This window comes from Nelumbo lutea, chromosome 7 (assembly GCF_056320005.1).
Source record: "Nelumbo lutea isolate HS-2025 chromosome 7, American lotus-T2T, whole genome shotgun sequence".
Classification (NCBI taxonomy): domain Eukaryota; kingdom Viridiplantae; phylum Streptophyta; class Magnoliopsida; order Proteales; family Nelumbonaceae; genus Nelumbo; species Nelumbo lutea.
Window position 1 is genome coordinate 51,323,639 of NC_142690.1, and position 72,089 is coordinate 51,395,727.

The 72,089-nt window shown below is 35.9% G+C and overlaps 2 protein-coding genes and 1 long non-coding RNA gene across 21 annotated transcripts; 1 reads left to right on the top strand and 2 right to left on the bottom strand.

The window, feature by feature from the left end:
* Nucleotides 1-19,355: 19,355 nt before the first annotated feature.
* On the bottom strand, nucleotides 19,356-24,370 carry LOC148846363 (acetyl-coenzyme A synthetase, chloroplastic/glyoxysomal-like). 16 transcript variants are annotated; one of them, XM_088956044.1, is made up of 12 exons: nucleotides 24,065-24,370; nucleotides 23,903-23,979; nucleotides 23,599-23,669; nucleotides 23,373-23,485; nucleotides 22,504-22,594; nucleotides 22,292-22,390; nucleotides 21,387-21,462; nucleotides 21,154-21,216; nucleotides 21,026-21,064; nucleotides 20,897-20,946; nucleotides 19,966-20,530; nucleotides 19,356-19,865 (listed from the first exon to the last, which is right to left on the bottom strand). In XM_088956044.1, the coding sequence occupies exons 2-7, from the start codon at nucleotides 23,907-23,909 to the stop codon at nucleotides 21,412-21,414; spliced, it is 432 nt and encodes a 143-aa protein (XP_088812170.1). In that variant the 5' UTR covers nucleotides 23,910-23,979; nucleotides 24,065-24,370; the 3' UTR covers nucleotides 19,356-19,865; nucleotides 19,966-20,530; nucleotides 20,897-20,946; nucleotides 21,026-21,064; nucleotides 21,154-21,216; nucleotides 21,387-21,411. The 16 variants fall into 16 exon arrangements, with proteins under 16 accessions (XP_088812170.1, XP_088812172.1, XP_088812176.1 ...); XM_088956046.1 differs by lacking the exon at nucleotides 21,387-21,462 and adding an exon at nucleotides 21,669-22,040 and having other exon boundaries at nucleotides 19,966-20,008; XM_088956050.1 differs by lacking the exon at nucleotides 21,387-21,462 and having other exon boundaries at nucleotides 19,356-19,891; nucleotides 19,966-20,008.
* Nucleotides 24,371-29,995: 5,625 nt separating this feature from the next.
* On the bottom strand, nucleotides 29,996-42,900 carry SWAP70 (Pleckstrin homology (PH) domain-containing protein). Of its 2 annotated transcripts, none has more exons than XM_088953749.1 (10): nucleotides 42,719-42,900; nucleotides 42,407-42,511; nucleotides 40,604-40,665; nucleotides 40,405-40,488; nucleotides 40,270-40,301; nucleotides 40,042-40,123; nucleotides 37,874-38,102; nucleotides 35,956-36,183; nucleotides 35,140-35,432; nucleotides 29,996-30,509 (listed from the first exon to the last, which is right to left on the bottom strand). In XM_088953749.1, the coding sequence occupies exons 1-10, from the start codon at nucleotides 42,740-42,742 to the stop codon at nucleotides 30,140-30,142; spliced, it is 1,509 nt and encodes a 502-aa protein (XP_088809875.1). In that variant the 5' UTR covers nucleotides 42,743-42,900; the 3' UTR covers nucleotides 29,996-30,139. The 2 variants fall into 2 exon arrangements, with proteins under 2 accessions (XP_088809875.1, XP_088809876.1); XM_088953750.1 differs by having other exon boundaries at nucleotides 40,589-40,665; nucleotides 42,719-42,895.
* A 1,350-nt stretch (nucleotides 42,901-44,250) lies between these two features.
* Nucleotides 44,251-56,180, top strand: LOC148846365 (uncharacterized). Of its 3 annotated transcripts, none has more exons than XR_016102007.1 (5): nucleotides 44,251-44,432; nucleotides 45,628-45,736; nucleotides 54,573-54,685; nucleotides 54,848-54,982; nucleotides 55,799-56,180. It is a non-coding gene; the product is annotated as an uncharacterized LOC148846365 (long non-coding RNA). The 3 variants fall into 3 exon arrangements; XR_016102008.1 differs by having other exon boundaries at nucleotides 55,876-56,180; XR_016102006.1 differs by lacking the exon at nucleotides 55,799-56,180 and adding an exon at nucleotides 55,102-55,173.
* Nucleotides 56,181-72,089: the final 15,909 nt, after the last annotated feature.

Here is a 72,089-nt window from a genome sequence, read left to right on the forward strand (position 1 = left end):
GATATTTCTTCGGAATCAAGATAGTGAGAGAGGCAGCGGTATTCTCCTCCCCAATTAGACTAGAAGATTTGGATCTTGGCACCAAAGAATGTCTCCACATGTCTTTTAAACTTAAGAAAAACATCAAAAACATATGATTTGCGTACAATAACAAGTAGCCACGAAAACTTAGAGTAGGCATCCACAAATATTACATAATAATGAAATCCTTTATTAGAAACTGTGGGGGATGATATTAGATAGTGTATGCCCTTAGCTCCAGTCAGCATGATATACATTATGACATTTATTGTAAATGAATAAAGTAGATATTTGATTCATGTTATTATGGTATGCTTTTATGTAATACCCTTAAACTGGACACATATGAGACTTGTGTAAGTTTAGAATCTTCGCAGTCGTGAGACTTGTGTAAGTTTAGAATCTTCGTAGTCGTTGGATAAGTCTAGGAATAATTATCCTACCAAGGCTGACACTGATGTATCGCCAAGTTGGTTGGGGTGGCTTATCTTAGTTGCTAGGGTGAGACCCGAGGTACTTGCAGTGTGGAATTTCTTGAAACCTTGAATCGGACCAAATTCTAGATTGCCCTGGACCTTAGATATAGATGGACAAAACTGGACTATTACACCTGGCCCCTAGACTCGATTACGATGCTGCACTAGGTGTCGAATTGGGCTGTCTTTGATGTACCAACCAATGAGATCCTTAGAGGGGGTCAAAACCTAGGTATGTTGGGTCGGTCCGATAATTCATCTAAGTGGGTGATCATAATGATAAGATCAACCCCTTTGTCGGACAAAGTGAATGATCAGGGAAATGCACTCTTTTTTATGGAAACCTAAACTACCGGCAGTGGATTTCAAATGTCTTTGAAATTTGGTTTTGCAAAATATATTTATATAGAGATATACTTATATATTATGGTTTAAAATTGTTTGCAAAAGGTTTTAATTCCCAGGATCCATGTGAGTAGAGAGTGCAACACAGTACCTTGTAGCCGAGGGAGAGGTCCTCTCTTGTTGGGCAGTGTTTGATCATTATGGGCTTAGAGTTTAAGTGTAAAACCATTGAAGGTTATACTTGATGGGCTAATCTTGCATCTGCCCACAGTCCTTAGGCCTTCATAAGATGGCTAGACCCAAGGTCCATTTAGTGTAAATGTTGGGCCCATTAAGAGCCTATGGTGATGGACTCAGGGGTTCACTGTATTGAGGAGTGAATTCGGCCAGGCCTTGTAATAGAGGCTAGGCTAAACCGATGTGATTGATGTGTAGATCAATGATATGGTCCCATGCCATACAAAGAGAGCCAAGTTAGCCAGCATTAAAAGGAAGTGAGCCTAAAAGCTTAATGAACCTAAAGCCCTTTTCGAACTAGGTTAATTGGATTAATTAAAGATGGGCAAATATGGGTATAGATCAGTAGATAAGGATAAGAGAATAACTCTTATCCACTTAAAGAGTCCAAATCCAAAAAGAGATTTGGATCAAGAAACTCCTAATTTGATTAGGAATCACTAATCTTTATCTGCAGATTAGATAAGGGTTTATCCTTATCACTTAAAGAGTTCAGATCCAAATAAAGATTTGGATTAGGAGACTCCTAATCAGATTAGGAGATTGTCTCTTTAAGGCTATAAATAGAGAGCAAGACGGACATGAAAAAAGAAACAACCTAGAAGACAACTCAGTTTGACTATTTCTGCCTTTAGTCATTTTTCTCTCTGCTCTTGCTGCCCTACCCTGTTTGATCTCCAATTCTTGGAACTGATCAAGATTTGATCTTAATATTGTTTCTTGCTAGAAGAAACATTTCTAAAGCTATGCTCTACCCCATTCGATTCTTGTTGAAGAATCAAATGTTCTTGGTGAAGAACTATCTACAGATCTTGCATCATCCTAAGTTGTGTCATCTTCAGTGGAGGGAGGATTTGGTACACTCTTTGGGCATGAACACCTGCGTTGGTATGAGCTTTTTCCATAGATTCTGTATCAGGTATATCCCTTCCTAATCTTGGTTTCAGATTTGGTCCGGTTTGGTTACAAGAACGAACCTTGGAAATGCAGTTATCTAAATTAGGAATATGATTCTTAGATGGGAGAAAAGAAGATTTTGAAAATTTACCCAACCTTCATGAAGAGTTTGGCCATCCATATGATGGATTTCCCATCCTTTTAGTAGTATCAGAGCCAGGTTCAAGTCTTCAACCAATTTAGATCAGATCTGGATCTACACAAATGGGCAAGAGGCATTCTACCCGATTTGCACAGTTAGCATTTTTTCTGGGAATTGATTCCCAGATTATGGGTGGATGATTTGGAAAATAAATCTTTATTATTATGTTATATTTATAGAATTGTTCTATGAACGTTTTTTGAATATTTGGGCTGCACATGTGATGTAGATCGGATCTTTTTGGGGCCAAGATTGGTGCATCCTGCTATTTCTTTTCTATTCAATTTGGTCTGTAATTTTTTTTAATTTTAGACAAATTGTATAGGAATTCGATGTGATGTAATAATACAAAAATTAGGTTTTTCTATTTTATTTCCATCTGGAGATTGCTAGAGTGCGCAACAAAGGAGAAGAAGATTTCACAGAAAAAAGTTCTGCGATCTGCGATTAATTGTTCTTTACAAGTTTGTAGGATGTCCAAGAAAATCACAGTGCTGCCCTCTGATTTCGTTTTCTTGATAATTTGATTATCTAGATTTAATTTATTTTTCAAATCATTATTCTTGAATTAAATCTTGAACTAGACACCAAAACTTGGGCCGATTTATACTAGATTTGGTCCAAACTGGTTTGACCGAATTCTTGGCTCGATGGGGTTGGTTTTTCTTTCCCAAATTCGATTTTGGCCAGAGGGCTGATGTATGGATGTGTGATGTGCTACGTACATGGGCCATAAGCACTTGGCCCATGCTAATTCCATAGTGGCTCTTTCACACACCATGGCTGAATGCACATCATTGCCATGGTGTCCATAAGATCATTGGATGATCTCCCTGCTTGATGGGCCCCACATCAACTTCCTCCCCAAGAAGAACCATGCGGAACCCTAGCCGTTTAGGGCCCATTGAAATCTGACTTTGAGAAAGTCAATGAGAGCCACTTTGGTTTGACCTAAATAAAACTAGGGCATAATATTTTGTTCCCTCCACTAAAATATAAGTGCATGTGATAGGGAGATTCATATGATGAACTCTCTAAAGGCCTTTCATCATTAGCATGAAGATGGGTCATTCAGTAATGAGGAGATGCATCATAAAATTGGGCTATCCATTTGCTGTTGGATCTGTTGGATTGTTTCATAAGATGATAGGGGCATTGATGAGACTAAAAAGTACCATATTTTTATCCCCAAATATTCACTCTTTTTCATTATTTTAGCACTCAATTGGATGTATTACTCTTGTATTTTGATTCAAGGCAAGCAAGAAGGCGATTGGAAGAAAACAAGGCTAATCGGATGATTTTGCACAATTTCGGCACCATTCAGTAATCTGGGCATAACTCTCGATCCCAGAATCAGATTTGGATGATTCAAGATGCACTTGAAAGATAAGGGAATGTCTCACAACTCTCATGTTTTGGGTTTTGACATATTCAGTCTACATCGAGGTCAAAATCGGACCCAAAGTTGGAATAATTTCTTAGTAAAGCCCAGCCCACAGCTGAAGCCAAAATTCGCAGAAGAGTCCTACAACGCCCCAAGTTATTAAAGAAGCCCAACTCGAATTCAAGAATGAAGAGTCCTATTAAGTTTCAATTGTAATCCTCAAAAAATAAGAGATTGAGATTACTAGATATGATAGGATAGAAGTAGATCACATTAGGACTTTCTAATTTTAAAGTTAATCTCCTAAAGGGAGTTGGAGAGAGCCCCTCCTCCTAAAGCTATATAAAGGGGGGGGGGGGGGGGGGCAGACCAGCTTTAGGCATCAATTCAACAATCATTCAGTCACTGAATCAAGCAATCAATCAAGAAAGATCAGTTCGGCCTTCTGAGAAGCAGAGCATGGAGGATTCGAAAATCATGAGCAGTTAAGCTTTTCTTTTCTGGTTTAAGGGGGGATGTTCGATTGTCTCATCGTGAGGTTCAGTATTTAATTCAAGTTCTTGCTTTTTAATTCAAGTATTCATTAATTCTTGTGCTTATTCTCTATGGATGTTAATGTTAATTAGTCTGACAAATTAATTAATATTGATTTTTCTACTGCTATCCATGGTTTGGTGATCCGTAATTGTCAGGAATAGTGGTACAAGTAGCAATTAGGTTAATATCTTTTTGGGTCAATTATTCATGACAACCTTTAACCAATGTATTGACATGTTTTAACCTAGAAGGAATCAATGGAACAAGATTCAATAATTGCAGCTATCTCAATTATTGTTATTTTGGTTTAACTGTTTTCACAAAGTTTAATGCTATCACTAGTTAATATGGAGCACTATCGTACCTAGTCGATTAGTGATAAGTGTTGATCGAATGCTGGGTTTGGTCAGCTGATTTAGGAAAACACAAGGTTTATTATGGCTATCCTAATAAATCTAAGGTTAAATGCTTGAATTGCAAGACTACCGAAGTCTACCTAGGATCGATGACTAATTGATTAAATTCGAACCCTTGAATTAGAATTTGGTAAGACTGATTTCTCTTAAGTTGATATTGCTCTCTTGATTCTTTTTGAATTTTAATTATTTAATTTTCCCACTCTTTATATTGCACACTCGGTTGAGAAATTATTTCCCTAGCTCCCTATGGGATTCGACCTAGTACCACTACTACTACAAATTTATTGTGGGACTAGCATTAATTTTGGGGGCTTCGACAACCCGTCAGGCATCATAGACCGATGTGGGAGGTGCCTATCCTAAAATAGAAGACTCTCTCACAGTACCTTGGCATTCACAAATATGATGGGCAAGCACTTATTGGACAAAAATTTTAACCTAAAATGGCAATGAACCTTGTTTGACAGAGGCCAAAGGGAAAGCTTATAAGATGAGTGGATATGATCTTTCATAGAAGGTGGTGGGGTTATGCAGCTGAAACAGTTGGCTCCATGCACTGTATGTGGTTTCCCATATTTCTAGAGACATATTTCACAATCTCTGTCACTGAGATAGGAGGGAAATCTCAGACATGAACAAATGAAAATGGAACATAGATTAAAAGCCATTTCTATGTAGATAACATGAAACAAATCAAGTTGTGGACTAATATTTGCTTTACCTTTTATCAGAAATGGCAAATGGACAATTCGCTAAACTGTTGGACAATAATAAGCTTAAGGGCCCAATATATGCTGACTAGTTTCGTAACCTTATGCTGGTTCTGACGTCCGAGAAATTGGACAAAGATTCTAAGAACCCTGCTCCGGATTGTTCGGGTGATAGGGCTTCTCAGGCCCGCAGGAGTGAATATGAAGAATGGGAAGAGAAAATCTCTCTTGCCCGGTGCTACATCATAGCCTCTTTAAACAATCAGATACAGCGACAGTTCGATCAGAACAAAGTGTCCAAGGATATCTTGGATAGTTTAAGGACCATGTATGAATAGCAGAATTGTTTTACTCATCAAAATGTCCTAAAGCAGTTTATGACTGTACAAATGTCCAAGAACCAACTAGTTCATGACCATTGTCTTAAGATGATGGGATACATTAATGAATTTGAGGCTCTTGGATCTAGGCTAGATCATGTCACCAAAGTTGATGCCATCCTGAACTCTTTGCAGAGAGCCGAAGAACTAATAAAGAAGGATGAGCTCATAACCATGCTTCTTGAAGGTGGCAAATTGGGCAAGAAGAGGAAGGCAAAGAAAAAACTTCAAAAGAAAACTAGCAAGCCTAAAAAGCAGAAGAAGAACAAGGCATAAGATAATTGCCACTTCTACAAGCAGACCGGCCACTGGAAGAGGAATTGTTCTCAGTACCTGGAGACCAAGAAACATGAAAATTTCGAATCCATTGTCATAGAGACCAATATGTTGGTCACTTCTGCTTCTTGGTGTATTGACTCTGGGGCTTCTATTAATGCATGTAATGCATTGCAGGGGTTCAGGACAAGCAAAAGACTGAGTGACAGAGAAGTGATTCTTTACTTGGGGACATCTGCAATTGGTGCAGCTACAACCATAGGAACTGTAGAATTGTATTTTTGAGAAGAAATTATTACATTAAAATATTGTCTTTATGTACCCAATTTGAGAAGAAATATGATTTCTATTTCAAAACTATATTTGGATGGTTATTTTGTTCTTTTAGTAATGTGATTACTATAAAAAAGAATAACAAATTCCTCACATATGGAGAACTTGAGAATGGTCTCTATGTTCTCCATGCTTCTCTAGAAACAAATATAACTGAAACTACGTCGGATAACAACCCCAAGAAAAGAAACCGTGATATAGTTAATCCTACATGCCTGTGGCATTATCGATTTGGCCACATTAACATAGATCGTATCATAAGGTTGGTAAAGGACAGTCCTTTGCATTTTCTAACTATAGAAGATCTTCTAACCTATGAACCTTTCCTTCAGGGTAAGATGATGAAACGTCCATTTAACGGTAAGCCTGAAAGAACAACAAGCATGTCTGACCTTATACATACTGATGTATGTGGTTCCATGAATGTTAGGACATGTAACCTACACGTTTATTTCATAACATTTACAGATGATCACTTACGGTATGGTTACGTGTACCTAATGAGACACAAGTCTGAATCCTTTGAAAGGTTCAAAGAATTCTGGTAAGAGGTCGAGAAACAATTGGGGAGACACATTAAGGCCCTTTGATTAGATCGAGGAAGCGAATATCTCTTTGATGAATGCAGGGACTACTTAAAGAAAAATGGGATAGTATCACAACTAGCTCCTCCAGCTACACCATAGTTAAACGGTGTATCAGAAAGGAGGAACTTGACTTTATTGGATATGGTCCGATCACATCTCGTCCACTCAGAATTACCTACATCCTTTTGGGGATACACATTAGAGACTATGATATACGTGCTAAACTGGGTTCGAACCAAATTCGTTACAAAGACTCCCTATGAGCTTTAGACCGGCAAAAAACCAAGTGTGAGACACTTGAAGATTTGGGGTTGTCCAACACATGTTAAATGAACAAATGCTGACAAATTAGAATCTAAGACCAATTGTTGCCTATTTGTAGGTTACCCCAAAGGTTCTATAGGGTATTTATTCTATGACCCAAGAGAGCAGAAAGTGTTTTCTAGTTGAAATGCCCATTTCTTGGAGGAAGCTTACATCCTGAACATTCATCAGCAAGAAGTTGTTCTTGATGATGAGAGCTCAGGGGTAGCAGGGGATGTCCCACATGCTCTAGATAATAACCAACCTAGGAGATCTGCTTGGGTATTTAGGCCTCTAGTTCATTATGGTTATGACCAAGAAAGTTACTTGGTGGAATTCATGACAAGTGAGGAGGATCTCATGACTTATACGAAATCTATATTGGACATAGATTCCTTGAAGTGGGTAGATGCCATGAGAACTAAGATGGACTCAAAGGAGGCCAATGGAGTCTGGACTCTAGTAGATCTACCCCCTGGGGTAAAAGCAATTAGATGCAAATGAATCTATAAGAGGAAGAAGGGCCATGATGGTAAGGTTGAGACCTACAAGGCTCATTTTGTGGCAAAATGGTACATTCAGAAAGAGAGAATCAATTATGAGGAAACCTTTTCGTCTTTGACCATGCTTAAATTCATTAGGATCCTCCTAGCTGTAGCAGCATACCATGACTACGAGATTTGGCAAATGAATGTCAAAACCGCATTCCTGAATGGAGATCTTACTGAAGATATCTATATGAAGCAACTACAAGGTTTCATAGTTGTAGGTCAGGAACACATGGTATGTAAACTTAATCGATCCATATATGGACTTAAGCAAGCTTCTAGGAGCTGGAACATCTGGTTTGACTCTATTGTCAAATAGTTTGACTTTGAGCAGAATCCTGATGAGCCCTATGTTTACAGGAAGACCACTGGGGATAAGGTCACATTCTTGGTTCTGTATGTAGATGACATTCTACTCATTGTGAATGATGTAGGAATGTTGACTATGGTGAAAGTATGGATTTTACAGCAATTCTCCATGAAAGATCTTGGAGAAGCCTCTTATATCTTGGGACTTCGACTCTATAGAGATAGATCGAAAAGGATAATAGGATTATCCTAGTCCACTTATATTGACAAGATAGTCAAGAGATATAGTATGGAGAACTCTAATAAAAGAAATGTTCCTTTTAGGCATGGAGTCACTCTCCAAGTGTATGTCTCCCAAGACACCTGAGGAGTTTGAGGGTATGAAGAAAGTTCCCTATGCCTCTATCATAGGGAGAATCATGTATGTCATGCTGTGCATTCGGCCAGACATTGCTCAGGCAATGAGTGTGGTAAGTATATACCAATCTAACCCAAGACAAGAGCATTGGACCGCTGTGAAGAACATGCTTAAATACCTTCGAAGGACAAAAAGAGTTTTGTCTGGTATTCGATGGTAGTTCACTGCAGATCATTGGGTATAATGATACCAACTTCTAGTTAGACCCAGATGGTAGAATGTCTACATCTAGATACATCTTTACGATGGGGTCCTTACTAGTAAGATTAACAGTCCACAACCCAAGATGAGCACATTGCCATAAGTGAGGCTACCTAATGAATGAAGGTGTTCATTATGGAATTTGGAATTTAGCACATCGCTCATTCCATGTTGTGTGACAACACTGGCTCTACAGAAGATTGATGTTAAAAGGTAGCATCAACAGAGAATGTGGCAGCCCCATTGACTAAGCCACTAACATAAAAAGTGTTTGAGAAACACGTGGAAAGTCTAGCACTCCGACTTACACCCGATTGGACCTAAGTGCAAGTGGGAGTTGTTAGACAGTGTATGCCCTTAGCTCCAATCAGCCTAATGTACATTATGACATTTATTGTAAATGAATAAAGTAAATATTTGACTCATGTTATTGTAGTATGTTTGTGTGTAATACCCTTAAACTGGACACGTAAGAGACTCGTGTTAGTTTAGAATCTTCACAGCCATTAGATAGATATGGGGAGACTTATCCTGCCAAGGCTAACACTGATGTACCGCCAAGTTGGTTGGGGTGGCTTGTCTCAACTGCTAGGGTGAGACTTGTGGTACATGCAATGTGGGTTTTCTTGAAACCCTAAACCGGACCAAATTCCAATATTTCACTGGACCTTAGAGATAGATGGGCAAAACTGGAATGTTACACCTGACCCCTAGACTTGATTATGATACTGCACTAGGTGTCGAACTGGGTTGTCTTTGATGTATCAATCAGTAAGATCCTTAGAGAGGGGTCAAAACCTGGGTATGTTGGGACAGTCCAAGAATTCATCTGAGTAGGTGATCATAGTGACAGGATCAACCCCTTTGTCGGACAAAGTGAATGATCAGGGAAATGCACTCTCTCTAATGGAAAACTAAACTTTCGGTAGTGAATTTCAAATGTGTTTAGAATTTGATTTTTCAAAATATATTTATATAGAGATATATTTATATATTATGGTTTCAAATTGTTTGCAAAAGGTTTTAATTCCCAAGATCCATGTGAGTAGAGAGTGCAGCACTGTACCTTGCAGCTAAGGGAGAGGTCTTCTCTTGTTGGGCAGTGTTTGATCTTTATGGGCTGAGAGGTTAAGTGTAAGACCATTGAGGGTTATACTTGATGGGATAATCTTGCATCTGCCAACAGTCCTTGATCCTTCATAAGATGGATGGGCCCAATGACCATTTAGTGTAAATGTTAAGTTTATTGTATTCAACAGTGAATTTAGCCAGGCCTTGTAACAGAGGCTAGGTTGAACCCGTGTGGCTGATGTGTAGATCAATGATAGGGCCCCATGCCATACATAGAGAGCCAAGCTAGCCAAGATTAAAAGGAAGTGAACCTATAAGCTTAATGGGCTTAAAGCCCATTTCGAATTGGGTTAATTGGATTAATTAAATAGGGGCGAAATTGGGTATGGATCAGTAGATAAGGATAAGAGGTTAACTCTTATCCACTTAAAGAATCCAGATCCAAATAGATATTTAGATCAAGGAACTCCTAATTTGATTACGAATAGCTGATCTTTATCTGCAAATAAGATAAATGATTATCCTTATCACTTAAAGAGTCCAGATCCAAATAAAGAATTGGATTAAGAGACTCCTAATCAGATTAGGAGATTGTCTCTTCAGGTTATAAATAGAGAGCAGGGCAGACCTGAAAAAGACACAACCCAGAAGATAACTTAGTTTGACTGTTTCTACATTTAGTCCTTTTCCTCCCTACTCTTACCGTCCTACCCTATTTGATCTCCAATTCGTGGAACTGATCGAGATTTGATCTTGATATTGTTTCTTGATAGAAGAAACAACTCTAAAGTTGTGCTCACTACCCCATTTGATTCTTGATAAAGAATCAAAGGTTCTTGATGAAGAACTACTTGTTGACCCTGCCTCATCCTAAGCTGTGTAATCTTTAGTGGAGGGAGGATTTGGTACACTCTTTGGGCATGAACACCTATGTTAGGATGATCTTTTTGTGTGGATTCCGTATCAAGTATATCCCTCCCTAATCTTTGTTTCAGATTTGGTCCGGTTTGGTTACAAGAACGAACCTTGAAAATGCAGTTTTCCAAATTGGGAATACGATTCCCGGATGGGAGAAAATAAATTTTTGAAATTTTGCCTAACCTTCTTGCAGGTTTTGGCCATCCTTATGATGGATCTCCCATCCTTGCAGATGGTCCCCGTACATCAGAATAAACCAAATGTAAAGGACTATCAATCTCTGTATTGGACTCAACTAAATGTAACCTATGACTTTTTCCTAATTGACACGCACTACAAATAGAGTTATTTTTAAGAGACCCACTACTAGGAAGACCAAATGTAGACAAGACATGTGAAACTACTTTGAGTGTCGCATGACCAAACCTATGGTGCCAAGTTGAGAGTGTAGCCTTTTGACCAATATAAGCTTTAATATCATGATTACTCGAGGATGATGAAGTTGGAATCGGGAATTGGTAGAGTCCGTCTCTACTAGGTCCTCTGAGAAGAATTCTCCCAGTATGATCCTTCAATGAGAATAATGTAGGATGAAACTCAAAAATTGAGTTGTTGTCCTTAGTAAATTTACTAATAGACAGGAGACTTTTTGTAATGCTAGGCACATGGTATGAAAGAAGGGGAAATCCATCATATGGATGGCCAAACCATGCTAGATGGTAGGGCAAAAATTCAAAAATTTATTTCTCTTCTGGGAATCCTATACCCTATTTTAGAAAAGTCATATTTTTCATAGATCATTCTTGCACTGAAACCGGACCAGATCTGAAATCAAAAGAATGGGAAAAGAATACCTGACACAGATTCCACATGTGTAGTTCCCAAAGTGGGTGTTCACGCCCAAAAAGGGTACCAAAAGCAACTTCCACTGAAGATGGTGCAACTTGAATTGAAGTTGGTTCAGCAACACAGTCCTTCAGCAAGAACAGTAATCTAATAACTTGGATCGAGCAAGGGAGGTGAGCACGAAATTATTCTGATTCTTTTTGCAAAGTCAGAAGTGAGAATTGATCTCTATCAGTCCGAGAATTGGAGAATGAACTGGGTTTGTATGGAGGCAAGAGCAGAAGGAGAGAGAGAGAGAGCTGAGGGTAGTGTAATCTGGAGCAATTCGCCCTCCTCTATTTATAAGCCTTAAAGATCAGCTCTCTTAATCAAATTATGAGCTTTCAAATCCAAATCTTTATTTGGATTTGGACTCTTTAAATGGATAAGACTTATCCTCTTATCCTAAAGGCTGATCTAAACCCATAATTAATTAATCCAATTAATTATGGACTTTAGGCCCATTAAGCAAGTGGCTCATATCCCTAATTTGTTACTGGCCAACTTGGCTCTCCTTGTATGGCATGGATCCCCAACAATGACCTCACATAAGCCTATATGGGTTCGGCCCAGCTTCTATGAAAAAGCCTAGCCGAATTCACTATCAAGCACAGTGAACCCCTGAGTCCATCAGTATGGGCTCTTAATGGGCCTAACATTTACATTAAATGGTCCTTGAATCCAGCCATCTTATGAAGGCCCAAGGACAATGGATTAGGTGAGATAAAGACCATCAGGTAAAATAGCCCTAAATGGTCTCTTACACTTAACCTCTTAGCCCTTAATGATCAAACACTACCCGACAGGGAAGAACCTCTCCCCTGGCTGCAAGGTGCAGTGTTGCACTCTCTGCTCAGATGGGTCTTAGGAATTAAAACCTTTTGTGAACCTTTTTTTTTGAAACATAATATCTATATTATCATATAAATATATTTTTAAAACAAATCTCAAACAAGATTGAAATCGACTACTAGCAGTTTTGGTTTCCATCAGAGAGAGTGTAGTCCCGACCATTCACTTTGTCCTATAAAGGGGCCGACCCTGTCACTATAGTCATTCACTCGAGTGAATTCTCAGATTGCCCCAACATACCCAGGTTTTGACCCCCAAAGGATCTCATTGATTGGCACATCAAAGATAGAACAATCCAACACCTAGTATAGTACCATAATCGACTCTAGGGGTTAGGTGTAACTTTCTAGTTTTGCCACCAGTCTCCAAGGTCCAAGGCATAATTGGATAATGGTCTGGGTTTAGCGTTTCAAATAAATACACACTACATATGCTTCGGGTCTAACCCTGGCAACTGAGACAAGCTACCCCAACCTACTTAGCAGCACATTAGTATCAGCATTGGCATGATAAACTTCTCCAAGTCTATCCAATGGTTGAGAACATTCTAAACTAACATGAGCCTCATAATTGTCTAGTTTAAGGGTAATTACACAGGAACACACCAAATATAACATGAATCAATTATGTACTTTTATTCATTTACAATAAATGCATATGTACATCAATCAGATTGGGGTTAAGGGCATACACTATCTAACAACTCTCAATTGCACTTAGGTCCAATTGGGTACAAGCCGAAGTCCCATACTATCCACATGTTTCTTAAACACTTTCTGTGTTAGTGGCTTAGTCAATGGTATGTCACATTCTCCGCTGAGGCTACTTTCTGATTCTAGATGTCCCTTTTACCAATAATCTCCCATAGATCTAGTGTTGTCACATAATAATAGAATAGGTGATATGGTAAGAGTCCAGATTCCAAGATGAACAACTTCATCCATTAGGCAGCCACACTTATAGAAATGTGTTTGGCGTAGGTCATGGACTATTTTTCTTACTACATAGGACCCCATCGTGAAGATGTAACTAGATGTAGACTTTCTATCATCTGGATCTGATTAGAAATCGGCATCAATATACCCGATGATCTATAGTGAACTACCATTGAATACAAGACAAAACTCTTTTGTCCTTCGAAGGTATTTGAGTATGTTCTTTATAGCAGTCCAATGCTTCTGTCCTAGGTTTGATTGGTATCTACTTACTTCACTTACAGCCTGAGCAATGTTTGGCCAAGTGCACAACATGGCATACATGATGCTCCCTATGACTGAGGCATAGGGAACCCCTCTCATGCTCACAATCTCCTCAGGAGTCTTGGGAGACATACCCTTGGAGAGAGTGATTCTGTGTCTAAAAGGGACAAATCTCTTCTTGGAGTTCTCCATGTTGTATCTGTTGACGATCTTGTCAATGTAAGTAGATTGGGACAATCCTATTATCATTTTTGATCTATCTATATAGAGTTGAAGTCCCAAGATGTAGGAGATTTCTCTAAGATCTTTCATGGAAAATTGCTGTGAAAGCCATACCTTCACCTTAGTCAACATTCGTACATTATTTCCAATGACTAGAATGTTATCTACATACAGAACCAAGAATGTAACCTTATCTCCCACTGGTTTCCTATAAATACAGGGCTCATCTGGATTCTACTCAAAGTTAAACTATTTGATGGTAGAGCCAAATCGAATGTTCCAACTTCTTGAATCTTGCTTAAGTTCCTAACCAATAGCAATAAAACCTTGCAGTTGCTACATATATATATCTTTATTAAGATCTCCATTCAGGAACGTGGTTTTGACATCCATATGCCAAATCTCATAGTCATAGTGTGTTGCTATAGCTAGCATGATCCGTATGTATTTAAGCATGGCCACTGGCAAAAAGGTTTCCTCATAATCGACTCCCACTTTCTAAGTGTACCCTTTCACTACAACATGAGTTTTATAGGTCTCAACCTTCCCATCAGGGCCCTTCTTCCTCTTGTAAATCTATTTGCAACCAATTGCTTTCACCCCAGGGGGTGGGTCTATGAGAGTCCAGACTCCATTGGTTTTCATTGAGTCCATCTCAGCTTTCATGGCATCTACCCACTTCAAGGAATCTGTGTCCAACATAGCTTCTATATAAGTCAGGGGATCTTCCTCACTAATCGTGACTTCCATCAAGTAACTTTCTTGATCATAGCCATAATGAATTGGAGGTTTAGAAACTCGGGTAGATCTTCTAATTTGGATATTATCTAAAACCTGTAGGACATCTCCCACTATTCCTGAGCTCTCCTCATCAAGAACAATTTCCTAACGATGATCGTTCAAAATGTAATCTTCTTCCAAGAAGTAGGCATTTTTACTACAAAACATTTTTTTCTCTTTTGGGTCATAGAAGAGGTATAAGCTGGTCTTAGATTCTAATTTGTCAGCACTTATTCTTTTAACATGTGCTAGACAACCCCAGATCTTCAAGTGTCTCACACTTGGTTTCTTACCAGTCCGTAGCTCATAGGGAGTCTTAGGAATGGATTTGGTTGGAACCCAGTTCAGCACATATATAACGGTCTCCAATGCGTATCCCCAAAAGGATATAGGTAGTTCTGAATGTACGATGAGTGATTGGACCATATCTAATAGAGCCTGGTTTCTCCTCTCTGACACACCATTATTCTTAAGGTAGTCCCTAAATTTGTCAAAGAGATATCCGCCTTCCTCAATCTGATCAAAGGGCTTTGATCTACTCTCCAACTGTTTCTCGACTTCTTGTCTCAACTCTTTGAACTTTTCAAAGGATTCGGACTTATGTCTCATTAGGTACATGTAACCATACCAAGAATAATCATCGGTGAAGGTTATGAAATAGCAATTTCATGGGACCACATACATCAGTATGTATCAGATCAAGTGTGCCTGTTGAACTTTCAGGTTTACCCATAAATGGTCGTTTCGTCATCTTTCCCTGAAGGCAAGGTTCACAAATTAGAAGGTCTTCTACAGTTATAAAACCCAAAGGACCATCCTTTACCAATCTTGTGATATGATCTATATTAATATGGCTAAGTCAGTAATGTCATAGGCATGTGGGATTAACCGCATCACATGTTCTTTTCTTGGGGCTAATTTCTGACAGTTTCGATTATGTTTGTTTTCAGAGAAGGATGGAGGACATAGAGACAATTCTCAATTTCTTCATAAGTAAGGAATTTGTTATTCAATTTAATAGTAATCATGTCACTAAATAGAATAGAATAACAATCCTTACAAAGTTTTAAAATGGAAATCAAATTTCTTCTAAGTGAGGATACATAAAGACAATCTTCAAGTCTCACAATGCCTTCTCTAAAATCTAAGTCTACAGTTCCTATAGATATAGTTGCAACTATTGTAGAAGTCCCCAAATAAAGATCCACCTCGTCATCACTCACCCTTCTGCTTTCTTTGAACCTCTTGTAATGTATTACATGCGTGAGTAGAATCCTCAGTGTCAATACACCAGGATGCAAAATTGATCAATATATTGGTCTCTATGACAAGAGATTCAAAATTAACTTTTTTATTCTTGGACTTTAGATACTAAGGATAGTTCCCCTTCTAGTGTCTAATCTGTTTGTAGAAGTGACATGCATCCAATGCTTTGTCTTTCTTTTGCTTTTTCGGCTTGCCCGTTTTATTCTGAATTCTCTTCTTTCCCTTCCTCTTTCTTTTGCTTGATTTGCCACCTTCAACAAGCATGGCTATTGGCTCATCCTTATTAATCAGTTCTTCAGCCCTCTGCAACATATTGTTGAGTTCCTGAAGGCTAACTTTTAGCTTGTTCATGTTATAATTCATGACAAACTGATTGAAGGAGGGAGGCAAAGAGTTAAGGATGACATCAGTTTTTGTGTCATCATCGAGTTGAGATCCAAGCGCCGCTAGTTTGTTAATATACCCTATCATTTCCATGTTGGGGTCATGGACCTGTTGGTCTTCGGTCATCTGTGTGGTTATCAATAACTTGAGGACCTTTTGATGGACAAAATGATTCTTCTCCTCGTATATAGCCTTTAGACTATCCAGGATTTCTTTGCTAACTTCAATCTTATTGAATTGCCTCTAGATAACATTATCCAAAGATGCTACGATGTAACACCAAGAAAGTGAATTTTTCTCCTCCCATTCCTAATATTCCCTCCTGTGAGCCTTAGAAGCCTTGTCACCCGGATGTTCCAGAGCAAGGTTCTTAGCAACCTTGTCCAATTTCTCGGATGTCAGAACTAGATTAAGGCTATGGTACCAATCAGCATAATTAGGTCCCTTAAGTTTGTTATCATCCAACAATTTGGTGAATCATCCATGGTCTTTTATCTATGTTCTATCTCCATTTATTCATGTCTAAGATTTCCGTCCCATCTCAATAATGGAGACACAGTGCATGTCTCTGAAAATGTGGGAAATCACATAGGTGTATGAACCCAACTGTTTCAATTGCAAAACCCCACCACTTTTTGTAAAGGATCATATCCTCCAATCTAATGAGCTTTCCCTTTCGCCTCTATCAGATAAGGTTCATTGCCATTTTAGATTAAACATTTTTGTCTAGTAAGTGTTGACCTGTCATATCGTGGGTCCCAAGGTACCGTGAAAGAGTCTTCCATTTTAGGATAGGCCTCTCCCACAATGGTCTATAATGCCCCTATCATCTCATGAAGTAATTCAACCGACTGGACCAGCAAATGTATAGCCCAATTTTATGGTGCATCTCCACCCACCGATTCAGCACACCTTCATACTAATGATAGGAGGCCTTTAGAGAATTCATCATATGATATTCCTTATCACTTGCACTTATATTAATCCAGAGGGAACAAAAATAATCCCTAGGTCTGGTTTAGGTCATACCAAAGTGGCTCTCACTAACTTTCATAAAGTCATATTCAAATGGGCCCAAAACGAGCTAGGGTTCCATGGGATTACTCTTGGGGAGAAAGTTGATCAGGGGCCCATTGAAAGGGGAGATCATCCAATGATCTGAGAGCACCATGAAAATGATGTGCATTCAGCCATGGTGTTTGTAGAGAGCGACATATGATTAAACATGGGCCAAGCACTTAATGGCCCATGTACGAATCACATTCAGTACATCACAAGCATTCACATAATCATAAATTGATCAAATCAATTAATGGCTTGCAAAACTCTAATTAATTTAAGTTCACACAATCAGCCCATTAAGACCCATGAATTATCATATAATATCATCTAGGTATATGGGCTAAACTACAAAGAGCAGTTCAACCCATATAGCAGTCGGTCTGATGTTGCTTTAACTTAACATAAATTAGGTTTTACAAGGGAGGGCTGAATTGTATAATGTGATGGGCCATCAAACCCTTAGCCCATAACCGAATTTGAGCCACCTAAGACGTGACCCAAGGGGCTAAGATCAGACCCCACCTAAGACGTGACCCTTAGCCCATAACCGAATTTGAGCCACCGAATTTGAGCCACCTAAGACTAGCCAATGACATATTGGACAGTCTGAAAACTATGTATAAAGAGCAGAATCGTTATACTCGGCAGAAGGTCTTGAAGCAGTTCATAACCACTCAAATGATCAAGGGACAACAAGTGCATGATCATTGCCTTCGGATGATGGAATACATAAATGAGCTGGAAGCCCAAGGGTCCGGGCTAGACCACATCACCAAGGTAGACGCCATTCCGAATTCTTTACCTCCGTCCTACAATCAATTTGTCATGAATTATAACATGAATAAGCTGAACGTCAGCTTACAAGAGCTTAGCAATATGTTGCAATGAGCTGAGGAACTGATTTGTAAGGATGAGCCCGTTGCCATGCTTATGGAAGCGAGCAAGCGTGGCAAGAAGAGGTCTAAGAAGAGGCCCTAAAAAAAGGGCAACAAATCCAAGAAACAGAAGAAGGACAAGGCATCCGATGCCTGCCACCATTATCACCAGACCTACCACTAGAGAAGGAACTGTCCTGCCTACCTGGAATCCAAGAAAGGTAATCCCAAATCATGTGTCATAGAAACCAATTTGTTGGTTATTTCTGCTTCCTGGTGTATTGACTCTGGGGCTTCGACTCATGCATGTAATACATTGTAGGGTTTCAGAATAAGTAGAAGACTGAGTGAGGGAGAGGTGACGCTCTTCTTGGGAACTTCTGCAAGCGTTGCAGCTATGGCCATCGGCAGCACAAAATTGTTTTTTTAGAGAATGATCACTTGTACTTAAAAATTGTCTTTATGTACAAAATTTAAGAAGAAACTCTTTCTTTATAAGGTTTGACTCTTAATCACTTTTGGAGGTTTCAAGCACACATTAATCAACTCTAGGATGTAAGTCATGTGTCACTTGTGAAATGTTGGCCTATACTAGGGGTGCTCATGGTTCGGTTAATCAAACTGTGGGCTCTTTATTGAAACTAAACCAGTACCATCGAATTTTGTAATTCTCCAAACCAAAACAAAATAGCACTTGGGTAGGTTTGATTTTTTGGTTTTTTTATGAGCACCCCTAGCCTAAACACTGATATGGATCACTTCATTGTAGGAGAAGACTTTTTCACAAAACCAAAGACTAGGCTTGTTTAGTTATTTCAAAGTTCAGCTCATACTTGCTTTAGGAATGGTTAATTGTTCAGGTGTTATAGCCTTTACGTATTTTAATAGAGAGTAAAAGGGTTGTGTTGTAAACAAAATTTAAACATGCACTACAAGAAAAATGATTTTTAGCGGCAGTTAAACCTTAAAAATTGCTACTAAAAAGTTTACCGGCAGTCGTCAAACTACCACTAAACTAGGTGTCGCTAAAAGGTTCTAGCGGCAATTTTAACGACTGTCGGTAGAACACAGAAAACTGCTGCTATAAATGATCATTCGCGACTGGCGCTAAAGGGTAAGACTGACTGCCGCTATAAGTCTATAGTGGTAGCCACAATTTTTTTTAGCAGCAGTCAGCTCTACTTTTTTTAACCAAAACAACTTGGAAATTGTTACTAATAACATATAATTTAAATGTAATTGGCTACAAATCTCATTTATTAAATAAACTTGTAATTTTATTCATCCAAATTAAAATTCCATACAAAATAACTTGTTTTTTTCTTGACAACCTTTGGAACTTTAATCTTACAAGAAAGAATAAAAAGAAAATTTATTTTCATTAGTCTACGTGCATAGTATACTACAGTATTTGAACTCTCTTCCTCTTCTTGTCTTCTCATATACATAGTAGTAAGTAGACAATGCTTCATATCCTCACTGTCTTCTTGATTGTCTTGATGGATGACTTGCTAAAGTTGTTCTCATGGGCTTAATGTGTTCTTCAAACTACTCTCTCATGTCTTCTATTTCTTTTTGTATTTCCTGTTGATCAAAATAGTAACCAGCTTTAGATGCTTTCTTCTCTTCTTGAAAGATTCATGTTTAGTTTCTCTAGTTTGAATGTTCCCTTGCTTTGCCCGAGACTTTGAATCAGTGACCACCTTTGGTTGTGGTGGTGGTATCCAGAAATGAGAGGATGTCCAACGATGAAGCCAGCTCCAGGCTGAAATTCGGTTCTTCCAAATCATACTGAATGTGTAGAAGCATCACAGCAGATGATGAAGAAAGAATCTAGATGAAAAAAAAGGCAATTCAATTCATACCCTCATAATGCAGATGTGGAGACCGAATTGTTCATTGGAAGGCCTGAAAGAGCAACCACACGCTACCCATTACAGGACTATTAGTTGGTAATGGTCCCATTAATAAAGAGGTAGGAGGACGGTGCCAATTGGCTTAGCCTGTAAGGTTTCTAGCTGGTTGTAGTGGTCCTAGTGGAGACTTGGATCAAATGACGTTGTAATCAGGATTGGCAGGTATTTGTTGCAAAACAAAGTTTGGAGAGTCAAGTATCTTGACACATGGTCAGAAAAGTCATAAATATGTAAAATCATTATCTACAATTAATACAACCGAAAAAAAAATTAATAAAAGGTGTTGTAGAACAGTGGCCTGAATTGGAAAATCGAACAGGTAGAAGGTTCCCCTCTTGCCCTTGGTGAAAGATTTGAACTGGCCACATCATCCCTATAGGTGGCAGCTGAAATAGGGTTTGTGGTATAGGTAAGTGAATGTTTCCTGATTTCCTCATACCAACCAATGATATAGAGACTTCAATGAATATTGACAACAATGGTCAGAGAGACCTCAACGAATATAGAGGACCAGCTGCATCAGTAACAACAAAAGGAAGAGTTAATTGCTAAGGTTGGGATTAGAAAAGAACAGAATGATTCAGACTGTCAGCAATATTCTGGCCATGCTATTGCTATTCAAGCAAGTTTGTTGGGCTTACTGTCTGTGAGCAATATTCAACTCCAAACCTTCTTCATCAGTAGAATGAACTTCTAAGTAGCTAAATATATAAGAACTGAATAAAGAAGATATATATATATATATAGTATCATAACATGAACTCCATTTAATTACACTCCCAAATGCCAATTCTTTCATGGAAATGGTAAAATATAGCACCAAATGTTTCAGAACTCAAGGATCTCATAAATGGAAAATTAATTAAAACAGATTACTTACACTTGGATTTACTAGTGTATGGAAGGTCCTTCTTCAAGCACCACTCGATTCTACAGAAGTTTTAAAGACAGATATGTCAACATGGTTCCCAAGTGAAGTAAATAGAATTCTGAAGACCTAAGAACTTACAAATTGTTATTTGAAGATGAATAAATGACAATCATTTTCCTGTTAAACAATATGAAGAGGAAGATTGTAAGAGAAAGGAAATAAAAAGGGACAAGGAACTAATAAATATCAAATCTAGAGAGACTTACATGTTTGGTTATCTTATACAGTTCAGAGTTTACTCTTCTGTAAAATTTTTGTAAGATATGTCACTGCAAGAAATATCTAACAAGTGTTACAGTAATTAAGGTATCTATGTATGAAGGAATGCCAGTAAATGGTTAAATGCAATAAAAAAATAAAAGGATAAAAGATTAAAAATAAATTCAAATTTATTATGTGGAAGAATTTAATTTTGATTATTTCCTACATAATTATTTACATATAAATATTGTAAATATTTCAATTTATTGAAGCTTCCTGGAATTGGGCCAGTCAATTTGTTGAAGGTCAGACCTCTGCAATGATAAAGAATCAAGTTATGGTGAGAATTGAAGAACGAGAAGAAACATATCTTCATAGTTTGGCAGACAAGAAACTCATGATTCATACATGTACATATTGGATAAGCCATCTGTAGAATGCAAGGTTATCATAACATTCCTAACATTACCTACTTTGTACCTAATTAAAGGGAAAAAAGAATTGCCAATAGAAGTGATACCTTTCCAAGGGTTCGTGGATTTTATCCAGTTGAAATGGAGTTGCTATCCCAACTGTTTGAGCTTGTCACTTTTGAAAATTCATCTTAATAACCCAAGGCTAAGAATTAAGATCCCCAATGCCCTCCTGGACCCATAAGCGTTTAAGAGAGCCCTTGATCAATTCTAATACAAAGCTACCAAGATTTACGGATGTGTGTCATATAGGCAATATTGTCCCTATCCTACTTGGTCTATCTGACTCCAGAACCCATTTCTCCGCTCTGATTAGTTTGCATATTTCATGAGGAAGGTTTTGGAAAGATGTAGATTCCACCATGTACAGTCCAGCACCTTCTGGGGGTTCAAAAATTCAATTCAAAATTCCACCTCTCCTAAATATATAGACATTCAAAACAGTTATCATGAAACCATTACATGATTCCAGAAAATGTCAGTCTTGTCTAAATAGGCCACAATATGACTTCAATTCTAATGGGTACTTAAGGGTATGTATGATTCATAATGGCTTATTAATTTTAATGTCTTCTAGTACTAATATAAAAAAAGGTCAAAGATCTTTAATGCATATTTCTTAAAGAAATTCAGAATTCATGTTAAGAAAGTCATTGAAATAGATCCTTACCTGATTTCTTACATTTAATATAAGGCTTTTTCGGAGTTCTTCACTGTAAGGAACACCCTCAACTAGTGTAACAAATGCATAAATCCCCTGTCCTTTGACCTAGGAGCAAGCAGAGCATAACATGTGATTACAATATAGGTTTGGAGACATTTCTCTATGGAAGTATCTACTACAAGTATTCCATGACCTTTTAGGTATACAAGATGGAGTACCTCATGCTCAACACCAACCACAGCAGCTTCAGCACTCTGAGGGTGTGAAACTAAAGTAGATCCCACTTCTACAGTGCTAATACGGTGTCCACTACATACATTAACAGAAATTAAAGCAAAACCCACATAGCGCATTATACATTTAAGCCACACCTTGGTCATAGAATTGTAATTTTGTAATTACACATGCTCCATGTATGCATTCCCTGTATATTCTCATTTAAAAATGAAAAGCTATGCAAAACAATGAAGCCTAGAAGGATGCAGTAAGCCAATGGTATCCATCCTTGTCCCTAAATCATAAAATATAGCTACAGCAAAAACACATCCGTACATGAAAATAGCCATTTAGCTTTTAAAGGATGTAGTATCTGGACCGTAAATGCACTGGATCTTAAATCTTTGGAAACCTTCCAGCTATTAGAGTATGAGAATGCTCAAGGTACAGAAAAGTAGTAACCCACAGATCTGTGGCGGAACAGTTAGAAAAAGGAGTGGCCTTAATGCATTTGGGAGCTCCAATGCTAGTTAGGCTCTAGCCTAGAACCTCAAACAATAGTGTTTATCTGCTTGATATGCCCCTTTCTTTCTTGAATTCAATTCATTTATTTTGACAAATTTGCATCCTAGATATTTTCCATATTTATACAAATCGTGCACTAAAAATTCTGCCTTAACTATTTAACATAATATACTGAATCTTTTCTGTAACCAAGAAATCTTAAACATCCTGTTACCATGAAAACACTTAACAACCTGCATCATAGGTTGATTGATGAAAACTGAAATTCCATCAATAATATTACCTGCTACAGCCATCACCATTGAAATAATAGCCTGGAAATAGCTTAAAGTATGTAGTTTCATACCTTTCATGATCACCATAAAGGGTACGAAAAGCTCCAGGCCATGAGCTCTTCACACATAGGTAACCACTGCACTCACCTTCAATCTCAATTCCATTCTCGTCAACTATGACTGGCTATATGTTCACCCAAAACATAACAATTGAGATGAAAATGAAAGCTGTACTAGTGTACACTCACAAAAGAAAGGAAAAAATTGTGCAGGTGTATCAGTTTTACATGCACGAACCTGGATGCCAAAGAAAGGGAAAGTGGTTGAAACAGAGGCTTCTGTGGCCAGGCCCCTAGTAAGGGAGCAATCTGCAATATATTAAGTAACACCAAATTAGACTATGGTAAAATATTAACAAAAATTATATTGTATTTAAGATATATATATATATAGGAGAAATCAGAAAAATAAGGAGGGAGAAGAAGAAGATTAAGAGATAATAGGGTTCCAAGAACTGCGGTTTCTCTAACTTAGTCAACCCTCTGCATTCGCAAGCAGGAACATATCAATCAAACAAATTAAAAGGATGGATTAAACCTAACTGTCATTGGACTTTCGTAGCAGTGTCAAAGGCAATAGAACCCCTATTGATGCTGGTTGGTGCTGTTCGGTGGAACGCTGAGACAAACTCCACTGGTCATTGACAATAGAAAAGTGAAAGAGGGAGAGAGAAAGAAAGGAAAAATAGAGAGAGCAAGATTACCTATTGACGCCGGTGTAGTTGGATGTCGTTCGGTGGTCTGTCGGCTCTAAGAGAGAGAGAGCTCAAGAGAGAAAGAGGAGGGGAAAAGAACCTTAATTCGCGGCTGATGAATTAACAGCAGTCGCTATACTCTATAGTGGCAATTTTAAATGATTACTGCTATAGAATAAAATTTAGCCCCTTTCGGAACTGTTGGCTTTTAATCCTTTCTAAAATTTTAGCGACAATTGGCTTTTAGCCCCTTTCTAAACTGCCGCTATTTGTCATTTTTCCTGTAGCGATGACATTACAACAGAATTTGACACCATTTATTTGATCTCTCAAAAGAACTGTTTCAAAAGTTGTTCAGACATCTCCTCATCATGTGACTTTGAAGGTCAAGACAACTATTGGCAAGATTTTATGTCAAGCAACCTTTTATAAACCATCCTACTAATATCATGTCTACATACTCATCATACCATATCTATGAGTTTCTACCCTAATGATCATGTCAAGCATGTATCTTTATGAAGTATACATTCTTCCCATGAAGCATACATTCTTGGATATTTGATTCATTACATGACTTTCAATTCAAACAATCATCCTCTCTTCATTTGCATTTTTGTCGTCTAAGCTCTGTTGGACATCAAGAATTTTGATAGCTTGTCATCCTTAATTTTTCTTCATTACACTTCTCTGTGACAAGTATGTGTGTGTGTGTGTCAATCAATGAAACTAGTGGATGACATTTGTAAACTAATTTTAGTCCTTTGGACTTTCTTTGGGAGGAAAGCAAGACTGATAATGCAAGAATAGGATAATGTGCTCTCATGAAGAATTCTTCAACCATGCAAGACCATGTGATCCCTGTGATTGTATTTACATAGTCATACCAATAATTTCAATTGGAATGCCCATCTCAAATCAAACACACGTAGCTTGACGAGATTATCATAAGTACATGAAGATAATCAAGTTACCTTCATTTCAACCAATAAATTGTATCACTCTTTTTTTACTAAATAGCTAGTAACCCCACAATTCCAAAGTATGTTATGGGCTCATCAGCGCAAATGCATTTTCAATTTCACATGTAATCCTACTACTTTGATTTCATCTAAGATCTAAAATGCAGAAACGTCCACTTGCAATCATTCTAAGCAAAGCAAAGGTGTCATTCATGTCTTTTAGGGGAGATGAGTCATATTTTCTTTATGTCAAAATTCATTCAATTGTTATTAATAAATAAATTACGAAATTTCAAACATCTCTACCACAATAACTACCCTTATCCTAGGCCACATAAGGAGATAAGGTTTATCTTGGTATTACAAGTCCTAGTATGCTTATATTTTGGAAATTATGATTGAAAAATAACTCTTTACTAAATGGGACTCCAATTGAAGCTCATAGGTTAAACTCCCCAATATGAAATATGTGATTAGAGTTCCATGAGAATTCATGATATAAACCAATGCAATCATTTGAAGATGAATTCTAATAATGTACATGTGAAACAAGCTTCACCTTTTTACTTCTTATGTAGGTCTCAACCATAATTTCTCAATTCCAATAAAGATGACTTAGGAGAATGAGAATGAATTTTTTTTCTCAAATGGTGTTTGTTGTAAGGAATAAACCCTCTTTTGGTTATAAGAATTTTTTTATTTTTTTTTTATCTTTCGAAAGCTTTCCAAACTTTAACGTGATAATGACTTTAAACAAGTTCAACTCCTAGGATTAAAATGCTTCAAAAGATTGGTCTCCATGAGTGGATAGCGTTAAGACCCAATCCTTTTGGCTTGACCTAATCTCAGATATGCCCCTTTAAGTGACTGATCAAATCAGCCTAATTCAAAATGGGCTTTAAGCCCAATATGTATCAAGTGCTCAATAGGCTTCCAAACTGCTACTTAGTTGGGCTTCTTTATATGGCGTGGGGCCCAAGCATTGATCTACACATCAGCCATATGGGTTCGGCCCAACCTCTGTTACAAGGCCTAGCCAATTCACTAGAAAACCCAGTGAACCCCTTGAGCCCATCACATAGACTTTATGGGCCCAACACTTATACTAAGTGGTCCCTGGGCCAAGCCATCTCATAAAAACCTAGGGGCTGTGGGAAGATGCAAGATTAGTCCATCAGGTATAATCCTAAATGGCCTTACACTTAACCTCTCAGCTCATAATGATCAAACACTGCCCGACAAGAGATGACATCTCCCTCGGCTGCAAAGAACAGTGTTGCACTCTCTACTCACATGGATCCCAGGAATTAAAACCATTTGCAATCATTTTGAAACCGTATATATATATATATATTGCAAAACAAAATTCCAACGATTGAAATCAACTACCAGAAATTTGGTTTCCATTAGAGAAAGTGCATCCCTAATCATATATATATATCAACAGTCGGAAATTTGGTTTCCATCAGAGATAGTGCATCCCCGATCATTACTTTTGTCCGATAAAGGGGATGATCCTATCACTATGATCACCCACTCAGATGAATTCTCAGACTGTCCCAACATACCCAGGATTTGACCCCGCTAAGGATCTCACTGATTGGCATATCAAAGGCAGCCCAATCCGACACCTAGTACAGTATCATAATCGAGTCTAAGGGTCAGGTGTAACTTTCCAGTTTTGTCCATCAATTTCTAAGGTCCAAGGCAATATTAGAAATCTGGTCCGGTTCAAAAATTCAAGTAATCCTACATTGCATGCGCCTTAGGTCTCACCCTGGCGGCTGAGACAGACCACTCCAACATTTGGCAGCACACCAGTGTCAGTCTTGGCAAGATAAATCTCCCCAGACTTATCCAACAGCTGTGAACATTCTAAACTAACACGAGTCTCATTAAGTATTCAGTTTAAGGGTATTACACAGAAACATACCACACAACATGAATCAAACATGCACTTTATTCATTTACACTAAATGTCTAAAGTACATCAAAACTGATTGGCGGTAAGGGCATACAAAACTGTCTAACAGACTAATGACCATGTCTAAAGCTTGGTTAGAACTTCTACACTTAAAATTTTTACAACTAAAGCTTGGTTAAAGTCTAGGGAAAGCCTAACCAATTAACCTTTGGTCTTTAAGGTTTTGATTATACCGAGGTAGGTTAGCTAAGCCAATTGTAATGCATCTTGAAAATTATTACATCAAATCCTAAAGAAATAAAAACAAGTTGAAAACTCTAGAACTTGATGTCTTTTCTTGTTCTTCTTGGTAGCATGATTTCTTCCTTGGAGAGTGTTCAATTTGTCATTTGATATAATTTCTCTTTTAAGATCAAAATGATTTCATGAAGTCCTTCAAGTTCAACTGAGGAAGTATCTAATACATAGTCAGAGACTAGAGACTGGATATAATTACTCTCAAAGTAGCATAGGTCTGAACAAGAGTTTATAGTTAGAGACTGGATATACCTTCAACTCCAGCCCTATCGTCAAAGTAGCAAAGCGGAAAGAAGATCCTAAAAGCTTTCTACAAGGTTCTACGGCCAATTTTAGGTGTTGGCTCGTATTGGGCCAGTGGCTTATTAACTGGATTTACCAGAACGAAGCCGTCTGCACCCAGTCTTCCATGTATCTTGGATAAAAAAGAAGTTGGGTTCCAATGCCTTATGTCACTCCCACCTTGCCATCTTAATCCAATTCCAAAATCCATATTGAATAGACTATGGAGGGTCTCATTCATTGGGCAGTAACACTTGATATGATGCCACCTGAGAACAATGGGAAGATATTCTGCATCGATTCTCAGGAAAGAGCCTTGTGGGCAAGGCTTTACCCAAGGGGGGAAGGAATGATATGAGTTCCACCTTTAGCTGGTACACCATGGGCCCAGCCCATAGGTTAAACAACTTCAGCCCAAGAGGATACTGTCGTGCATGGCATGAAAACATCTTAAATCTTTTTTTTTTTTTTTTCTCTCATTTCTGGAGGAGAACCACCATTATTATGTAACCAATCATTGGCTATCCCCCAATGATTAGTCATTATTGACATGGCAGATATTTTTAACGCCTGAAGCCATATATAATTATTTTGATCATTGAATAAAGGTAATTGATAGAAGTGTTCATGGGTCAGGCAATGTTCAAAGTATCGGAAACGCCAAGTGTATCGGAAAAGCAATTTTAAGAGATGTATCGGAGAAAAATTAAGATATACATAGATACACTTGGAAATACTATAAATACTTTAATAAATCATAAAATACATCAACAATACTAAATATAAGAACTCAATGAGGTGTATATACATATCAAATTAATATATTTTAATGATTTCACGAAGAAATATATTGTAGTTAATTATAACTTCATTAAAAATCCTATCCTTAACTCCTATCCTTAACTCCTATCCTTAACTATAATTTACAAATTATAATTCTTAAGTTTTAATGTTTTATGGGATGAAAAAAACCCAACTCTCCTATCCAACCATAAAACATACACCGGCACAACCTCAATGTGAAAATATAATTAATAATTATTTATTATTTAAATAATTATTATTTATTGTTCATTTCCAAAAATTATAAAAGATTAAATAAACATTATATAATATATTCAAAAAATATTTATTAAAGATTAAAGAATAAGTTTCAATTGCTTTGTGGATATGATAGATCATCCATAGAATTATAATATATTCAATCATTGTGATCAAATGATAAAATATAATTAATTATTTATTTATTTTTTAATTCTAAAATATAAAAATAAAAAAACAATTATTAAAGAAGAAGTTTCAATTGCTTTGTGGATATGATAGATTATCCATAGAATTATAATATATTCAATTGTTGTGATCAAATGATAAAATATAATTAAATATTATTTATTTTTTAATTCTAAAAATATTAAAAATAAAAAAAATATATTAAAGAAGAAATTTCAACTGTTTTATGGATATGATAGATAAATCCATAGATCTAAAACATAGTTAATCTTTATAGGTAGAGAAAAAATTACATTTTCAAATTTTTTGTTAATTTATATTGTGATTTTCAATATAAGAAATGTAGATCAACATAAATTTAAACATTCAAGAAAAAAAAAGAAATCATAAGATATTATAAAATATTCAAAAAAATTACCTATTTTTGTCATATTTTTTCAAAATTTAAAAAATCTTTTAAAAAAATAACAATTCACACTTGTTTCTTGCAAACTTTTGCAAATCTAATACTCTAGGAATGAAGTTTGGAGTTTTAGAGTAATTTGGGGGGTGAAAGAAAGCTTATTTCGGGGAAAAGAAACTTTCTTTCCCCCTTTAATTTTTTTTTTTTTTGTATCTTTTTCGTCAATATGCTACTAATACTCCCTAATACGCTCTCGATACACCCCCAATACGCCCTCAATACGGGTCCAATACACATGAAAAAAGATGAAGAGTCTGATTTCCTTGTGTATCCTATATCTATTTTCAAAGATACGATATGATACACCCATTTCAAAATTTAAACCTTGGGGTCAGGTAGCCCAATGGGCCAGCCTGGATCATTCTCACTCGGGCCCGAAACACAAGCTCGGTATTTTTCAGGTTGGGCTTGGGATTTCTCAAAAAGGCCTGACCCGAGCCCGAGCCCGCCCCAATTTTATTTTATATAATAAATAAATAAATATTTATATTTATAAAATATATATTTTTTTATTAACCCAAGTCCTAATCCAATATTTCCTCCTCTATTTTGCATAACAACTCCGCCCAACCAAACAGTTGGAATCAGAATGGGTCATTCCGATTGGACCGATTCTAATTCCAGATCTCCATTCCTGCGAGTGCGAACCAAATGGGCCCCAAGCCTTTAGAAATTGCTTGTTTCGCAACTGGACTGTGTATAAACAATTTATGCTTACTTCCTGTTTATCTCCTGATAATTAAAGAGACTGCAGTTTCAGGGAAAAGGGATATACTCGCAAATTCATCAAAATGGCCCCTCGAAGAGCTTTATCAAAATAAAAGACCCACGTGGAAATAATCTTTTCCACATTGTTGAAACTTCCAATCCCCACAATCTTTTAAGTTAGTTCACCCTATAAACATATATATATATTGTTTTTCATATCAAGGCTGATGAAATGAGTTGCCCCCATGCTCATGATGATGATGATCGGCAACTGGAAGACTCACAACAGGTATATCCAAGCTGCTTCCCTCCGTTTCAGGGGAGATCTCTCTTACATCAGCTATTGTCGCCTCTGTTGCTCGAATGTCACTCCACTCCCCATCACCAATGGATCGGAGATCAACCTGATCTACAGCCAACTGCATACCATCATCCCCAGAAATAGGGAGTGATCTTGAAACACTGAGACATGCTTTGTCCACATTCTCTTCTGATAAGTCCACATGCTTTGTTAATGGAAGGTTGTCTTTGCCATCTGGGCAGGATTCAGTCTTCTCTTCAAAAACTTGTTTTGTATCACTCTGCTGTCTGTTAAAAGGACAAAGATTCATTGTCAACTCTGATTTAAACAACCCTACCAAAAAAAATGCTATGAGAAACAGTAATAACAAAGAGTACTCACGAGTCCTTGTATGAAGCAAACGAAAACAATAATAATGAATTACAAACAGCATTTTAAGTTCATTGTCCATTTTCTTATGATGAAACAGGTTTCTCTTTTGACACGTAGTAGTATCCTGTGTCGATCATACCTTAGTTCACAGAAGTGGAAGCTTGAAGCCTGAACTGGAGTATGAGCAAACCATTAAACTGACAAATTTGAGAAGTTCCAAACTTTTAGGACGTATAATACTATGATGTGTATATGAGATATATAGGCACACAAATCTGTGCAAAGGAGCATGATGGTGGCGTCTACCTATTTCTATCATGTGATGGGATCCTACAGCTGATTCAGACTGTCCATCAGATAGAGGATGAATTTGGCCACAATTTCATTTTCACAATCCATGTCAGCCATGTTACAAAGAATGGCAAAAAGATTAAAATGCAGAAAACTGGGAAAACATAAAACCCTAAAAAAGAAAGTCAAAAAGAAAGTGAATGAATTTAAATGTTGGGCTTATGATCAGCTTTACCATAAATTAGGCACTAAATAGGGAGAAAAAGGAATGCATAAACTCGCAAAACTGAGGAAAAGGAAATGCGGAGATTTGAACCATATCAGGTGCATTAAAGATGAAGATCAAGAGTCTTACTAAAAGATGAAGAAATCAAACAAAGATGAAAAAACTATTTTGAAAAAATTATTAAGTGAACAGCAAGGAGAGGGTGCTAATGGAGGAAAAGCTAGCAATAATAGTAGTTTTAAAAATAATGCATACCTTCGTAGAGTTATTAGACCTACTGAATAAGAGAATAAAAAATGAATAAGACAGTAAAAAATAAAAGAGGAACTAAGATAAAGAAAGGAAAACCATTAGGACCTAACTAATTGAATAAGATAGTAAAAAATGATACCTAATGATTAGAGAAACAATAGTATGGTGCCTATATTTAAGAATAAAGGTGACATACGAAGTTGTAATAATTATCAAGGGATTAAAATCAGGAGCCACACTATGAAACTTTGGAAGAGAATAAATGAACAATGATTATGACTTGAAACAAGTGTATCAGAGAACTAATCTGGCTTTATGCTAAGGAGATCAACCATGGAAGCTATATTTCATTTGAGATGATTAATGGAAAGTTCAAAGAGAAGAAAAAAGATCTTCATATGGTGTTCATTGATCTAAAAAAAGGCATATGATACAGTTCTTCGAGAGCTAATACGGTGGGTCTTGGAAAAGAAAAGTGGTCCAAAATAGGTATATAAACCAAATTAAAGATACTTATGGGGGGGCAACAACCAATGTTAGAACACTAGTGGGAGAGACTTTAGATTTTACAGTTACAATGGGTCTTTACCAAGGCTTAGCACTTGGCCATTATCTATTTGCACTGTTGTGGATGACACTGTTTTAATTGATGAAACTAATGAAGGATTAAATGCAAAATTAAGCTTATGGACAAATGCCTTAGAAACAAGAGGTCTTAAAATAAGTAGAACTACAATAAAGCATATGACATGTAAATTTAGTAATAACAAGAGTGTATATTAAGATACACTTAGGATTAGAGACCAAGAGATAACTTCATGTGACCCATTTCCGATACCTTGGTTCAATAACTCACCCAAAGATTTAGAGAAAGTTGGAAAAAGGGAGGAACGCATTAAGACTTGTGTGATAGGCGAATACCACTTAGATTAAAAGGAAAATTCTGTAAAACAATTGTAAGGTTAGCTATGTTGTATTGCAAAGAGTATCAGGCAATAAGAAACATGTTCAGAAAATGAGTGTAGTAGAAATGCAAATGCTAAGATGGATGAGTGGAAAAAGTAGAAAGGATAGGATCAAGAATGAAGTCATCCATGGAAACCTAAGAGTAGCTCCAATAGGTGATAAAATGAGAGTGGAAGGGGCTAGAAGACCACCAAAAACTCCAATTAGAAGTGAATTGTTACAAGTGGAAGGGGCTAGAAGAGCTAGGGTAAACCAAAAAGGACAAGGATAGTAGTAACAAATGATTTAAGCACTAATGATTCAATAGTTTATATGGCTTTAAATAGAAGGGATTGGTGAAACAGGATTCATGTAGCTAACCCCATATAGTTGGGAAAAGGCATGGATAATGATGATGATGATGATGAATCCATGTTAGCCATTTCCCACCTTGTATCTCAATCAAAGTTTTAATTTCTAATATAAAATTTATAAAAAGCAGGTTTAATTTTGCAGAAAAAGAGGATGGGAAGGGGGGCAATGGGTTGGCATTAAATTAGTATTAGGAAAAGTAAAAGGTGGGTGGTACTGTCCTACACCATCTAGTGTATGTCACAACTATCTAATCATATCATTCTTTTATCAATACCATCTAATCATATCATGCAAACACCAAGCATGGAGAGGAATTCCTGCAATGACGGTGCAGACCACTTTTGAGAATTTATCATTTTTAATGCAACCTGCCAAAGGGCACCACTAATCAATCCTAAATTCAAGTGATAATAAGACCATGCCTAGTTGAACGCCACCAGAGTCCTCTTGATTGTGGAAACAGAAAGAGATCCCCAAGAATGACTTTAACCTAGTTTGCAAACCCAACCACTATATACGAGAAACCCAATCTGAAATCGAACTCTGCTGGATAGATTACAAAAATCTTTTGATAAGACCACTCTGGAAATCTTACTCAGTTCCGTAAGTTTCCAACATCTTTCACCACCAATTGTCAACTGCTAGAGAATGTTCTTGTTGGAAGATCTACCAACAATACCAGCTAGACTGCCTAGACATTCATCCTCCAGCTCTGTTGACGATAACTCTCAACAGCAACTTCAATCACACTTCAACTTCTCACAACCTTGAGTTATGTTTAGTACCATTGCTGTTTCTTCATGAAACGCTTGGGGTCGATCAGTAGAAATAGGAGTTAAAACATGAGTTGTCATGTCACACAATCAGAAACATTTTGGTTTGATCAATTACTTCAAACATTAAATTTGATGTTTCAACCCTAAACAGCAATTATCAGTCCCCACATGCATTTTTTCAGTTGAAGTTACTCCCTTATGTAACATGACAAATCATCTTTCTCATCATTTTCTATTGATCAACCCCAAAACGTTGCATGAAGAAACAGCAATGGTACCAAACCATAGTTTTCAGGGCGCCAAGGCGAGGCTAGGCGACCACAGGGCACCCAGGCGCCTAGATGCCGAGGCGTTGGAATTTTAAAATATTAATTTTTTTGAGTTTTTATTGGTTTTCTGTGCTAACTAGCAAGCATGTACACTAACTATTAACTCTATAAATCATTCAAATGAGTATAAAACTATAAATTTCATATAACTAGCAAGCATGTAAACAGTACACTAACTATACACTAACTAGCAAGCCAACTATTAACTGAAAAACTAGCAAGCAAGTACACAGTACACTAACTATACACTAATTAGAAAGCATGTACACTAACTATTAACTGAAAAAAAAAGTAAATAAACAAGTGCAGGAACTAGGAAGGGAGGAGAGGAGTATAGGGGTGGAAGAAGAAGAGGAAGAAGTATAGGGGATTAGAGGCAAGGAGGAGTAATAGACCCCTGTTTTTTCAAAGAAAAAAAAGGGTCTGAGTGTCTGAGACTATTGACTGAGAACAGTCAGGGGCGGGGAGGAGTATAGGGGCAAAGCCCCTGCTTTTTCAAAAAAAAAAATAGGGGACTGAGACTAGGACTAGCGACTGAGAACAATCAGGGGCAGAAGAAGAAGAAGAAGAAGAAGAATGAGTGGAGCTGTGGAGGAAGGGAGGAGTATAGGAGCGGAGTCCCTGTTTTTTCAAAAAAAAAAGAGGCAAAAAATGACTGAAGCTGGGTTGGAAGAAGAAGAAGAAGAAGAGAAAAACTTACCTGCTGAAGCTGAGGTGCGATGGAGTTGGGCTGGGGAATGAAGTCTTCGATTCTCCTCCCTCTCCAATCGAACTGAAGAAACCCTTATGCATGTAACCGAAGAAGAAGAAAAACACTTTGTATTGTTGTCTTAATAATAAAATAACGATAGTATGTAACCGGTTTTATTTTAAAAGAATAAAACACATCTAATAAAATATCAAAATAACAAATTAAAAAAAAAAAAGTTAGTAGATGTATGTAGGCGCGCCCGCCTTGTATATAGGCGCCTGCCTAGTCGCCTAGGCACCTGCTTAAGTCTCTGGGCAGGCACCTAGTATACAAAATTCGGGGCATTTGGGCGAGGCACCCATGGAAAACCACCTAATCGCCTTGACAACTATGTACCAAACACAACCTTGGTCTTGCACCGAGATTGAATGGACGTTTAATGATGATGAAAAATACAAGAAAAAAAACTTAAAATAAAAAAAAAAAAAAAACTGGCATTCAAGATGGGTCCAAATGCAAATGAAACCACAACATATAGCTGAAACAGAATAATTACAAAATAATATTATTACAATGAGGAAAAGAAAACAGAACACAATGATCATAAAGTGTAAGGAAAAAACTGAATCTCGCATGATAAAGAAAGATCAGGAGATAAACCTTTGTATTTGTGCTTGCAGTAAATTTACATAAGCTAGAAGCTCTTCCTTGTCCTTTACAGCAGCCAACTCTTTCTCTGTGGCTTCCTTTACCCTAGATTCTGCCTCTGCCTCTGCAACTCGTGCTCTCTCTTCGGCCCTGACAACAGCAGCTTCCAATATTACAACACGATCTCTAGCTTTTGCAAGCTCAGAACGCCACAGATGTGCCTCCTGAAGAGCAGAGTCTCTTTGCTTTAACAGTTGATCCCTCTCCTTACTTAGGACTGCATTTTTTTCTTCGGATACCCTCAACTATAGATTAATAAGCAATCTAATATCAGTGGAGGTCAGATAACCAACTAATCAATCATATTTGCATTATCAGTAGAAAGCTTGAATTGAAGCTAATGGAAAATCTTAAGACATCGAAATGATGAAATAGCTCACAAGTAAAATCTGGAGCATTATCAGTAACCATGAAAAGTCTTGGTACTTGTCATAATAGACAAAGATTAGGAAGGAACAAATCTATCATCCAGGTTCATTAGTGGAAACGAAACAACATATTCGAAGTGGATATAAGAGGTTCCTTTGAGGTCAGTGAGACCAATTTTTTTCTCCTTATCTTCAATTTTGTGCTCTTTGAAAGAAGAAAATTTCGAACAGTAAGTCTGACCCCAAGATTGAAATTTGTACTTAACAAGGGCAGTCACAGTAGCAAGCAACAATATTGCAAAAACCTTGCATGCTTGCATTTGTGCATTTGGTTTCACATTACAATCATATAAATATAGTTCCAGTAAATTCTTTTAACCTCCATAATTGAAAGAAGTACCTTCATGATAGATGACTCGAGCTGTTTCTGTGAATCTTTTGTTAAACGCTCAATTTCTGCACAAGCTAATCTTCTTTGTTCATCCATTGCATGAGCTGCAGATGCAGCAGCCTCAGCAGCTTCAGCAGTATCAGATAGTTTCTCAGCTATCTCTTTTATCGTGGAATCCCGAGCACGAAGATCCCTTGCCAGCTGTTGTAATTCCTCGTCCTTAACTCGTAGTGTCTCCTGCAAGGTCATTGTAGAGAAAGCAAACTGATATTACTTACTCTTGTAAATTAATAATCAAAACTAACAAAATTAATTTTTTTAGGGGGGGGGGGGGGGGGACGGCACATCCTGCAGGCACAAAACATGGGTTCGAGTATGAGAGCAGACACTGCAAAAATTGACAAAGGCAAGGGGTGCATCCAATCCACCCTCCCAAGACCCCAGATAGATAGGCCCAACACTGGGTAATGGCCTTTATTAGTTGCCTATTGAATAACACCAATCAAATATCCAGTAAGAATTGAACAAATCATGAAGCATGATAATAGCAGAGAAAACTGAAAAATAAAAGAAAGAAATAAAAAGTTCATAACAATATCATTTTCGCCCTATCCTTTACCCATGGCTTGAAATTAATGAGGAAAACCAGTGCAACTGTGTGCTGATGCCGAACCCAGCAAGTTCTCCAAGTAGATCTATTGAAAGGACCAGCCATCTTATGAATCAACTTAGTGTGGAAAAACTATATCGTTCATTGTTAACCCATTTTTCCAAGAATTTCTAGATGAACAATGAGGAAGGATGATCCTTGCTGATGATAAAAATTAAACAGGAAAAAAGAAAATGCTATGTAATGTAATCTTCCATTGACTTGAGTTTGTCAGTAGACTTGTCTCTCTTCCCAACCAGTGGGAATACAGGCAAAGCCAGCTTTATACTGTTGCATACCTTTTATAGCAATCAAATTCTATAAATGCATTCCTGATAAAAATATAAATAAAGAGGAAAAAAAAACTGTCCAAGAGGATCATGAATAAGAAGACATAATAGAAGCTTGACGACGACATCCAGAATATTTGTGTATTGAACAAGTTTTCCTTTTTCTGGTCAAATATTTGTTGAATGTACCACATCCAGAATTCTGACAATGATAAATTCTATCCATGTTTTTCATTTCTGGATATTTTGGGTTCTAGGACTTGCAAGGATTGCATGTCTTATGTTCAGAGTTTTGAGAAATGAAGAATATTTGTGTATTGAACAAGTTTTCCTTTTTCTGGTCAAATATTTGTTGAATGTACCACATCCAGAATTCTGACAATGATAAATTCTATCCATGTTTTTCATTTCTGGACATTTTGGGTTCTAGGTCTTGCAAGGATTGCATGTGTTCAGAGTTTTGAGAAATGAAGAGCATAACCCATGTTTTCCATATAATTGTTCATACCTGGGCATATCAGCTTCCAGGAAGGCCAGCGGTTCACAACTTCACATGAAACCTTCCTTACTTCCCTTTCTCTCTTATTAGAAAAAGGAGGTATAAAAGAAATGGGCAGGAAAAATTTTAAAGTAGTCATGACATTAAGATAAAAAGAAAGTGATATCTAATGAATTATGGTTCAATTATTCTAAAATCCCAATATCTTCATATATTTCATTTATCTGAATCATCTTCCTTGTGCCTACCTGTATCAGGCACCAAATCCATATCCAACACCAATGCTCACCTCCAAAATTGCATCAACCATAGACGGGATAGGGTCTTATTTAGTAGCATTTATTGAGTCGTGAGACCAAAACATTGGGATATGAATTCAGAACCGAACCTTCATATGGCACGAATGATGATATGCATGCAATTTCAGATTTACAGATTCAGATGCCACAATGAACAAATATGAAATGAAAATCTAGTAATTACACATACCTTCATGATCGCCAGATCATCCATTTGACCATCATTTACTTTATTTTTCACCATGCCTAGAGCTGCTCTCATAGAGATCCTCATTGCTGCTTCAATTTCTTTAGCAGATTCTTGGGCTGTTGAGTTTGCTGCTGCAACTACTGTTGCAACAGTGCCCAACTTTGCAGAACTATTACCACTCAAGGAATTTACAGCATCTTTATGGGCCCTAAGAACCAACTGTGTTGCACTGATTGTTACACGAGAAAGAAAATATGGTAAGAAAATAGCCAAAGAATCTCTAAAAGCAAGTGGTGATAACTGATATCTGATAATTGATAAGGCCTCCAAAAGCAGAGTTAAAATGATTTTTATAGCAAGAAAGAGCAAAGAACAGGAGAACTAATTCCATTCATCCCTGTAGCAGTAAAGCATATTCAGTAGTGAACAATTAAGTATGTAAACCATCTAGAGGGGTGACACTGAATTTTTAGAATAATTAGTTAGATGAGTATGTTAATATGTTAACACCAAAAAAAAATTCCTAACAAATGACAGAACAGGATTTGCTTTTGAGAATACTTAGCATCCTACTTCTGGGTGAGAAGTTGATAATGCCTTGAAAGCAAGGCATAGAATATAAGTCTTTTTCTCTTTTTGATTGACTGCCAACACTCTATATACAACATTGCTAGCCTTATAGCTGTTTTATAGAATTTCCTTTTTAACCTGAGTGGTAATCACCACTTACCCAAAAGGAATGCATTGATTTCTTTCACCTTCCTTACACCCAAACCCCCATTTTTCTTAGGTACAAAAACCTTGTTCCAATTCACTAGGTTGTATTTAAAATCTTCTTCCCATCCTTGCACAAAAAATCTTGCATTCGTTTTTCTAAAGTTGCTGAAATACTTGATGGGATGGGGAAGAGTGATAATAGGTATGTTGTAAGAGAAGATGGAACAATTTCTATGAGTGTAGGTTCCCCCCTTTTGAAAGATTTTTGGACTTCCAAGAAGCCAACTTCTTCTCCATGCATTCCACAATAGGACAATTTTTATGAGTGTAAGTTTCACCACCCTTTGAAAGATATTTGGACTTCCAAGAAGACAACTTCTTCACCATGCTTCCACAATCAGCTCCCAAATGGATTTAGAGATGCATTTTATTCCCAATGGCATCCCAAGAAATTAGTAGGAAGCTTGCCTATCGTACACAACTCCAACTGCTATTATTTCAGTTTTGTGTATGTTCATGTGGAGACCAGTCACAACTTCAAACTGTCTGAGGATAGCCATGAGAATTTCCGGTTAATCTTGCAACGCATTGCAGAAAAAGTGTATAATCAGTGAACGGAACAACTCCTATTTGGTCCCCTCCTACTTTGAATCCTTCCCTTTCTACCATTTTGCTAAATGTCTCCATAATGCAAACTTTAGTTTGAATGTTTTCCTTAACTCCCCATCTTAAACACTTTTTTTTATCAGCAACACAGAAATGATTTCATTAATAAAAAATAGGCATGAGTACAACAAGAGGTTCCCCATCTTAAACGTTTATTTCTAAATGTTTATAAATTGCACTTTTAAGCATTCAAAATCTATATGAATCAAAATGACATTCCTATGTTCACAATTTGGTCCAGGTTTGGACTATGTGTTGTGCACAGATATTTTTGTCTATGTAAATAAACATAAAGAATAATTGATAATCTGAAATGCCACCTCAATAAACAGAAGAGGATAATAGATCCATAAAACCAATTCCATATTCATTCAAAGTTATTTTCCAAAGAATTCATTTCATGTAGTGTAGAATATTAAAGAAAGAAACTTTGTGTCATTATAATGAAAAGGATTAATTAACAAAGGAGAAGGTATATGCCTTCAAACCCTATAACCAAAAGAGGGAATTCCAGAAAAGCCGACTTACAAAGAAATTGTACACAAGAAAAAAAAAAAAAAGAAAACAAGAGACAAAATAAATTGTCTAAATAAAAAAGGGCATGTTTGCAAAACATAAAGACTGCATTTAGTTGATTATTCCTGTGCAAGAACTTCCATATAAGTTTTGAATCATCCAAACCACATTTAGATAAAAAGGATATTATTAAAGAGCAATGATATTGAAAATTAAACAATATAGCAATTCCCAATTATCTAACAGAGAGAAAGATCCAATATGCTTACTGTAAAGTTGACACCCAAGCTCTGGCAGCACCAGGAGTTTCAGCACAGAGGAAGTATTCTTTCTTCTGCGGGGTACCAATATCTGGTAAATATAGTTAAGAAGAATTCTATCATGGCACTGAGAGCACCATCCTTAACCTATAGACCGTCAATCAACCAATAAGAATCAATATCTAAATCTTCCCTAGCATCGAAAATAAATTTTGAGATATTGCTACAAGTGGATACAGAAACAACAGCCATCATATTTTGGTAGTCCACTGAAACATATAAAAATAGAAAAATAGATCAGTAAACATCTTAAACTCACTCAGACAACTACCCATTTACAATAACAGAAGTAAAATTTTATACTGATCTTACTGAAAATTTACAGGAGAAACTGTAATTGTACTGTTTGCATCAAATATGATAGTTCCCTTGACAACTGCTTCATTCCTCCGTGTCCTTCGGCATGAAAAAAATGGGGAAACAATATTAAAAGTCTATGCATTGATGTTTAAGAAAAATGATAATAGCAGAAATAGAAGCTTTTTCAAAGAAATACATCATGATACACTACTTGTATTCCATTTTGCCTGTGGTAGGGTCTAAGATCACCCATCGCTCATTCCATTTCCTTAGCTGTTCACAACATTAACATCATCAGAAACACAAAATGCAACAAAACGACCCAATCAATGTCAGAATAAGGAATAAGGAGGGAATGCCAAGCTGAAGGCTTCACCCCTATAATAGCTTACTGCACTTGGGAGGCTATTAATGAGTTTGTATTTTCTAGAAGAGTCAAGATCCAGGTAATGTCATTTAGAAAATAATATTTGGAACCAGGTGCCTCCAAACATTGTGCTTAATCCATTTCTTCAAAGAGTAAGAGAAGAAATATCCTTTGTAAATGGTCTCCTCCTAATAGAGGTTTGTCAGACCATATCATAATGTGGACCTGATTCAAAATTATCCTTACAGTTTTCATGGTTGAGTTTTAGGAACTACAAAATGTTATTTCTTTTTTATCAGTGTGGCATTAAGGAGATTCAAAACAGTCGGCAATTTTTGAAAGCCTGAATGAGGAAGAGGCTATAAATTGCATCACATGATGGATTATATAATACCATGATCGTTGTAAATTCTATAATTAAGGGTAGAACTGATGTTCCATGGCAGTAAATGCCTCTCAATGAAAATATTTTGTGCCTCAGATATCAATTTTTGGACTGTTGTTTGTATAATAGTAGAGTTGTTAACTGGACAGCAGATAGGCGAAGGGATCTCCTGCAAGCAAATTTTCTGGACATATCTGCAAGCACAGGCATCCAACCGCATATTGGGAACATCTCCCTGTAAATTTAACATATATGTATGGGAGAGATTGCCAATGTGTGACCAGATGCCATGTGCCCAGATTTGTGCTTGCAAGAGATCCAGACTTGCATATAGGAGCCATTGCTTGGTGCAATGGTAAAATCTCATGCTCACAAGCATGAGAAAACATGTTCAAATTTGAGAGGAGCCATCTTATGCATAAAAAGATGCCAAAGGTTAGGTCCATATCCAGTCCACCCCTCCCAAGCCACCAAATAGATGGGACCAGCATTAGGTAATGGCCTTTTATAAGGTGGTTCACCATTCACCAAATTAAATCTTCTCAACCAAAATGAGTTTGGACTATAATCCTCCTTAAATGATTTCAAGAAGTCCTCGTGAGGATGCAAGGTTCTTCCTTTACTAATCCATATAGCTTGTCTTTACCAAAAAAGCAAATACTCATTCAGATCCCTTAATCAAACAAGCACACTCCTTAAATGATTTCAAGAAGTTTGAAGCAAGTTTTCATAGTCTGCACCTTTATTATCTTCCCACACCAGCAACGCTTAAAATTTTGAAACTTTGGACAATACCATAACTATACTAATTATGGATTAAAAAGTATTAAAAATTTGATCTATTTCCATATCAATCATTTTGCACCATCAGCAAAACATAAATCTGATGACTTAGAAAGGACAATGACTGCCAAAGCTACACCACTAAACTAATTCCAATGTGAAGTCTTGTCTTGTTGTCTCTCAATCTCATGGGAAGCATTTTTGTCTAGCTAATGGGTTAAAGAAAACAGAGATCATCAAATTAAGCATAGAATAAGCGAATCAACCTTAGATTTCACCGCAAAACGGAAAGCTGAACACCATTGATACTAGGACCTATGTTTAATTTGAAAAAAACTAATTTTCTGTAGCCATTGGTGAAAGTAAAATGAATCAACTAAAACGATCTCTGAGCTTCAAGTTTCATCAGCAACCCTCCACTAAGTTTTACTAGGGAATACTAAACTTCCATAGATAAATAGAAATCCTGAAACTCATACCGTTTCAGATCTCTTTAGGAGAGGTCCCTGCAACAGATTCTTTCCCGAACCCGACGTCAGCTGCCTCTTGATCTTCTCCAAGCTATTCCCAGTCTCATCTACTCGCTGCGATATCAAAAGATCCCAAGAAAACAAGAATTTTAGAAATCAAAGAACTCTAACTGCCGATTCACAAAAAAAGGGAAAAAAAAAGAAAAAAGAAAGAAGAAAAAAAAGAAAAGACAGCTGATCATCCCTTCATTCTTCCAATTATGTACAGGAATTAAAGAGAAACAAAACCCTAATTTTGTAAAGGAAAAATAAACCACCAACCGGAAAATTCCCATTGGAAGCCATGGATGAGAGGAACCGAAGAAAATACAGACTTTTATATAAATTGCAGAGACTTATTTATTGAATAAAATTTGTTCTTTTGTTATTTCGGGGCTGTTAGGTTTCGTAGACTTGCAGGTTGGCCGTTGACGTCTATACAGACTGCCGTTTGCTTCCGCTCTGTAGCCTTTTACCGCTCCTTTACTTTACGGGTGCAAAATGGGCTGTTGGACGGGCCCAGTCCGAGCCCGACTGATCCAACCCGAAATTTCATGCGGGCAGGAAGCAGGATTTGGATTTTTGCTGATTGGGCTGGGCCCGAGTTTGAACTTTGGGTAACCCGAGCACGACACTAGGATCCAATTGACCCGCCTAAGCCCAAGTGATCAACCCGAGCCCAATCTATCCAACTATAAACATTCAAAATATCAATAACTTACACTCTATGCACCAAATTCTGCCCTGAATTAGCATTAATTTTGAATTGGCACCTACCCCAACAATACTTTTGAACTATAATTTCTGACCTTGGGCTGAACCGTCATTCTCCCTTAAACTTAACCAGAGATGGTACCAACTAGATCAGTTGGTAAGATCTCAAGAATGTTTTGGTGGAGACTTGAGAACAAATTCCCTATCACCATATTTTTTTCAACTATTATTTTGATAACCCTCTATTGGATGGGTCTTACATAGGAGATTAGTACCATAATAGTGTGATTCTAGATCTTTTGTTTGTGGCAAAATCTATGGTGTATGAACTGCAGGTGAAGCAAAAAACATGGACCAATGATAAAATGGTACATTACATTCAACTTTTTTAATGTTGTTAAAGTTTTGATGATAAGTATATCTTATAAAATGTGAACCAATGAAAAATAATCTTCAATGAGACCTGGCACAAAAAAGACAAGTCAACACATCAGAAATATTAGAGTTCAATATCAGTATAGAACAAAACTTGGTTTGAAGCAAATAAATCACAGATATACAAATATAAAAAATGAGATGGGAAAAAACAAAGCATTTATAGGTGATATGAGAAAAAATAAATCATAGGCATACAAACACCAGAAGAACCCATGCAAGAACCCAAACGGTAGTACCAGAAGAACCCAAGCAATGGAGTAAAAAGTATTACCAGAAGAACCCAGGTAACAATCAATCCAAATAACAAGAATGAAAGCAGAAGAAAATAGAATGAGAACAGTAGTATGAAGTTCATATAAGAAGGAATATATATAGAAAATGATCAATAGGCAAATACCATCTAACGAGTAGAAGAAATTATTATGGCTATTCACTTAGGTAATCAAACACTAACTAAAATATGAAGAGACATATTAATCCCAATCAAGCATGTAAGTATCAGACTATTAGATTAGTCCCTATTGAGCATACAAGTGATAGTAGGTTATCATGTTCGCAAGTGATAGGCTATCAGATCTATGAGGCAGCATGTATCACACGTGTAATACATGCTGGCTAGGATCATCAGATTTTCTCTTTCGTTCTCCCGTGCAAGGTCTCTTCTGTGGAAGGTAGGCTTTCCTTCGAGTTCCAAAACAAAGTCATGGAGGGCAAAATAGAGAGGGAAAAAGAGACCTTCTTCCTCGAAGGTTGCCAGAAAAGACAGGGAAACTCATTCGTTCTCCCGTTCTCCCTTCGCAACAGTAGGGAAACTCGAAAGCAATTTGTGAAGAGACTCAAAAGGGTGAGCTCTCTCGAAAGTCATGCTTTATTTAGATTCCATCTACACGCACAAAGTGTTTGCATGTGAGACTATTAATCTACTCGTACGAGTAGATTTCATATACTGAATGGTGAGCACATCCATTCTGTAATAATATAGATATACAAATATAGATGAGTGAACCATGTGATGTATTTAGCGTGATTGGTTAAAATATTAATTTAATGTGCTACATATATTCATTAATGCAATGTAGTTGTACCACAAAATATTCAAATGAATGATAAATGTTATGCATATTCTACTAGAAAGTATTTAAAATATATAAGAATAATGCATACTTTTCATAGATTAAAGTTATTTTATTTTTTGTCTAATTTTATTGATTTTTAGTTTACATTTTATCTTAGTGGTGACCCACATCAGTGCTCAATTTTTCCTAGAGCTTTTAAGACTAATTTTAACTTCATAAAGTTTAATCAAACGGTTTTGCACAAAAAAAAAAATACTTTTCCTCAACCTCATAACACTAAAGTATGCATAATTGTTTGTAAAGATTATTTTGAGTAAAAACAAATATGTTGTAAGCTCCTTGAGCACCTTTTTCACCCTTTCTTTTCAAAAATATGGTATATTCTCATTTTTAAAGGTCTTAGAGTATGCTTTGATACATGTTACCTTAGATTGAAATTTTCATTAAAGTTCATTATAATTTGAAAATAGAATTTTATTTTGAATTTTTATCATCATCCATATATATTTAATTTTTTTTATTTTATTCAACTGAAAAAGCAAACTAGAGAACCACATCCTATAATGCCATCCCTCAATAGAAAAAATAAACAAATCAGAGAGTTAAAAAAATAATGAAAACGCCTCACTTTTAATATGGTTTTAAATGAAGAAATATCTCATACATATATTCTTGCAAGGAGCTCTAATAGATTTTAAGAAGATTATTTAAGATTTCTTGTTTTATGTATAGATGGTAAAGTCCCTTTGTATTGGGTTAGGTTGAGAGGGAAATGTTGTGTGCTCTATTGTTGTTGGGGCAAAACAAGTTATACCCCCCTCTTTTTGATATATAATGGTTAATAAAGTTTATAATGACAGCCCCCTCCACCTAAAGTAAATTTAGGGGTCTTTAAAAAAAATACATAATATGGCTCAAAGCCTAGTTTGCTAATACATTGGCATATTTGTTTGCTTCTCATAGGGATGCACATGTATTGGTTTTGTCTCACACTGAAAAAGCATAAGAAGTGTAAGGGACTTACATACAAGGATTGACCTACAACTTGATGGCTTAAATTTCTTGGTTAAAGGTGATGTTCAACTTTTGTGTATAAATCCTATATTCAAGTATGATCTCCCTAGTTTTAGCAACTCTCTTACTTTCCATCAGTATTATTAGATTTAATGGCTTAATTGGAGTTAGCAAGAGTAATTGGTTACTCCTATGGTTAACTCTACCCCTAGTTAAGTGTTCTCGAATAAGTTAGAGATTGGTGATTCTCCATTGGAAACTAGTGATTTAATGTGGGTTCCCTATGATCGTAAGCAAAGCAAAGGTTCTTAGTAAGATACATATGTCAAAATGCCAATGTTAATATAAATGCCACTTACCCAAATATAGGACATGTCAAAATATTGAAAATGTTAGATGAAAATACTATAAAAATTACAAGCATTATGAAAATATTATGAAATATGTGAAAATATGCAATGATATTTTGTAAAATGATAAAAAATATTAGTATACTTTTCTAGACTACTATTTTATTCCAAACCATTACACAAAGCTAAAAAACTAAAATAATAATGAATTAGTGAATAACGAAATTATCCTACTAACTGTAAAAGTTCACAATTACCATTTAAATAACATAATATTATATATATAAAAACTAAGGTTTAGCATCACATTCAAAACCATTATACAAAGCCAAAAAAAATACTAAAATTGATAACAAAATGCTAAATAATAAAGACATCATACAAACTTTAAAAATTAATAGTTAATAGTTAAACTACATGATCTGTTACATAATTAAAAACTAAAATTTAACATTACATTCAAAAGAAATTTCTAAATAGCTCAAAGTTGTTATTATCTCCATTAGGTGGGAGGAAATATTATTGCTAGATCTATTTGTTTACAATATTGTTGTCAACTAATTATCATATTATGATACCATCTCCTATATTTCACTACTAAAAAAAGCACCTATTAAGGCAACAAAAAATGCCTCTAAAATAGAAAAAATCACCTATTAAAAAAATCACTCAGGTGATTGCCTGTAAATGTTTAGCCTCTAAATGTTATAGAGGCATTTGACTAATAATTAGAGGCACATTTTTATAAATGCCTAAAAAAAAATAAGATATTGAAGCACGCAATCATGCCTCCAAAGCATTGCCATTAAAAAGCATTATGTAGAGGCATATATGAATGCCATCAAATGTATATTTTTAGAGGCCTTTTAATTAAATTTGAGACAAATTTATTTGCCTCTAAAAGTAATTTTAAGAATCCTAATTATGTTTTATAGTATCACTTATAATTACCACTTGGTTATTCTTATTTAAAAGCACTTGCTACCCCTCTGAAGATCATTTATTTTTGTTTTAAAATACTATTTTATCATATGTAAAGCTTATATAAACCTATATAAAAAAATTTAATTTTCTATTTAAAACAATTCATTCATATATCTATTAAAAGATAGCCATTATTTCTAGATATTGTTTCATATTAATTGATACAAATTAAAAGAAAAGAAAATTACAAAAAATGAATCACTTCCTACTCTAAGAAAAGAAAAAAAGTAGTTGATCTTAACACCATTTGTATTCTTTTTCTTCTACAACCTACAAGAAAAAAAAATACAAAAAAAAAAGATTAGTTAAATTAGTAACTATAATTTTTTTAAAAACAAAAGATCTTTAACTATCTGATTACATATTACATGATACTTACCTTAAAAACAACATTTGAAAAGTAGCATTTTCCTATTCTTGCATCAAAGCCGTAAATCCATACCCTAGTATATGTCAAAATAACTTTCCATATGTTCTTTGCTCCTAATCCTGGGGCAAGTTGAGGTTTCAAGCGCCTGTATGTGTGGAGATGGGTGGGTTTTTGATTTGTTGCTCTTGTGATCTTTTAATTTCCTTTTATCTTCCATCACTGGTAAAATAAAAATTATAAGCCATCCTTATTAGTGAGGTAAACAAACAAAACTAAAAAATCAAAGAAATAAGGGTGATTGAAATTAAGTAGTCTAAACATATTTCTACCATATATTGTTATCATTCTATCTATTATTCTTCTTCACTACTTTTAGTTGTTTTACACCTTTGTATGTGGTGTAATATTTCTTGAATTTTATTGGTCTGCCCCCCCCCCCCCCTTTTGATAAACCAAGGTCATTAGTGGAAAGACAAAGAAAATCCCTATTTCTAATGATGAAAACCAATATAGTTTTAATTAATGATTTGGGGTGTTCCTTGTATTAAAAAAAGGGGGCTTCTCCAAATGACTCCTTTCTTTTCTAGAAGTCAAGCATGATATTTTCCTCTTTTCTTAGTGATGATTTACCTAATCTGTAATTCTTTGAAATTTATTTTTATTTCTCCAATCCAAATAACCGATTATTAACAGTTGACCCACATGGCCTTCTTTTGTCTATTTTTTCTCAGTTCTTTGTCCTAGGACTAAGTTTTTGATTGATGCCATTAGGTTAAGTTCCCCTCATTGAAAATAAGAGTGTTAATTAGGAGTAATACATTATTGTCTACATTTCTGTGTATGTCCCTAAGTGATGTGTTTTTAGTATAGCATTGTAAAGCATACTGCATATTACATAAATGTAACAGTTTCCTTTTAAATAGGGGATTATACATTATTGTCTTATGGTCTAAAGTTGATGCTATCCAAGAGAATTATTAAAATGGTTCTAATGACACTTTGAACATAGGAGTCATGATATGAACATTATTTCTTTTAATTGCTAATGGGATATTTTCTTTTACAAAATTCATTTTTTATCGGTAACTATAAAATTTTATTGATATTAGTAGAATGTACAAGGTGCAAATCATAACTAATACAAAACCTTTAGGATAGATAAAAAGGATCAAAATATGCAATGGATTAAAACACTCATAAGTATCAAAATCCACAAAACATCTGTTTAAGTCACCAATCAAAAGACCAAGAGAGTGTTCTGGTCATATTAGGAAGTCCTTGCTTCCACATTTGACAGTTGTATATGACATCATGGATCTCCTTAAATTTGAAAGTATGTTTGTGTGCACGCACGCACGTCTATGTGTATGAAAGAGAAGGAGAGCGAAAGAGTAGCAATAGATACTAGACAAATGTCATTCGTTATTCAAAATTTCAATATGAAAGAAAGGAAAAGAAAAACCATGCTCTAGACTTCAGTTTCTAAAGAACAAGTGTTGTTAATAGCACTTGACAACAAACATTCAAGGAGATAACTGATAAGCCTTTATTTATACATATTTTCATACATCTAACTTTGTGATTTTGGTAATAATGTTTATCGGAATTAGCATGGTATTGCACTAATTATGATGAAATTGTCTTGCAAGGTGATTTGAAACTTAATTGTGAAATTTTAAGAAAAAATTCGATTTAATTGATCAAGACAATCATAGAGGAAAGTCCATGCAATAATGGTGTTCCATGATGTGGCCATGAAGAAGAGAATCTATTGAAATCGGATTTGATATGCATGCACAAAAGAAAGAAAATTTTCCTATTTTGACATAGTTCCCGTATTTTGGGCATAACTTCTTTCCTATAACTCTGATTTAGGTGATTAAAATAGCCAATTAAAGCTAAGAGATAGGGTTACAACTCTTATGTTTACCATACACCCTAATTCCGCCTCCAACCAAGTGAAATTGTAGCTATAAGTCTTGGGTCTAACCATTGGCAGTGCAGAAAAAATAAGAATTTAACTTTGATTAAGACTAGGAGACCTAATTTGTATTGAATTAGGAATTTGCATTGAGAGGCAAGTGAGGGGTGGCTGCATTATAAAAAGGACTATAGACTTAAGGCAAAAACACACATCCCTAGAGAGAATTTGGCAGAAGAGAAAAGAAGAGGCAGTTTCAGCATGTTAGAAAATGAGAGGAATAAACCAAACCTAAGAGTGAGGAAAGCTTAGTTGTTGCATTTGTCTTCTACCTTCAAAGGCTAAAGCTTTCTTGTTGTTCTACTCATTCCTTGATGTGTTTTTGCTAGGTTTCTTCTTTAAGATTCTTGAGTGTGTTAAATTTAATTATGTCAAGCTAAATTCTCTTAGCTAAGGTTTATATGGATTTTGATTTTAGAATTATATAATTATTTGTTTAATTCAATTCAAGACCTTATTATTATTTGCATGAGGAATTTATTATTGTTGTATTTAATGCTTTAAAAGAATTGGCCAATCTTTTAATGATTTGATGGTTTATGCATGATTGACTAAATGATTTCTATGAATTAGATCCCTAGGCAATAAAAATCGCATGCTAGACTATGATATTGAAAGATGGTTAGCTCATGTGTGGAAATCAAGGAAGCTTGGTGAGTCAAATCTCCTTTTAAGATTAGAGGTTTTCAAAAAACATAATGCTTATTTTTCCTTTTCACAACCACTTATAAATTTGATGGTAAAATTAGATTAATAAAAGATTAACATGACTTGAGAAAGCTTATTAATTAATTTAAGGAAATCCACCATCACATGTAAATAACTTTAATATATTTTAAGGTAATTTTGGTTTTGAGTTGGATTGAATAGGTAATTATATAACCTTGATTTAATGAAATCTAAATCCTAACTGCATTCATTCATTGATTTAGTTTTTATTAAGTTTTAGATTTGCATTAATTCTTCTTAGTTTTTATTCACTCAAGTGATTCATGAGTTCAACTTAGGTTAGTTTAAAATGAATTTGGTACTGTGATCTAGTCTCTATGAGATCGACACTCATCTCATCATTATACGGATATTTGATTAATGTACACTTGACTGGATTAACTATGCATAAATTACACAACAAGTTTTTAGCGCCATTTCCAGGGATTGAACCCGAGTCGCCCACATGACTGGTGGGAATGCTCACCACTATATTACAAAAACTTGTTGCGTAATTTATACACAATTAATTCAGGCAAGTGTACATTAATCAAATATGCGTATAATGATGAGACGAGTGTCGATCCCATAAAGACTAGATCATAGTACCAAATTCATTTTAAACTAACCTAAGTTGAACTCATGAATCACTTGAGTGAATAAAAACTAAGAAGAATTAATGCAAATCTAAAACTTAATAAAAACTAAATCAATGAATAAATGTAGTTAGGATTTAGATTTCATTAAGTCAATGTTATATAATTACCTATTCAATCCAACTCAATGCCAAAATTACTTTAATATATATTAAAGTTATTTGCATGTAATAGTGGATTTCCTTAAATTAATTAATAAGCTTTCTCAAGTCATGTTAATCTTTTATTAATCTAATTTTACCATCAAATTTATAAATGGTTGTGAAAAGGAAAAATAAGCATTATATTTTTTGAAAACCTCTAATCTTAAAAGGAGATTTGACTCACCAAGCTTCCTTGATTTCCACACATGAGATAACCATCTTTCAATATCATAGTCTAGCATGCGATTTTTATTGCCTAGGGATCTAATTCATAGAAATCATTTAGTCAATCATGCATAAACCATCAAATCATTAAAAGATTGGCCAATTCTTTTAAAGCATTAAATACAACAATAATAAATTCCTCATGCAAATAATAATAAGGTCTTGAATTGAATTAAACAAATAATTATATAATTCTAAAATCAAAATCCATATAAACCTTAGCTAAGAGAATTTAGCTTGACATAATTAAATTTAACACACTCAAGAATCTTAAAGAAGAAACCTAGCAAAAACACATCAAGGAATGAATAGAACAACAAGAAAGCTTTAGCCTTTGAAGGTAGAAGACAAATGCAACAACTAAGCTTTCCTCACTCTTAGGTTTGGTTTATTCCTCTCATTTTCTAACATGCTGAAACTGCCTCTTCTTTTCTCTTCTGTTGAATTCTCTCTAGGGATGTGTGTTTTTGCCTTGAGTCTATAGTCCTTTTTATAATTCAGCCCCCACTCAATTGCCTCTCAATATAAACTCCTAATTCAACACAAACTCCTAATGCAACAACTAAGCTTTCCTCACTCTTAGTCAAAGTTGAATTCCTATTTTTTCTGCACTGCCAACTGTTAGACCCGAAACTTGTAGCTCAAATTGCACTTGAATGATGTCGTAATTAGGGTGTGTAGTAAACATAAGAATTGTAGCCCTATTTCATTGCTTTAATCAGCCGTTTTAATCATCTCAATCAGAGTTATAGGCATGAAGTTATGCCTAAAATACGGGAACTATGTCAAAATAGAATTTTTTTTTTTGTGCATGCATATCAAATTTGATTTCAATAGATTCTATTCTTCATGGCCACATCATGAAACACCATTGCTGCATGGACTTTCCTCTATGATTGTCTTGATCAATTAAATCGAATTTTTTCTTAAAATTTCACAATTAAGTTTCAAATCACCTTGCAAGACAATTTCATCATAATTAGTGCAATACCATGCTAATTCCAAAAAACATTATTACCAAAATCATCAAATTAGAGGTATGAAAATATGTATAAATATAAACTTATCAAATACTCTCAAACTTAGCTTTTGATCTTCCTCGAGCAAAATATGAATAAAATCATACTTGAGTTCATAAATTGATCATGCTTTACTTATCTTGATTTTCCAAAGCATATGCCTCAAAGATTGCATAAGGTATATAACTTGGAAACCATTCAAAATATCAATCAAGAATTATCATAAATCTTGTGCTAACAAAATCTCATCATGAAAATTGAAGTGTGTGTTTTGCCAATTTTCAAGTTTCATGCATGCTTCTTAGTTCAAATTATGCAAATCAATGGATCTTTGAAATTGATCATTAAAATTTTTGGATATTCCATAAGCTTGTTTTTCATAGTCTTTCTCCACTAATAAAGAAAATTATAAAACTTTAGATTAATAGGTCTTTATTAAGTTTGTAATGTGAGGCTTAGGTAGGACTAACAAAAAAAAAAGATTAGGAATTACAAAGCAAGAGAGCATAGAAGGATATGTACATATAAATGTACTCTCAATATATCCCCATATTCTTTATTTTTCTTTTCACATGTATCACAATCCCCAAACTTATTTCATTTGATCTTCTAGGGCATGAATAAACTTTTTAGCACATAATTTTAGGCTCATAATCGATTTTTTAAGCCTATTTTCTATATTTTTTTCTCAATACTTTTTTTTTCATCTTCCCTTTTTTCATTCATCAACATCATTGTGCAAAATTAAACTCTCTTAAAGGGTGGATCATAGTTTTTTGGGTTTGACAGGTTAAGTACAATGAGTGTTAAAGAAAATAATTCTAATGGTGGCTAATCATATGCTTTGCATATGCCATTCTTTTGAAAATGCTCAAAAGGGTAACTAAGGATTGAAATATATCAAGGTTGGCTTTAAAAGGCTCAAACGATCTAAAAATGACCTAAATCATCTCTAAAGTAATATGTTGTCTAAGATTTCACCTCAAAAGCTAATCAAACAAGTTCCAGAATATCACATAATGATCATAATAATCCATATAACTCACATAATCATTTACTAAGTTGCACACAATTCATAAGATCATGGCATAATATGCTCAAGAATTTCATCATTCATGATACAATAGAGTTAACACAAGAATCAATTTTAGTTGACTAGATAACAATTGGATTTGTTACTAGGTCTACCTTAATCTAGCTTGATAAAAATCTGAATAAACTAGACAGAGACAGACATATATGTGAAATGTTGTCAGACCCAAAAGGCCAACTTGGTCACCTGTTACCAATTCAACTTATTCTAACAACACTGGATTTATGTGACAAAGATAAGCCTCCCTCATTTTTTAATAAATAGGATTAGAGACCAGGTTTCAAAATCTTTTTATGGTCTTTTAATTAAAGAAAATTAGCCAAATGGGTTGTTTTGAAACATTTAATAAAATTGAAATCTATTGAACAGGTTAGTTATACACTTTTAAAGAAGAACTCTAGCTGTATAGGTTGTTCAAAACCATAATTAAATATGTTATCCTGAAAACTATAGATCTGATGCAATACTTTTGGTTTTGGTTTTAGACACAGGACCTTGCATGATGTAACAAATCCATAATGCTCAAGACACCTTATTCAAAGGTTAGTTAACCAACCAATATGGGGACATTACTCAATTTTAAATGAGATTTTATCTATTAAAAGAACACCGAGCCTATTACCCATATTAATGCGTATATATAAGTTTGTCACATTGGTCTAGTTATAGTGGGATCTCATCAGAATAGACTCAATGTGTTCAATCGATAAATGAATGGATTATGGTAGGAGTGCAACTTGGAGCAGGTTAGCTCAAAGCTAACCTGAAAATGAATGGTCAGTTGAAGGTTAGGTTAGGATTAGGAAGAAAAATATGATTACAATGTTAAGCGTCTTTCATTTCCTTTTTTAAGAGTTAAGGTAAAATTAAGAAGAAAGAGGGTTCATAGAGCCCCCAAACTAGCCACCTTGCTTCAAAAAGCACAAAGTTTAACTAAGAAACACAATTGAGCTGAGGCATAGACCCTAAAATGTGTCTCATTTGTGCACCAAGGCAAACCTTTTAAATCACCGTTTTAAAGGCAAAGATATTTTTTTTTAAGTACTCCTAAACCACCATGACTTTGTCCCAAATGTAATTAATCTTATTTGGCAATTCCTCCAGCCTTATGCAAAAATGACAACTAACTTATACATTAGAATAAAAAAGTGGCATTTATGATTATGATCAATTTTTTAAGAATTCCATGCATTATAATTAGCCATTTCCTATTATGACCAATATTATTCACAAGATAATCCTTTTGGTATTATTGTATTTTTAGGTCTATACATTCTTAAGTTCTTTCACATTAATATGTTTAATTTTAATGTTTATTTTTGTGATTTTTAACTAATTTCATAGCTTTTTTTTGCCTTTTAATAGTTTCAATTCTCAAATGTCCAAGAGCACCTCCTAGTGCTTTAAGTATGGTCGATTATTGAAGTAGTGGTCATGAACAATTAATGAAACATCTGAGGGCACAACCTGTTGATGAGGTAATTTAGTAGAACCAAATCTTACATGTGCAATTCTTAGATACTATGCACATATGTTGCAATTTTATGGTTGTGCAAATGAAAGTCATCCTATCTTGTTCATTCTCATGGATTGATAGAGTAGGTGGTTGTTAATTACTTCTCTTTTTTTTATGTATTCAGATCACATAACCAGCTTTAGTTCAACGAGCTTCATGGTCACTAGATGACCGTCCACTAATAGTAGCTTGTACCATTCACCAGGGTCAAATGTCACTAGCATGGAATTCTATCATTCTCATCATACATTACTTCTTGGTATTTTACTAACTTGTCATTTCTGTATCCCTTTTAAATCAATGGAGGAATTTTTACTTTATGATATAATCACCACACAATCATGTTTTCTTTCCTGACTTGGACTATCTTTTATGTAGTTGGTTCTGATAATGGTGAAATTACACTATAAAAAATTGCTTTACAACAGAGGTTGGTTTCAAAGCCATTCAAGATATGGGAGATGGCAAATTGCTCATTGCCATTTGAAGTTCTCTTTCATCTCTTATCAAAGATTCATCAAAAAGAAAAAAAAAAAAAAAAACAGTGCCCTACTTCTATTTTTCTTTGGAACACCTTGGTTTGTTTAACTTCTTTGAGTTCTTATAGATTTAATGTTTTACATAGAAAAATAACATATGTATACGAACTCATTAGCTATTGATTATGGGGTGACCATTTAGAAGAAGAATTTATTAAGGTGCACTATGGCGTTCATTTTCTAGAATTTGATTTGGTTGACCTGAACCAATAGTTAAGGTCAATCTAATGGGTATAATTATATGCCACATTTGGTTTTGGCTTTTATGAATGTCATGCAAATTGAGGAAACTATTAGTGTTTAAGATGGGTTGATAAGGAAACTAATCATGTAACTTATAATCTTTTGTCGGTTGCCATTGTAAAAGATTCATCAATATCTATCAGTCGTGTAACATGGAGTCTAGATGGAATTTTGTTGGGAATGACCAACTTATAATCAAATGCAATTTAGTATGGTTGATTTATTTTTTATTCCATATTATGCAAACTTTCTTCATGATTATCAAATTGATTCAATGTCATTATTTTGTGTAGAACACATTCCAATTGAAGTTTAAACTATTGGAAGAAACCAAGTAATGGTGTTATTTTACTTTGCTATGGATGGATAGTGTTGATGCAGTTGGAGGAGATATGAAGCTAGTTACTATTTCTATCAATAGAAAATACATAAAGAAATAGAAGAAGACATGAGAGAGCAGCTTGAAGGACACAGTAAGGTGGCATTTGATAAATCTGAAATCTAAAGTCTGTAAAGATAAAAAGATATTAAAACTGTCTGAAATTTGAAAAGAGGCATAGAGTTTTTCTATATAAGTATATTTAGGACCCTGGATAATTGTTTAGGACATCCTCAATGATATTATCTTTTACAATAATATAATCAACAGAATTTTGGACTACTCCATGATCAATATTTCTGCTATGTATATGATGGTGAACTGTGGATCTACTGTATAAACAAAGCTCACCATTTTGAGGGAAAAAAAACTGAAGAACAAGCCACACTGTAACTAGACATGTACAATTCCAGAAAACATGACTCTAAATTCAGCTTAACGAAATACTTTTGATGTAAAAAAAAAATTGTAAGGTAATTATTAGTAATTTACATATCTTTCTAGTTACCACCATCTTAGAGTATCACTGGCAAAGAGAAACCCCATGCTCTGCCCCTAAAGTTTTGAGAAAAAAAAATGTATAAAAAATGATAGATCTGAAGGGATGAGAGATCCATCATATGGATAGCCGAACCCTGCAGGTAGGTTGGGTGAAATTTCAAAAATTTCTCTCTCCCATGTGGGAATCACATTCCCTATTTTAGAAAACTGCATTTTCAAGTATCAATCTTGAACCCTAAACCAGACCAGATCTGAAACCAAAAGGTAGGAGAGGGATATACCTGATATAGAGTAGTTGTAACTTCCAATGAAGGTGTTCACGCCCAAGGAGATCTCCAAAGACTGCTCCCACTGAAGATGACATAGTGTAGGGTAGTGTAGGGTGGAGCAGAATCAGTAGGGTGGTCTTTCAGCAAGAACCTGATTCTTCACCAAGAATCTGATGGAGGGCGAGTGAGCACGACTTCAGATAAGTTTTTCTCCAAAAACTAATATCTAGAACCTTTCTTGATTGCTCCTACAGGTGAAGATCGAACTGGCTATGGTGGAGCTGTCTTCTCTCTTGAATCTGTAATCTGATGGGGTGAACTAGGATTCACCCTTCTCCTCTATTTATAGCCTTAAAGGGAGCTTCTCCTAATCCCATTAGAAGTTTCCTAATCCAAATCTTGTATTTGGATCTGGACTCTCTTTAAGAGATAAGGATAATCTCTTATCTTATATGCAGATAAAGATCAACCCTCCTAATCTTATTAGGAGTTTTCTAATCCAAATCTTTATTTGGATCTGGACTTTCTGAGTGGATAGGGGTAACTCCTTATCCTATCTGCTAATCTAAATCCTAGAACCACCCCTTCTTTAATTAATCATATTAAACCAGTTCGAATTGGGATTTAGGCCCATTAAGTCCATGTGCTCTCTTATCCTCCAAACTGTTGCCCAGTTGGATATCCTTGTATGGCGTGGGACCTAAATATTGATGTACACATCAACCACATGGGTTCAACCCAGCCTCTGTTACAAGGTCTGGCCGAATTCATTGTAAGAAACATTGAACCCCTGAGTCCATCACCATGGGCTCTTAATAGGCTTTCAAGTAGTCTAGAAGCTGCCACCTCTAGCTTCTCTTGAAACTTCTAGAATTTGCTGCCCTTTTCTCCTCTTGAACCTTCTAGAAAATGCTACCCCTTTCTCTTGAACTCTCTAGAAGTTGCTGCCCCTAGCTGAAATTTGGGCTACAATTGAGGTTGCTCTTGAGCTGAAATGGGCCTCCTCTTTGCTGAGCCGAATTGCCTTTCTTGCTAGGCTCTCTCTTTGGGTTCTCCCAAAGAGTGTAGCATGGGCTGCATGTGCCGAGCGAACCTCTCTTGTTCTCTCGGCTGGGCCATGGTTAGCTGGGCTAAATTACCTCAAATTTGGCTCTTTTCTTTTTGTTTTATGCCTTTTTTCTCCTGAGTTGGTTTCCCCTAAAATATTTCTTGAAATTAAGCTGAAATGGAGTGAAACTCAAATAAACCGTCAGAAAAATCATGCATAAATCCTTATAAATTGTATGTAAATTATGTACTCATCAAATACCCCCATACTTAAGCTTTTGCTTGTCCTCAAGAAAAGACATTAGCCATAAACTGAATATCCCCGCTTTTATTCTCACCATTTATCAGATGAATTTTTAGGAGGGGAATGCATTGAGTGGTCGGGAAACTTTTGTAAGTATTATGCTCCTATTCCTATAAACTACCATTTTACCATATGCATAAGAGCCAAAGAAAGGGAGAATATGAGATCCTTCAAGTTCCAGCTTTCACTCCCATTCAATATGTAGATCAACTCCTTGACCACCAGAATTAACCATCACTTTGAATTAGGTTTCAAATCTGTAACTGCACCTCATGAGTGATCAACTGCACTTTGTCCCCTTGAACCTCAACCATCACCACATTTTCTTTATTTCTTAAATTTTTTGGTTGTGAGTGCATTTTATGCTCCATCTCACACTTTTTCCTTTTTCTTTTGGTGTGAGTGCATTTTATGTTCCATCTCACACTTTTTTTTTTTGGTGTGAGTGCATTTTATGCTCCATCTCACACTGGTCACAGGCTTGAGGCAGATAACAAAACTCATATTCCAAATTGCTAGTTTTACTATTTAGCTCAGAATAGCGGAGTCAATTGGACTTTATCCTTTTTTAGTTGTTGAATCTCATGCATTAACAGTTCAGATGTGAATTAGCTCGAATGTCCATTAATAATAAAATCAAATGCTTTCATACACATGAAGGTAGTTAGGGCTGGTCATGATGAAAGACATGTTTAGCCCCCTTAACCTCATGCATGTGCTAAGTTGGATCTTTCACAAGAATAAAAACTGATACATACGTTGGTCTCCCTCAACTCCTTATACTCCCTCTTTAAATTCACTTAATAAGCATCAATGAACTTGAGGGATTTTAGTCTAATTGGTCATGTCATTGCCTGCATGTGTATGTTGGGGTGATTGAGTTGCATGGTTCTAGCCCCACACCCTGGCCTCGGCTTAACTCCCCCACACTTAAGATGAACATTGTCTTCAATGTTCCTAGTGTTAGGGAGTAGCAATAAATCCAACAAAAGCATCAACAAGTAAGGAGAGGGGTATAAAGGACTCCCTGAAGTTTATTTTCAAATTCTACAATGGCTCTGTTGATGAGGGGTCTTACTATGGAAAATCACCAAGTAATAGAAGGAGAGATCATAAGCTTTATTCTAACTAACATCTTAAAAATAATCTAAAGTGAAATGCTATAGATGAGAAAAGCAGTACGCAAGTCAGACAGTTTATGACTAAGTATCTGAATATTAATAGTCTAGAGGGTCACTGGTTGTCTAGATAAATAGTGGATGGGGGGGGGGCATTGTTCCACCCACCAAATATGGTTTAAGGTGCTGACCATTCACTTTAAATGTGCCTTGAGCCAGGTGGGTGACCTCTACAACCCCATGGGGAAAAACCTGTGTAATTGTGAAAGGTCCAGACCACCTGGATCTCAACTTTCCTGGGAACAAGCAGGGACGAGAATTATATAACAATACTTGTTGGCCCACATGAAAATCCCATCTCAGCAAGTTCTTATCATGCCACCTTTTAATTCTGTCCTTGTAAACCCTGTCATTCTCATAGGCAGCAAGCCTGAATTTGTCCATCTCATTTAATTGCAACCGCCTCTTAGCACCCATAACCTGTAAATCAAATTTTAAGAATTTTAGTGCCCAATAGGCCTTATGTTCTAATTCAACCGGTAGATGCCATGCTTTACCAAAGACTAGCCTATATGGGACATGTCGAGGGGTGTTTTATATGCAGTTCTATATGCCCATAATGCATCATCTAACTTGATGGCCCAATCTGTCATGGCAGATGCTACGATCTTCTCTAAAATTCTTTTGAGCTCCTTGTTAGCCAACTCGACTTGGCCACTGGTTTGAGGGTGATAAGGGGTAGCCAATTTGTGTTTAATTCCACATTTCTGCATCAGCCGTGCAAATTGGGTATTGCAGAAATGAGTTCCCCTATCACTAATTATAGCTCGAGGAGTGCCAAATCGGGTGAAAAGCTTTTTCAAGAACTATACTACCCTCCTAGAGTCATTTGTCGGTAAAGCCATGGCTTCCACCCACTTAGACACATAATCAACAACAATGAGGATATACTTATTCCCAAAAGAATTTGGGAAGGGCCCCATAAAGTCTATACCCCATACATAAAAAAAAATTCACAGATCAAGATATTAGAAAGGGGCATTTCATTCTGTCCAGAAATGTTATACGTTCTCTAACATTTGTCGTAGGTGGACACATACCTATGGGCATCTTTGAATAATGTTGGCCAATCAAAACCTAATTGCAAGACCTTGGCTGCTGTGCGGCTGACTCCGAAATGGCCTCCTACTTCTCTATCATGGCAAAATTGGAGTACCGATTCCATCTCCTCCTTGGGGACACATCTCCTTATGGTTTGATTTGCACATAATTTGTACAAAAAAGGGTTCCTCCCACAAATAGTATTTTACATCAGAAAAGAATTTCTTCTTCTAGTGATAGGAAAGGTTAGGAGGGATAACTTGTTTAGCAAGATAATTTGCAAAATTAGCATACCAAGGAGATGAATATTCCTGAATGAAGTAAAGTTGTTCATCCAAAAATTCTTCTCGGATGTTGCTGATTATCTCCTCTTTTGAGTCTACATTGTCTAACCTGAAGAGATGATTAGCAGCCAGGTTTGCGACACCCTTCGTGTCACAGATCTCAATATCAAATTCTTGCAAAAGTAGGATCCACCTGATCAGTCTTGGTTTTGAATTTTCTTGGTAAGCAAGTGTTTCAATGCTGAGTGGTCTGTATACACAATAACTTTGGACAAAATCAGATATAAACGAAACTTATCAAGTGCAAAGATTACCACTAGTAGTTCCTTTTCTTTCTTAGCAGCTCCTTATAACATTCCCATGACTCATATAGAGATTCTCCCTCTTTTTGGAAGAAAGTGGTGATGTCATTTCTCATTTTTATTGTTTTAGATGGAGGGAAGTATTTGGAGAGGAATTGGCTAGCCATTTTATCCCAAGTGGCTATAGGTCCGGCTGGTAATGAATTTCGCCAAGCCTTGGCCTTGTCTTTTAATGAAGATGGGAATAACCTTAGCCTAACAACATTATCACTTACCCCATTATGATTGAAGGTGTCCCAAATTTCCAAGAAATTGGCTATATGGGAATTTGGATCTTCATGAGCCATGCCACAAAACTGAACTGTGTTTTGGATCATTTGAATTATGGCTGGTTTGATTTCAAAATTAGTAGCAGCAATGGGCGGTCTTATAATGCTTGAAGTAGCCCCAATTAGGGTTGGTTTGGCATAGTCCATCATAGTTCTGGGTTCAACCATCTCTTCAATTTCAGTTCTGACTTGTCTAGCAACTCTTAGGCGGATACGGAGAGTTCTTTCAATCTCTGGATCGTAAAGGATTTCCTCCAGTTCATGTCTGCTTGTCATAAACTGTAGAAGTCAAAGCAATAAAAAGACTAATATACACAATTCAAAAATGTAAATAATTTAACCAATCAGTAATCCTAATCTAGCTGTAATTTACAAGGTAAATACTGAATGCTGTCTAAGAATACAAAATTCCAAGCTCAATAGCAATCCATAGATCTGAAATCTATTGCAGACAGATCTGAAACAAAACTGAAATCAAGAACTTTAGGCTGCTCTTCGGGTTCCAATCTGTATATACCTTGGGTAGTATGCAATCTTCTTGATTTCAGCAATGAAAATTAATTACACAGATCTGAACTGTTGAAACTATACTACTAAAAGTCAATATACAAATCTGAAATTAGTAACTACTGATATTTGAACAACAATTTACAAATTCTCTCTCAATATCAGATCCGATTTCATTGCTGAAATCAGCAATGAAAATTAATTACTGAGATCTGAAATCTCAACAACTACTGAGAACAGCAATATACAGATCTGAAATCAATTGTAATTTACAAATTCTCTTTGAAATCAGATAGCTACTGCAATTTACAAAATCTTTCTCATTGTATAGATCTGATTTCTTTGTTGAAATCAATAGCTATTGAAACTACCCTATTGCAGGTCAATGTACATGTCTGAAATCAGTAGCTATTGAGAGTAGAACAACTGTGTTCAGGTCTGAGCTCCATATTGAAAGGCTACTAAATATCAGATCTGACCCCACTATTTTTATGAGTTGTGCATCACCAAACACCAGCTAAAGTGGCCATACTAAAAACTGAGCAAATAAGAAAGACAAACCATTGATATCAGCAATGAAGCATGCTGTATACAGATCTATACAAAACCGAAATCAATCAGCAGTAAAAAGACATTCAATGTGCTCAGATCTGGTATGTGATTTCAGCAGTAAGAGTTAGTGTTTACAGATCTGAATCTTCCTACCATGACTAATAGAGCCACTAAACAGATCAGTAATACAGATCTGAACTACACCACAAATACAGATATGAAGTCTATTTTAATTTTGAGATTTAGCAGATTTTATTAAATCAGAATTGAAAGCAAGTTATGACATATCTGATTTCGGTATGTGTTTAGTTCTGATTGCAGAAGTGATAGGTAAGGTAATCAGATTTGAACCACATTGTTTTAATAAAATATGCAGACCAAAAAGAGTAGCTACACTAATGAAACTATAGCAACTATAATGAGTTCAGATCTGATTTCCAATTTCAGAAATCACAACTAAGGTTATCAGATCTGAACTGCACTAGCCGCCTATGAGATGAAACAATTCAGCAATTCAACTTTTATCTATTTTTTTTCTTTTGAGATAAACAAAACCAACAATCAACTAAACTACCTAAACTAAAACAGAAACCAAAGATGAAGCAATCCAGCAATAGGAAAGAAGACCAACTTCATCAGTAACGAAAGCTACTGCAATCAAATCTGAATTCTAAGATGCAAAATTAAAAATCAGCAATGTATGCATAGCTAAAAATCAGATTAACAGTGGCCAATAGTTCTTAATATTACTACAATAAGTCCCCGGCAACGGCGCCAAAAACTTGGTGCATCTTGGTGACACTAGCAAGTGCACTAGCCGCTCAAGTAATAGAGTAGTGAGTAGAGTATCGTTTCCACGAGGACTTATGTAGCAACTACTAGTATTATATCAGCCTACTCTTATCTGATTAACTGAATTCTAAATCTAATTCAAATATGAACATCTAGCTAACAAACTATCTACTAGCAGTTGGCTCAAACACCTTGTATTCAAGTTGTGAGGATAAACTAAAAATACCATGAAATGATTCAGCAATTAGCTCTGTAAATCATTCGAATAGAATTTGATTCAGCCTTGGTTTGGTGAAACCCCAAGGAAATGAACAACCCCTTTCAAGCGCATGTTCATACTATGCATGAATGATGATTCTTATATCTCTATCAAGAATGTAATCATTCATGCATGCATTAGATCAAACATTTCAAGGGCATCAATTCAGATTGAATGATCACCAACTGAATTGTGCAAGTTATCTATAATCTTGTATTCAATTCAGTTCTTGAGTAGCAGATATGAAATTCTAGAGTCTTTCTCAAGCACTCTAGAATTTCCAAGAGCTTAGAACAGATCGACCAATACTGGATGATGAATGTCTGAATTCTCTCTCAAGCAATTTAGACATTACAAATTACAGATTTGAATTTGTAAGATAGCAGTTCGGCTAATCAGTTCTACAATTAATATTATAATCAAGAAACTCAAAGTTAGACCTGATCTTTTCGAATGATTCAAGAAAAATAATTAAATAATTGAATTTACAACAATCAAACTTCCATTGCAGCAAGAATGAAAGATAGATGGAGAAATTACATAATCTCTAGTTGAATTCGAACACAAAGTATGCAAAAATTAAGTAAGAGTGTGACCTAGATCTCTCAAAAGCTTCTCCTCCTTCGAATTCACCTTCTTCTTTTCTTGGAATGCTTGGATCTCCTCAGCCTTCTCTCTTGCGCCTAGCTATCTCTCTTCTCCTCTCCTTAAATTTTGAACCCAAGAGACCAAGGAGACTTGAACTTAGGCAATTGAACACCATTCCCCTCCAAGAGACCTCCTTAAATAGGCTTTCAAGGAGTCTAGAAGCTGCCACCTCTAACCTCTCTTGAAACTTCTAGAATTTGCTGCCCTTTTCTCCTCTTGAACCTTCTAGAAAATGTTGTCCCTTTCTCTTGAACTCTCTAGAAGTTGCCACCCCTAGCTCTTCTTGGGCTGCACCTTGGCTAAAATTTGGGCAGTTTTTGAGTTGCAATTTAGGTTACTCTTGAGCTAAAACTGTCCTCCTCTTTGCTGGGCCGAATTGGCTTTCTTGCTAGGCTCTCTCTTTGGGTTCTCCCAAAGAGTGTAGAATGGGCTGCATGGGTCGAGTGAAACTCTCTCAACTGGGCCATGGTTCTAGTTGGGCTAAATTACCTCAACTTTAGCTCTTTTCTTTTTGTTTTATGCCTTTTTTCTTCTAAGTTGGTTTTCCTTGAAATATTTCCTAAAATTAAGCTGAAATGGGATGAAACTCAAATAAATCATCATAAAAATCATGCATAAATCCTTATAAATTGTATGTAAATTATGTACTCATTTGTAGATTGGGATAATCCTATTATCCTCTTCGATCTATCTCTATAGAGTTGAAGACCCAGTATATAGGAGGCTTCTCCAAGATCTTTCATGGAGAATTATTGTGAAAGCCACACTTTCACCGTAATTAACATTCCCACATTATTCCCAATGAGTAGAATGTCATCTACATACAGAACCAAGAACATAACCTTATCCCCAATGGATTTTCTATAAACACAGAGTTCATCCAGATTTTGCTCAAAGTCAAACCTTTTGACGGTATAGTCAAATCTGATATTCCGACTCGTAGAAACTTGCTTAAGTCTATATATGGATCTATTTAATTTACATATCATGTGTTCTTGACTTGCAGCTATGAAACCTTGTAGTTGCTACATGTAGATATCTTCACTAAGATCTCCATTCAGGAATATTGTTTTGACATCCATTTGCCAAATCTCATAATCATGGTATGCTGCTATAGCTAGTAGGATCTTAATGGATTTAAGCATGGCCACCGACGAAAAGGTTTTCTCGTAATCGATTCCCTCTTTCTAAGTGTACCCTTTCGCCACAAGACGAGCCTTGTAGGTCTCAACCTTACCATCGAGGCCCTTCTTCCTCTTATAGATCCATTTGCAACCAATTGCTTTTACCCCAGGGGGCGAATTTACTAGAGTCCAGACTCCATTGGTCTCCATTGAGTCCATCTCAGTACTCATGGCATCCACCCACTTGAAGGAATCTCTGTCCAACATAGCTTCCGTATAAGTCACGGGATCCTTCTCACTAGTCGTAGCTTCCACCAAGTAACTATCCTAGTCATAGCCAAAACGAACTGGAGGCCTGGAAACTCGGGTAGATCTTCTAGGTTGGACATTACCTGGAGCTTGTGGGACATCTCCCACTACCCCTAAGCTCTCCTCATCAAGAACATCTTCCTGATGGTGATTGTTCAGGATGTAATCATCCTCCAAGAAATGGGCATTTCGACTACAGAACACGTTTTGTTCTCATAGGTCATAGAATAAGTAACCCATAGAGACTTTGAGGTAGCCTACGAATAGGCAACGGCTGGTCTTGGATTCAAATTTGTCCGCACTCATTCTTTTAACATGTGCTGGACAACCCCAAATCTTCAAGTGTCTCACACTTGGTTTCTTATTGGTCCAAAGCTCATAGGGAGTCTTCAGAACTGATTTGGTTGGAACCCGGTTCAGCACATATATTGCAGTTTCTAATGCATAACCCCAAAAGGATGTGGGTAACTTTGAGTGTACGAGAAGTGATCGGACCATATCCAATAAAGTTCGGTTCCTCCTCTCTAACACACCGTTTAGATGTGGTGTAGCAAGAGGAGCTAACTATGACACTACCCCATTGACCTTTAAGTAGTCTCTGAATTCGTCAGAGAGATATTCACCACCTTGATCCAATTGAAGGGTCTTAATTTCTCTCCCTAACTGCTTATCGACTTCTTGTATGAACTCTTTGAACTTTTCAAATGATTCAAACTTGTGTCTCATTAGGTACACGTAACCATACCGAGAGTAATCATTGGTGAATCTTATAAAATAAATGTGTTGGTTACGTGTCCTAACACTCATGGGGCCACATACATCAGTATGTATAAGGTCAAGCATGCCTATACATCTTTTAGGCTTACCGTTAAATGGTCGTTTCGTTATCTTACCCTGAAGGCAAGGTTCACAGGTTGAAAGATCTTCTACAGTTAGAAAATCCAAAGGACCATCCTTTACCAACCTTGTGATACGATCTATATTAATATGGCTAAGTAAGTAATGCCACAGACACGTGGGATTAACTGTATAATGGGTTCTTTTCTTGGGGATGTCACCCAACGTAGTTTTGGTTATGTTAGTTTCCAAAGAAGGATGGAAAACATAGAGACTATTCTCGAGTTCTTCGTATGCGAGGAATTTATTATTTCTTTTAATAGTAATCATATTACTAAAGAAAATAGAATATCCATCCATACACAGTTTTGAAACAGAAATCAAATTTCTTCTAAAATTTTGTACATAAAGACAATCTTTTAGTACTATAATTCCTTCTCTGAAAATTAACTCTACAGTTCCTATAGTTGTAGCTGAAACACTTGCAAAAGTCCCCAAGTAAAGAGTCACTTCTCCATCACTTAGTCCTCCGCTTATCCTGAACCCCTACAGTGAGTTACACACATGAGTTGATGCCCTGGAGTCAATACACTAGGAAGCAGAAGTTACCAACAAATTGGTTTCTATGACACAGGATTCAAAATTACCTTATTTCTTGGACTCCCGGTATTGAGGACAATTTCTCTTCCAGTGGCCGACCTGTATGCAGAAGTGACAAGCATCCGATGCTTTGTCTTTCCTCTACTTCTTAGACTTAGTAGCTTTCTTCTAAGGCTTTCTCTTTGCCTTCTTCTTCTTCTTGCCCAATTTGCCAGCTTCAACAAGAATGGCAATGGGCTCATCTTTCTTAATCAGTTCCTCGGTCCTCTACAACATATTGCTGAGTTCCTGGATGCTAACATTTAGCTTGTTCATGTTATAGTTCATGACGAACTGATTGAAGGAAGGAGGTAGAGAATTTAGGATGACATCTACCTTGGTCACATGGTCCAGTCTAGATCCATGAGCCTCAAGTTCATTAATATAACCCATCATCTTTAGACAATGGGCATTAACAGGCTGAAGACTTATCTACAGGATCATTTTCAGACAAAGGATCTTGGTAAACTGAAATATTTCTTGGGGATAGAGATAGCGAAATCTAAGTATGGTATTAATCTGTGCCAGAGGAAATATGTGCTTGATTTGCTAGAAGAAACATGCTTGTTGGGTGCTAAACCAATTGAAACACCTATGGACACAAATACTAGGCTAAGCAATGATATGGGTGAAGTGTTTGAAGACCTTGGCAGATACCAACGACTTGTAGGTAAACTGAACTACCTAACCATTACTAGGCCAGACATCTCATTTGTGGTTAGTTTGGTAAGTTAGTTCATGCAGAAACCTCTGATTCCTCATTGGAATGTAGTTCTGAGAATTATGAGGTATTTAAAAGGGGCTCCAGGTCGCGGTTTGATATACAAAAGTGGCGGAAAAACTTGAAATAGAAGGGTATTCTGATGTTGACTAGGCCGGTTCTATGTCTGATAGGCGATCTACCACAGGCTATTGCACTTTCCTGGGAGGTAACCTGGTGACATAGAAAAGTAAGAAGCAGACAGTTGTGGCAAGAAGTAGTGCAAAAGCAGAATATAGGGTTATGGCGCATACTGCTTGTGAATTAGTGTGGCTAAGGAATCTTTACAGGAAGTAGGGTATAACATCAATGCTCCAATGAAACTCTATTGTGACAATCAGGCTACAGTTCATATTTCCTCTAATCCGGTGTTTCATGAAAAAACCAAGCACATTGAGGTTGATTGTCACTTTGTGAGGGAGAAAGTGCTGAATGGAGAGCTAGACACTGCATACGTTAATACAGGAAACCAGTGGGCAGATTTATTTACAAAAGGGTTTAGTCGAGGAAGAGTGGACTACATATGTAACAAGCTGGGATATATGACATATACTCACTAGCTTGAGGGGAAGTGTTAGCATAAGGGGTATTTCTGTCTTTATACTTATATTAAGGTTGCTGATCTATAATATTATGTTAGAAACAGTGCTCATTACTTAAATAAGGGCACATATGTCTTTTCCATTTATTTTAATAATAAAAGCACATGTTTGGCCGAATGGGAGTTAGGTTTTTTGACATCCAGTTCGAACCTGAATTTCTCCTTTGCTCTCTCTCTTTCTTCCACCTTTCTACCTCTCTCTACGTGACTGATCTCAAACAAATAGAACTCCAAGGCAGGCCGAATCATAACAGTGACCATTCTAAGTAATTTGCACCATCCAACCTAACTATACTAATGGTCCCAGCCCCAAAAGGGTCTCCAGCACCTCCTCCCACTGGTTCCATTTCACTCCCGGGCTTATTTTCAACTCCATGGCCCTTCATGCTTCTAAAAAAATGTAAAGAAAATAATTGAAATTTGCAGCAAGATCATATAAAACGCCTTTTGGAACCAACAACACCTTTCTGGCGTCCTAGACTTTCTTCCCACAAAAGATTCCTTTTTTGTGGGATGAGAGAAGAGAGAGAAGAGGCAACCGCCCTCTCTAGAAGCCTCCAAATCAGGCTGGACTTGAATCGCCCTTTACAAAAAAACTCCAAGGAAAGAGGGGAAGAATAACCCTAGCCACCCCCCTCTCATTATATTTATACTTAACTTAAAAGGATGAGATATTACAAGGATGCCCTTAGTAGGGTGGCTACTAAAAGCTGAGCAGTCACAACTTAAAAAACATAAACTAATGGGCCTAAAGCCCAACAACTTCCTAACTAAATAAAAACAAACCGGACCAACTCAACACTCCCCTTCAAGTTAGGAGTAAATGTCACACATTCCTAACTTTCGTAGATCATGCTCCAGCTTGTTCTTTGCAACACCTTTTGTGTAGATCATGCTCAAGCTTGTTCTTCCTTTCTGCAACACCATTCTGTTGTGGACTGTAGGGGCAACTGCTCTGATGGACAATACCATATTTTAACAGATATAAGGCAAGATGTCTTTCAAAATATTCCCTAGCATTGTCAGATCTGAACACCTTTATTCTTGTTCCAAACTGTTTTAGTACTATATGATGAAATTGCCTCACCAATGATGGTACCTCATCGCGGGATCTCATCAGGTAAATCCAAGAGTATCGTGAGAAATCATCCACAAATAAGAGAAAATAGCGATAGCCTCCCATAAAAGGAACATGGTAAGGGCCCCACACATTCGAATGAATAACATCAAAAGAAGAAGAACATCTTTTATTACTAGGTTTAAATGAATGTCTACAATGCGTTCCAAGTTGACAACCTTCACACTCGAGACTTGACAAATTAACAGACTAAAAAAGTTTTGGAAACAAAAACTCAAAGAAGAAAACGGTAAATGACCCAAACGATTATGCCAAAGAATACTTTGACTCACAGACCCTGACTCACTATCACTGCTGACGTGATGACTCTGATGAGAAGGAAGTACATCAAGGAGGTAGATTTCATTCACTTCACGACCACTCCCAATTGTCCTCTTTGAATCCATATCCTGCAAAATACAACGACGAGGAGAACAAATTACTGAGTAGTTCAAGTTCTTAGTCAAACTACTAACAAATAACAAATTAGTGCTCAATCTGGGAACATGAAGGACAAAGGGTAAAGAAATTAAAATTAAAATTAGTATTAATTTTACTAAAGTTTTGCTTCTACAGATTGAATCTACATAACAGGTATGGAGTTTTTAGTTATGTAAATAAAGTTTTGTGTATCACCATGGGCATTTCAAGATTAATTAATTTTATTTTCTACTACATTGAACTAACAAAGAACCCATTAGAATCTTTCAAAATCGTACCTCTTATTTTTTCATATTTATTATTTTATTAGTAATACAAAAATGTATTTATATTCAACAAGAAATAAATATATAAAAGATAATACAAAGGAGATTAATAAACCCCTAAATTGAATAATATACATATAGAATAGAGTTGATCCATTAAGAGCAACACCTCAAACCACATACTAAGACTACTCTCCCCATCTTAAAACATGTCTATAAACTCCACATACCATGGAATCAACCAATTATCTAGGCATCCAACAAATTTATGCTTGTAATTTTAACCCAACTATATCTACCTTTAGCCATCTCATTATGGTTTAGTCCCTCTTCACTCCTTAGTGATATGCTTATACTGATATGGTTCAACTTTTATGCTATTGCTTGTGGTTTTGTATTTATAAAATTTATGTTTTCTATATAGTTTTCAACAACAATATCCTCCACATGATTTCTAATAATTTCTCCAATGCCTAATGGTTGTGGATTATGAATTTTATAGCCATCAAAAGTTTGACTTCATTTATTTATTAGAGGGGGCATTAAGAAATTTATGTAAGACGAGCACAAGTTAGACTGGTGTGCATCTACATCAAGCATAACAAGCTTATAATGAGATTAAGGAAGAAGCACCTAGGAGGAATGCTAACAACTTTCGAGGAGTCTGAGAACCCTTTACCTTCCAAAGACAATTTTTTAAGCTTAAATTGACGTGAAAAGAGTGTATAATATATTTTTGTATTTGGGTCCAATTGGATTCTCATAGTGGTTGGGATTTAATTAATTTGTTACACGAGATTATGAATGTGATGAAAGAAGCAACTACACTTGGACTATATTGGGGTTGATCCACACTCAATCTGGTTATAAATGGATCCACTATTTGATATCCATATCTAGCATACTAGGATCAAATTTAAATTTGGATAATGATCCAACACATGAGGGCACTATAGGTGTTGTATTTATTTAAGATGTTAAACTATAACTTTTTATTTCATCAATTATGACATTTAATTCAACCTAGAATATAAATTATTATTCAATTGTCTAACACAACATTTTGAGGATATGGATCATGTTTTTTCTTTGCTTTATTATCATCTGATAAACTATGTTTACAACCAATGTAAAGCGCTTCAGAAAATCAGGCTTTGTTTTCATTGCTCTTCATGGTAGCCATTAATTGGAGTTTCAAAATTGTTGACTTAGTTTGCAACACCATAAAGAGAAGCTTTTCTCAACCTGGAAAAAGGGTCTCAAAGATTCTTCAAATTGACTCTCCTCTTGGGATTCAAACAACAAAGAAGATGTATTTGTGAAGGGAACATGAAAGTAGGATGAGTCTTGTTTTGAAAAACTCCCAAAATGGCATTGTAAAGGGAATATTTCTTGTACAAACTAAGAATTTATCAAATTGAAATTAAGATGTATTTGTGATTCAAATGTTTTGAATGGAGAATGTGTTTTTAAATTTTATTTGTAATCTATGAAAAAAAAAAACATAGATTTAGCGGTAGTCGCGATTGCCGCTAAAAATGTCCTTGGCTGCCACTAAATATCACGTGTCAGACTTGTAGCATTAGTTGGTTCAGCATTTAGCAACAATTACGACTGCTGTTAAAAGTTTTTTAGCGATAGTTTTGTATTTGTACCGGCAGTTTTTAAAACTGCCGGTAGAACTTCTAGCGACAATTCTTTTAGCGGCAGTTTGTCAACTGCTGGTAAAATTTCTAGTGACAGTTTTTTAGTGTCATTTTTCTTGTAGTGATAGTTTTTGTGATTACATTTGTATATTAGGAAAATCAAAATTTACAAGTTGATAATAACAGTTATCTTGTAATAGATTATAAGAATGGTTTGATAACCATTTAGTTGTGTTATAACAAATAACAATGATTTGATAACCATATAATTATTTTATAACATGTTACAATGGTTTGATAATCATCTAGTTATCTTATGATGGGTTATAATAATGATGTGAAATTGCAACGAAAAATGCATAAAACTATAACTAAAATTTAATTATAGCAATGAAAATTACAGAAAACCATTACTAAAACTAAACTATAGCAACCGCTTATCATAAAAAACC

What these genes read in the sequence shown, in the direction of transcription:
- LOC148846363 (XM_088956042.1), bottom strand. An exon ending in TCCCTTTCTTTGGCATCCAG is followed by an intron (nt 23,486 to 23,598) that starts GTTCGTGCATGT and finishes GTGAACATATAG; the next exon opens with CCAGTCATAGTTGACGAGAA. An exon ending in TGGTTGGTGTTGAGCATGAG is followed by an intron (nt 22,391 to 22,503) that starts GTACTCCATCTT and finishes GCTTGCTCCTAG; the next exon opens with GTCAAAGGACAGGGGATTTA.
- SWAP70 (XM_088953749.1), bottom strand. Translation starts at nt 42,742, where the DNA reads ATGGCTTCCAATGGGAATTTTCCG. An exon ending in GCTTGGGTGTCAACTTTACA is followed by an intron (nt 38,103 to 40,041) that starts GTAAGCATATTG and finishes TGTAACAATCAG; the next exon opens with TGCAACACAGTTGGTTCTTA. An exon ending in ATGATCTGGCGATCATGAAG is followed by an intron (nt 36,184 to 37,873) that starts GTATGTGTAATT and finishes ATGACCTTGCAG; the next exon opens with GAGACACTACGAGTTAAGGA.